General features: G+C 41.9%; 1 protein-coding gene across 1 annotated transcript; it reads right to left on the reverse strand.

The window, feature by feature from the left end:
* Positions 1-24858: 24858 nt before the first annotated feature.
* Positions 24859-39030, reverse strand: LOC137878433 (uncharacterized). Its single transcript, XM_068718734.1, has 16 exons — positions 38172-39030; positions 37299-37349; positions 35260-35360; positions 34908-35034; positions 34749-34798; positions 33523-33628; positions 32747-32905; positions 32539-32656; positions 32397-32458; positions 32088-32213; positions 31910-32004; positions 31658-31819; positions 31340-31536; positions 30718-30847; positions 26814-27007; positions 24859-25865 (listed from the first exon to the last, which is right to left on the reverse strand). Exons 1-16 carry the CDS (start codon positions 39028-39030, stop codon positions 25622-25624), a joined length of 2781 nt encoding a protein of 926 aa, XP_068574835.1. The 3' UTR covers positions 24859-25621.
* Positions 39031-72089: the final 33059 nt, after the last annotated feature.

A 72089-nucleotide genomic window follows, 5' to 3' on the forward strand; every position in this document is an offset into this window, starting at 1 on the left:
AGGTTCTAATAACATCCTGCATCTTTTGTCTTAGGAAGAAAAATAAATGTATATTTAGATTTGCTGTGTTATTTTCTTGTAATCCAGTGTCCTACTTACCACACACTTGTTGTGTTTAAGAAGCAACCTTGATAACTGGTGACAGAATACACATGTTAAACCACCAGTTTTGTGATTTATCTGTCATCCTTGCCTACCAGCCTATATGATAAATAGGATGTCGTTTTATATCGCACTAAATGGCTTCCTGCTTTCTTTAATTGCATTTCCTCTCCATTCATCAGCAGAAAATGTAATCGTGTTATTCACACATTCAGAGTGACGAGTGAGAGGAGGAAGCGATGGTGGTGTCGCAGCGTCAGCGTCACCTTTGTCTCGCACTTTGTCATCACAAAATCACACATTTTACGGAAAAGGAAAACATCCGCCCGACTGTAGTAACACGGCAATCAGCAGTGTGGTTAACAAAGACCTTTACTCTTTAGTTAATCCTTGATGCTAAACTATTGTAGAAATTAACAGCAACACGGGCACAAGTGCGTACAAAACTGCAATAAATCTATATTAACCATTTTGATTGTGTCTCAGCTGTCATTCGTTTATGATTTTGAGATAATTGCACTAAAACTGTGAAGTGCTAAGATATCAGATAATTATATTTTCTGAGACAAGTTTAAACATTTCCCTCGTATTTCAGTGCCTGGCAGTACTCCAGCCTCCTCGGTGAGTAACGTGACGTCAAAAGGTGAAGTTAAAAAGCAGCAGAAGTCCAGCTGTGCCTTTATTGATTGCTTTTTGGTGACAGTACTCAGTGCAAAGCTTTATCTTCAAAGTAGTTATGCTGAGACACCGTCATCTTTTAAGAAGTCCTGCAACCGTTGTGAAATACATACAAGCCGGTAAAGGTACAAAAAGTAGAAATAGTCACATTCCTTAACCATTACGAGAACACTAAATAAAGTTGCTCTGTCTGTTAATCTCTGCTGTTTTTCACACCAGCATATGCTTGTTTTTTTTATAATTTTTCAACAAGCCCAAGAAGCTTCCCTGAAGTAAGTATCCTGTCCAAAAAGATTACAAATCCTATTTCAAGCTTGATGAGTAACGGCATATTCATAAATAACTGGATATATACGTAATAATTATATTACCTACAGCTTTTTGTCATCAAAATACAAATTATGCATCAGTGGCTTTCAGGCTGCAGATTGCTGTATAATGACTGGCCTGTGCTCACAGTAGTGTAAGACATCAATTAATAATTCAAACAAAAAATGAAAGTACTGTGTAGTTTTTTTTGTGTAAAAGCCTGATTAGCGATGACAAGATGTGCGATCCCAATGGAATTTGGTGGAAAGATCTCAGGGAAATTTCTCCAAAGCCCATTAAATACTGAGGTCTTTAGTTCGGGTGTGGAAGTGACTGCTTGCCGTTCTGAGTTTGAGCACAGAGATGCAGCAGTAAGTGTGTGTAGTGTCAGAACTCTTCTGCAGAGAGAGACACCTGCTGAGAGGCTTGGCTGAGCACAGCGGAGTAGAGAGGAGGCTGTGAAATGAACTGTGATGCAGGCCTGGCACACAGAGGCAGGGACAGGATCCAGCATCTCGTCCAGTGTTCGCCCCCCACCCCCACAGCCGCCTGCCCTCGCCGCCGCCACCAGTAAAGCAGGCAAGGGCACCTGACAGGTGGAAGGGGCGGAAGTAATGGCATCTGCCCAGAGACGGGGCTCAGAGCTCCTGAAAAAGAGAACTGTTAGTCAGTGGGGTCTGGGAGAGAGCTGGCAGTCATGCACAAGAACAGTGTGAAGCTTGTGTGTGTATTCGTACGAGTGTGTACGTGGGAAGTGTCCATATGCAAGTTATTGTGTGTTCGTGAAATGGAAACTTGTGGTGTATCCAAACTCTCTTTCTGACACTGCACTCTTTCTCCTAATTTTTTTTTCAGCTTCGTCTCGTCGTTTGGTGAGAATTTGAACGAGTATAAACGCTCAAAATTGTATCTAAATATATATTTTTTAAAAGTGTCTGGTCAAACATATGGCCTAACACCAGAGAAGACAACAACACCACAGACAAGATGATAGCTTCCCCCTTCAGCTCACAATCAATATGTCACAGTCACAAGATGTATGGGGGTAATTTTACTTGTCTGGAGAGCACAGAGGAGCCGGAGACTGTAGGCGGACTGCAGCAGCCAACTTCTCTGCATCACATGCACAAGAGCAACCATTTTAACATAGGCACACTTTCCAATCTATCTCTCTGATATATCTAATCTTACAGCCATGTGTGTGTGTGTGTGTGTGTGTGTGTGTGTGTGTGTGTCCTGCTGAGTGCGTGGACACAATAATGACCGTGTAGAGATGACTTTATAACCCCGGCCCACCATGTGCTCACACCCTGACTCCCACACACTTTCTACCAATGCTCACTCATAGCTCTCTCTCTCTGCTGTCATATGCAACTTGATAGCCATTATTCCCAGTGTGATTAAATGTTTCAGGCATAGTATGAGGTGGTCTTTGCAGACGTTTCGCATATTCTGCCCCGTGGTTCGTTTGGTTTATTTGTTTGGTTAACCTGATGCACCAGATGGTTCGTTACACGGAACCATCTGAGAAGCCGTCATTGAAAAGTGTTTGGAAAAGGGCAGGCACTTTCAAAAAATACTTGGCAGGTGATTGGATGAACCATCTGTCTATCAGGAGCTAACTTCTACCAATCAACCAGGGAGCCAGTTTGGAAATCAAACTCTTGCTGAAGTCAGTCAGGAGAAGAGCTAAAACATCTTTTGCATCAAGAAAAGCCTTCAGTGCCGTTATTTGGTCTTCTTTCAATGAAAAAATATTCTCCAGTTGCGATATAACTGATGCTATTGCAGCATCTACGCTATGTGTTGTAACACTCACCTAAACCACGCCTGTAGCTGCCAGTAGCTCCTCGCAGGATGCTGATTGGTCCAAACCACCAGTGACGGACAAACGCATTATTTGAAGCCTGACCAAATGGATTTTTGTGTGATCTTGTGATTGAAATTGTGAGAATCCAGCTGTTGTGCAAGTTAATAGTTTGGTGTTTGGTTTCCCCCCCCCCCCTTAATTATAAACGAGGCCTATTTGCAGGCCTCAGCTCGAATAAAGATAAGAAATACCTAATTAAGTGTATAATTAAATAAAAAAATTAAAAAATTAAAAAAATTAAAAAAAATGTTTTGATATATTTTTGAGATGTGAAAAATCATGGAACTATCAGTATACATCTTACAGGTTAACATAAGATAAGGATGGAACACAGCACAACTTGGAAAATTCAAAAGCTCGCTCTGGAAAAACAGCAATTTCAGGATATTGTTTTTTGGAAAGTATGAAAATCCAAGATTTTAAATATTCCCAGCTCTTATAACAACTGATAAAGGCTCTCTATACACAGTTATACATAGATACAGTGAAACATTTATAAAATATAGAGCATATACAATTAAAAAACTGATTAAATATTCCAATATTTGAATAAAAAAATATTTTTTAAATTCAAAAACACTCTATATCACTTCTATGTATCACTCCTGATGTTCAATGAATCAAAAGACAGAAGATTGGACCTTTTTTGAGTGTTTTAAGCTCTTTCTAAGCCCTTTTTAGTTGTTTAGTTTATGGTCACATACTGCTTCAGATTCAGCCCACTCTCTCTACTTAGGGCTGTATCTCAGCCCCCCTTTCTCCGATTTTCACCATTGAGACCTCCTTCGAACCGTAGGAGCCAATAGAATTGCCTGGAATTGAAAGCTAGATGATTGACAGCACTATTACAATGGGGATGATAAACGTCCCATCTGATGGCAGATCTGAAATCTAATTTGCTGAGCTTCCAACCCTCCCAAGAAACCGAGGAGTGTCGGAGAGACACGAATCGAACGGATTCACACGGAGCACATGCAGCTGGACATACATGCAGTGGAAGTATGGAGATATTTCATTTTTTCGCTGAGATTCGACCAAAAGTAAGTACAATATTCGATGAAAGCTGTGTGACTTTTTGTGTTCGAAGCTGAATATCTCTGCGATGGTTTACCGGAGAGAGAAATGGAAGATATGTCCGTAATCTCCGTCAGGCGGACATGCTTTTTCATGCTGCATGTTCGTAGGTAGCACGTTGCTAACGGAGTGTAGCAGCTGTTTTCTCCGGTCTTTTCCAGTCATATTGAGTATGATTTATGATATTTTGTTATTTGTTTGCTTGGCTGATGGGAGATGTGTTTGTCTCATGTAGAAGTGACCGAGTTCATGTTGTTCCCACGACGCTGAGGTTTCTGCAGAACTATAACATAAATATATTCGTTCTTCGTGGGTTCTCTGCCAGTTACTTTTAACACTAAACTCTCTAAGTTTTTATGTACTCTGCGTCCAAATGGGGGACCTTCGGGTTTATAAGGAATGCCAGTTCTTTTGTGAGTGTTGTAGACCATCGAGAAGGGGAGTTATTTCACAAAGCCTGTTCTTGGTTTGTATTTTTTGCATTACACCTAATTGGTGCTTCACCTATGAACTGCACAATTTTACTAAAAGGTTACAACATTTATATTGGTGACTGGGAAACTTAAAAGGGTCTGACTAGGAGAAGCTGTACCCAGGCTATGTTAGAGCACTGCTCTGTAGATAATTCACAACAAATAGCATGTTCAACCTTTCCAAAACTCAAAACACGAGAGCAGAAGTGTAAGGAATGAATTAAAAAGTTTTAGTCAATGTAGGCTGCAGACATTAGCATGTAGTAACATATTACTTCGTAATGCTATTTGCAAGCAAGCGGCATGTTTCGAGGGGTGGCAGTGGCAGTACAAAATGTAACACAAGCAACAATTTTGACCAATTTGTTGCTGCATTTATTGCTACATTTATTTATACTATATATAACCAAAAATAACCTATTTTTATGTTACATTGTGTTTTTACAAAATTAGGATGGCTGATTGTGATTTTAAACAGTGGTGAGGTGTTCCAAGACTGCGAGTCTTTCACTGCAAAAGCCCCATCTGAACGGCCTTTATTGCGACCAGAAAGCTCAAGTAGTGTGGACTTTTATTGGTGCTTTTCATTGAGCTAGCATCTTGTGAATATCAAGATTAATTGTGATTATTACATATACACAGGACATACTAGGATCTCTCTTATCCTGTTTCTTATTCTACGACCATCCAGATCAATATTCAATTCAGAAATTACAAACACTTTTGGCAGCAGTCTTACTCTGGAGTCTGACTGGAAGGATATACTTCTTCACTAATTTATGAGAGTAATAAGTACTACTTTATGAGCCCATATTGTTCATTAAAATCACTGACTTGGAATGCACTAAATAACGTAACCAACATTGATTGTCCTGCAATACTAATCCAGTCTGGACACAGTTTATCTCCTTTGCATAGATCACTGAGGCAGCAGCAGAGCTCTGCAGTGGAAATGCTTGATGTTCTGTTGACATGATAGTGCTGAAGTACAGGGTGCTGGGGCAGCTGCAGGGAGCTACCCAGTTCTTTTTAAACTCAGGGTCAGAGATGATTTAAAAACTCAGCTTTCAGTAAAGCAAATTGAAATTCGGTGGCAGTACCAGGGAATGCATTTTACAGACGGAAATCCAGGTGTAGTGTCTATTTTAGCCTCATTTGACTGTGATTGCACATGTACATTTGGAGTGTTTTGCCACTCAGGTGGGGATGGATCAGCTGCCTCAAGTGGAAGTCCTGTAGGATTTCAGGTTTTTTTTAAGTCTTTCTGTATAAGCTGTCTTTTAAACCCTGTTTTCTCGTTTGAAGCACTTAAAACAATATTAAAAAAGAGCTATTGAGATTATTACTGGGTATTGAATAAGTAATCATGACACTAGTGGGTTCAACCCTCACTCTGATGCTCCTCACACACAAATTTTAGTTCTCCATAGGCTTTGATTCAAGCAGTTAACTCCATGACAGTCTTGTTATTAAAAGTAAATTATTCACCACATCTTCCTTCCCTCTCTCTAAGGTTACACCTTAATCATTTTTTCGATCAGTGCAATCCCTCTGTCTCTATGGTTACTATCAAATCATTTAACAAATCTGCTTGCTTTTGTCTTTTTTTATGGGAACAATGAAAACCCATCACAAACTCCCTGCTCATTCTGTATGCTAGAGCTGCATATGCTTGTCATTACACACACACACACATACGCACACACAGTCGGGTTTTCATGACTTTTGGGGACATCACATTGACTTACATTCATTTCCTGAAGACTTGCCCAAGCCCTAACCATAACCTCTACCAGCCTAATCCTAACCCCTTACCCAAACCTAAACCTTAACCTAAATCTAATCTTAACCTAACCTTGAACCAAGTCTTCACTCATAAATGTAATGATTTCAATATGGGGACATGTAATTGTCCCCATATTGTATATTATCCCAAGTAAATATGTTAATCTTTACTTGGGATAATATGTGTCGTTGTCGTCGTCCCCCACCCCCCACCACACACACACACACACACAAACACACACACACACACACACACACACACACATACACACTTCCTCAGTGCCACCAGTATCCAGGACCTCAGCTGGTTCAGCTTCAGGTTTTTACAAAACTTCTAGTCCATCATCTGATGCAGATAAACTCACCTGCAGCACAAGCTCAGTTACATGTAAACAGGGTTTAAATGGTGCAGGTTTCCTTTCCAACCAAACATCACAGCAGATGACTTCACTGATTAGCAGAACATCAAGCAGACAGAAGGTGCTTTTCATATAAAATCTGTGATCTTTAGGCGCAAAAACCTGCATATTCTCAGAGCTACATGGCTTCCTGCAGAACAGCATGATGCTCTGCTGCAACTAAAATATGGAGAGCAAGGTGTTGACGAAGCTGTTTCAGTGTTGGCACGAGTCCCACGGATGCTGGAAAGGCTGACCATATGGTTCGTCCTGTGCTGTGATTTACAGCAACATGTCTGCTGCCCATGCAGATGCAGAAACTGGTGTATTTACACAAGAATCCCAGTCATGGCGCAGACCTTACTGTATCTTCAGCGTACACATTTTCCATCGGACTTGTACTGTCTTGGATTGTGATATGTGATAAATATGTATATGAGCATCTAGACAGACTCCTTATGTGTTCAAGCTACGCCAAAGGAGCCTCAGAGGAGCAGAGTGCTGACCAGGCACATACAGGTAGGAGAAAACAGAGAGAGAGAGAGAGAGAGAGTTTGTAATGAGGGCCCTTTTGTCGAGGGGGGAGGGGGGCATCTCCTTACTGTCTCAATAAAGTAGGAGGAGAATGGCAGTGGGATAACAGTAATGATGTGCTCAGCTGTCTAGATCATACCCATGTCATTTATACAAAGAGAGACGGAGAGAGTTACAAATCAATAACATGTAAACATACAATAAACAACAGAAAGCAGATATCTACATGTTATTTTGCTTGATGTTTGCTAGATTACTATCTAGTCTATGTCACATATTTGAGATCCAGGATTCACAGTTAGATGCTGCCATTAAGATGCTGTGGCATTGTGGTCAGATGCTGTAGGTTGTTGCAATGTGGATGCTGCCAGGGGACCCCAATGTTCCATATTACAAGATGAAAGTGTGTGTGTGTGTGTGTGTGTGTGTGTGTGTGTGTGTGTGTGTGTGTGTGTGTGTGTGTGTGTGTGTGTGTTAATCACCAGAAACCACTGGGCAAGTGAAGGTCAGAGAGGAGATTGGGTTTTCTGAACTGAGTGAAAACGGTCCCGTAGAAAGCCGTGGAAAAGCAAAACGTGAGATATGGTTCTGCGGAGCACATGGGAAAAGCCCTTCAAAGCTGATTCTTAATCCTCTCCTACCCCAGACCTCCTCCCTTCTCCTTCCCTCAGTTTAATTTCTGACACATGCATTAACATTTACATTTTTCATAGCAATTTGAATCTAGTGTATGCCATGACCACCTAGATTTATTCATTTACACTAATTACCTACTGCTGGGATGGGAGTGGATGGTTTAACCTTCTCACAGCTAATTTCTCATGATTTCTCCAAAGACGCACCCAGCCCCATGGGGGCAAAATATGACCTTTTCCTATTTTATTATCAGTAACAAACAAAATGAGACTAATCAGGATAATGTAGTGGCACCTTTAAAAAACATTTTATTCCATTTCAATTTGAAGCAATGGATGTCGATAATGAAGATTGTTGTTGTATTTGGCTATACTGTATTTTGTTTTGTGTGTTTTTTTTTATCATCAAACATATTCTCTGGCAGCCGGCCAGTGTGTTACATTCACTGGGATTGAACAAGTGTTAAAACCTGAAGTGCTAAACCTGATGCAGTGATTGCCGTGGAAGATTGTAAAGTTTCGCTGATGTCTTTCCATCTAGCCACCCATGATGTTATCTCTAAGACAGCCTTTGGTTTGTTGCTCCTGGCAAAGACAAAATAATGGTTATTTGAGACAAAAAGACCCTTGAGAACAATGCCATATGTGACAATATCATCGTAAGACACAGGATAAGTGACTTCTAATAAAGTTTCAAGAATTCTTTTACCAACTTATTCACTAAAATAAAAGACTATGTTAACCAGGGATGTCAGCCATAATGGCAGTGTATAGTAGAAAGTGTAATTTCTGTAAACTAAACAGTTGTTGGACTGCAAGGAGGATTAGACATGGAGGTTATAAAAGCCACTTAAACGGTCCCGAGGGCCAGTTGTCTCCAGATGGAGAACGTTTCCCTAACAAGTCCACCAGATTAATTGCTAAAATAGGTCATTTGTCATCGCGTGTGAGCTTTTTCCACTGGTGTCCCAGGACGACAACTTTTGTTAGGGTCTAATGAAAACCCATGTCATCGCTACAAGAAGGATTCATATGAAATGTGACATATGAGATCATGTGTTTTCTGAACTCGTCGAACAGTCGGTTTGGGTTAAGGCATCAAAACTTTTTGGTAAGGTGAAGGAAATATTGGGGTCAACAGTAATTGTGAGAGACAACAATTTGCTCAGCCACTAGAGGCCTTTGTACAGATAAATGTAAACATTTGGACGAATAGTATTTTTTGCTGGTGAAGTCTCATATTTCCTGCCGTTTAGCCCTAATCTGCATATTGTTTTCCGACCCTTGAAACCAAACCACCACGGTTGTCACTATGGACAATTATAGACTAACCTTTACGTACATGCAAATCAAACATATGCACAGTGCCAAATAAATTGCCAACTGAAATAGTCCGTTTGTTTTCTCTTTTTTTTTCAGTGTCTCAAGCCCCAAGGCATCAGGTAATTTCTCAGCACAATTCATTTTGAGTAAACTTTGTTAAAAGGTCAGCATTGAATGGTGGATTTTGGCTTGTTCTAATTAAGATATTTTTTTCTGTGATACGATTGAAAGTAAGACAAGACAGTTTTTCACCGTCTCTTTTTACCTTGCACAAAATGTTGAATAACTTTCATCTATTATTGCTCATGCTGTATGCATCTCACCGAGGCACTCTTATAGTCATGACTGCAAAAAGATTTAGGTACACCGGATAACAAGGGCTTTTAGTTTAGATAGATAGATTTATTTCAAACATATAACAAATAATAAGAAAACAAAACAAGAAAATAAGTGGTAAACATATACAAAATAAACAGATAAACAGCAAATAATTAATATGTATTACCTTATATATTTCCAAAAAAGAAGTAGGCAGAAGTAAACACTCAAAAACGTCCTACCCTTTTCTGTAACTTACATGATGAATTTAATATTTGTCACATATTTACTAAAATATTCACCTTGATATAAAAAACAACATCAACAACGAGCGTCACAGTCCCGAGAGATGAGGCCGCATGTCATCATCTTACTTCTCAAAAACTATTTTTTAATACATTTTCTTGAATTGATTTTTATTTCTAATAAATTCACCCCACAAATAGTATTTCTCAATAATATAGTAGTACCACCACAGTGTTTTTTTTCTTCTCTGTCTGGGAACAGTTTTTGTATGTTGCCCCCTTCTTGCTTTTTACCTAATTTGAGCAGTCTTAAGATCCATGAACTTCAAAGTATGTGACTTTAAAAACAGGGTGTTGGTGTGTTTGCAATATCCTACATTGCTTATTATTTTCATGGCTCGTTTTTGTAGTATGATAATGGAGGCAATTATACCCATATCTGTTGATTTTTGTCATTTGCAAGAAAACCTTCATATTCTCAAACGTGCTAATGTCAATCAAAACTTATGCCACTGTGGCTCCAAACAATCTTTTTAGACCTTTAACATCTTAAGTTCTTTGGAAGAAGAGCCAAAGCTGACTAATTAAAATAATGCTGCTTTTGGAGTTGCAGTTTTGCTTTCTAATTTCCGATTAGTCTGACAGTGGGGTAGCCTATGTGGGTGGTGTGAATGCCTGGCAGCTCACATCCAATGTTCCCAGAGAAAAGCCTGCACATAATTATTATAAGAGAATCTTTGTCACACTTTAAAATGGTACAAGAATTTTTATTTCCTATGTCATAGATTAAATCCTTCAGGATAAGCTTAACTGATCCTTTGTTTCCAGTTTAAAGGGTGTACATCCCGTAGAAAGAAAAGATGTGATTTAATCTGTAATACACATATACAGTACAGGATGAAATAAAAAAGACTAGCATATAATTTTTCTTATAGATTATGTTATAAATGTTTGTTTGTTTTTAACAAATTACAATTTAGAAAGTACCAAACACATCAAACAAAAGCACTTTAAATTAAATTGAATGGAAAAGTATGAGACCTCTAAAACTACCTTGAAGCTGTATCTCCCGTCCATCTGCCAGGAGAGTAAAAAAAACATTTGCACATACTGTTGCTGCAGGGTTTCTTGTACTGTACAGTAAGGGTGGTGCAGCATGTCACTGCTGTATTCCCCCTGAGTGCTGTGAAGCTGATTTATAAGAGGGAGGGGCCTGTGAGCTGCAATCAGCCCATTTCCATCAGCGTTATGGTTGCCTGACAACATCCAGCTGTCCCTGATGTGCCACCAAGGGCCGATGGTGCGCTTGTCAGCTCTGCTGCTTTACTGCAGTACTCACTGAGACGAATGCACATACACACACAGGCATACATGGGGACAGCTGTGTTGCCACACGCACAAAAATCACTAAATGAAATACATCATTGTCTATTCCAGTTATGTCATGGAATGAGATCTGTAATCATGGTTTATGAATGTGAAATTGTAACTCTGAGAGATACTAATTCATGTCAGGGAGAAGAATACTTTATAAGATACAGGTCACCCCACAACATGTGATATACTGTGTATCACTATAAACTAAACTAAAATATTAGTATTATAACAAAGTTATAGTTTTATTAAGGCCAGGATAAAATGGAAAATAATAACAATTTTAACAATCTCTTCTTTGCATCCCACAGCGCCCTTTACAATAATCCCCACACTTATGTCTTCAGACTCTTTCTACTGTACATACAGTATCTAGTCTGCATGAACATCAATGTTCCATAATAGGAATCCCAAATGTACTTACTTTTTTAAGTTTAATATTATAATTCAAAATGATAATAAACAAAACAACACCTTTTCTCCCATTTACTTTTGATACTTTTCCAGTTCCACAAGGGACTTGAAAGAAGCGTCTCCAGTGAAAGAGTTTGACGAGATGAAGCTCTGTTCTAATTTCAGACTGAGAGCACACCTGATCAGAGGCTTGACTCAACAATGCATCTGTGTTGTACCTCATCAGTGCAATCTCTCGCTATACCCTTTTCCTGATGTCTCCTCTCCAGCTGCTCCCACTACCTTATGATATAATGACATTGTACTCTAACCCGATAAATTGTGAACCCAGCTGGCTAAACCTTATTTTTACCTTTACAACAGCTGGGATGTTATGTGCACTGGGCACCCACCATGCTGCTGGGGCAATGCATGACACCAAAAACCTACCTAACTATATCATTCTACTTTAGTGAGTTAGATGCTCAACCAGGACAGTCAGCGCTGTTTCTGCCTACTGCAGATCTAATTAGAACTAACTTCATGCTATATACTTATTATCACATACTTATATGAGTGCATTTTTGTAAAGAGAACATGATACAGACATCACTGTTGTTTTGTTGCCAGTGGACTCATCTGTGTTAAAACACGGATACATTCACTCTCTGAAATGAGCTGTAGATACGTACATGTGTCAACCATTCGGTTCAGACTTAAAGCCTGTATCAATGGTAGGAGGAGCCTTGTGACACCGGAATAAATCCTCAGTATACAACAAGAAAATTGTTGGGTGTATGAAAAATGGAGATCACTTTGTCATTTTTTGATTCTTACACTTGTAGGGAAAAAAAATAGAAGAAAAGTAATATTGTTACCTGCGTCTGAAAATTCCTATAACTTTCTGAGACCCACATTTAGGTAGCGTTTGTCTACGCGTGTGGAGCAGACACAGTTTTGAAAGTTTGAACTTCTCCCTTAATCTTTGTTTTTTCATTCTTTACACACAACTATTTCTGTTACATTTTGAGTAATTGCATGCAACATTATGAATTCCTTCAATGTTTAAATGATTATTGCGTCTCCACCGACTCTGTGACGGACAGCTTTCCCCCCCACCCTCGAGTGTGGCCACTCAGAACCGCTTTAAGCAGAGCATCTTCCGACATTCCAATTTGTACTTGAACTAGCATTTTCATTGTAACTTGGCCATTAGAGTAGCAGGTTTGCATGGTGTGTCACCATTACACGTGAACTGCAGTTGAGGCTAATAGGAATATGGGAATTCTTTTAATGGATATATTTTTATATTAAGTGTTAAACAAGAGGAATTTGACCTTGCTGTGATGAGATGGAGCAACTGGTCAACACCATCATTTCAGAGACAGTGGGGCTACAAATGAACAAATATTATCATGTATACTAAGGAGTGGATGATTTTTTCTTTCCTGTAGGTCAGTTCTATTTAATGCATATTGTCTTCATCACTTTATCGACAGTCAACGCCTCCTGACTCTGGAACATAACTTATTATTGTAGGAAATTGCAATGCTTAAGTAATCAATTGCAATTCTGACGTTTTGTGATCATACTTGTCCTCTTAAGTGCATCAAAGACTCGAGCTGGCTGCTCTGAATGGAGGATTGGTGGGAAGAGAGCGTGGCCACATGGAGAAAGTAACCATTTCTAATGTCTTGACTCAACCATGGTTAAATTCTGTTCTCTTGGCAATTTCATTTTTAGACAGAGCGTGAAATAAAAAATGTGTTTTTCTGGTCCGGCAGGCTTATTGATTTTGCTTATTTAATACATTCAAGATATAATTCTGTAGTTCACTCGGCTGAGGAACCTGTCTATCTGTCTCTTATCAAGCATAACTAACAGCGTACATTTTTTGGAGCATTGTTACTAAAAACACGTGGTTTTGCCCTCACTGGATAGAGATGCTGGAGAAATTTTTAGATTGTTAACATGCATACTGCAACTGTATTTCACACTTGGCTTAAAAGCATGCATTACAGCATTTTCATCCCCTTATTTGCAGTTAGATATAATCAATGAAAATAGACGCCAACGTAAACAAGTTTTAAACAGATGCAATTCAAGTCCATCAGGATTGAAAGCAACAAACAGGAATCTGTTTAATTTGGCAGACGTTTAAAGGAAAAGGAAAATGGTGGTAATTGAAATGCAGCGTCATTTGGCAAACTGCTGAGCTGAGAAAATGAATTAATGAAAAATCAAATAGTTCTTAACATCTTCACTCTCACTTTCTTTTTATCTCCTGTTATATCATCCAAGAGACAGTTATTGCTCAGCTGCATCCCAAAAGAAACCTTGTTTAAAAGTGAATACAATTTCCCCCTTGCTCTCAAACAGGGGTTCAGATCAAAGTCTAATCAGATTTAAATGGATGTAAAATGAACCAGTGGAACCACAATATCAATCCTGCTCCTTTCTTTCCACTAAAATACCACAGAGGTGTTGCTCTGACAGTACACACTTTAGCTGTTATTATGCCTGATCTACAACATGGGTTGGTTTGTGCATTTTGCTTTTTGACCATATTTTATGGCTAAAATAGACTATATATATATATATATATATATATATATATATATATATATATACAGTATATCTATCTTTAGCTTTTCAGTTTCAGGGTGCTTGTTTGAGTGAGCATCCATGTTCGACTCATATAATAACAGTTGTGATGACTGGTACTGGAGATGCAGACAAAGTGCCCTTTCTCCATTTCTCTTAGATAGAAGAGTGTAAATGATAGAGCATACGGTGTGGAGGGAAAAGGCCAGTTACTGCCCCTGGGCTCCCTTATGCCGCCTAGAAATTGAGCTTGACTGATCAATCTGTGGTTGTGTCCTAAAACTGTTAGTACCCGTGTCTTTTTCTACAGGTGATCGCTGGGTTGTTGGCAAGGTTTGTAGGATGTAGCTGCCTAGACGTTTTACATTTCGCCTGATGTTGTCATCCAAAGGGACTCACACTAAAATCAACAACATGTCCACCGTGGAGTAAGAATCCTTGGTTTGTTAATCAGCCACAGTCAGAAACAGAGGTTTCTGTCCTCTCTTCACCTTGAATATCATAGCCCGCACTTTGAGAAGAGTATGTTTTCAATCATGCCACAGACGTATTAGCAGGGGTATTTAGAAACACTTCAGGCTTTTCTAAAGACACCCTGCACTGCCGTGCATTGTGTGTGTTGTTTGTGTTTAATTCATACTCGGCGTCTGCGGCGGATTGGCTCACACCGGTGGCTTGCAGTCATTTGAATTAGAGCTGCAAAACTATTAAAAATGTATGGTTTGTATGAATGCCTGACCTATATTTTCCATGCAAATAAATAAATAAACAGGGATTTAGGGAGGATGATGCAAATCTTCAGAAGTGGGACACAGGATGAGCTAATGACATTATAACAATAAAGGCTTTGGATTTCACACTGAGAGCCTTATGGAGACCAATCCTGTCTTATTCATTCCCTGCCTTTGCTCTCTGCCCATAATCAGTCTATCCCTGGATGCTGCCCGCACGATCTATCCCAACATGGCTGTGTTTGAATTGGCCTCTCCCACTTCAAGTGTATATTGTGACTCGACTCCCTGTGCACACTTCAGGATTGCAGAGAGAATGACTTTGCTTTAATGTAGTTGTGTATTTTTTCTAGTGCATTGACACAAGGTGGTTTTTGGAGTCTTTGTCTTTCTGACGGTGATGTGGCTTTTCTCCTTCATTCTGCCATTACACCACGTCTGTCTATCTTCTTTTCTTCTGCCTCTCTTTGTGCTCCTCTCCCCACCCTGTCTGAACCCCTCTGTTGTCTCTGTAGGTTTCTTCTTCACTCTGCCATTCAGTCAATGTCAGGGACCATTGCAGTGAGAATAAAGGCCACTGGTTTTTCTCGCTTCATGATGAACTGTCGCTGTCTGACTGAAGCAGCCTCTAAAATTCACAGAGAGAGAGAGAGAGAGAGAGAGAGAGAGAGAGAGAGAGAGAGAGAGAGAGAGAGAGAGAGAGAGAGGAAAACAAACAGCAACTGATTTGTGTGAAACTTTCACAGGCTGAGTTGTGGAGCCTGGGCTGCAGTAGTTATTCTTGTTAAGAGAAGTGAAACCGAAAACACCCTGGCTGTTTGGAGGAAGAGCAAAGGGGTTTTGAGTGAAGGCGTTAACATCAATTTGTCATTTCGATCCTCTGCATGAAAAGGTCACCTCGTTATCTCTCACATGGTTTCGTGTGGCATTAGTTTTCAGCTAGAAATCTGTCTATAGACAACTAAAACAGGGACGTAACACTGACCCTCACTCGGAAACGGGAGAGTAACCTTTAACCTCATGTTTTCTGCAAAGGCCATCCTATCTCTGAAGCAACTCATAAACCAATGTGTCTCACTCTCTGTGTGTGTGTGTGTGTGTGTGTGTGTGTGCCTGTGTATCCATATACGCGTGCATCTCTGTTTGTTTGTGTGTCTAAGTTCAGGCGAGGCTGTTGGCTGTTTATATGAAGCAGAAGAGTGTATCCATGCTGAAATGACTAATTGGGAAATATAGTGTACAAGCTCATTTGATGCACCAAGCAACGCATTCCCTTTGCATGGATAACTGCAGGTTTATACCCTAAATATAGTTCTTGTGTAGCTTCTTCCTCCACTGCAGCCAGTGTATTGTTGACTCTAAACCTGGTGATAGATTATGAGAATCTCTACGCAGCATTATGCTTTTTTGCCTTCTTGTGTGCATTGTGTTTTCTACCCTGAGGGACCCGACCCCCCCCCCCCCCCCCCTTCCTTCTGCACCTCTGCTCTGGCTACTGCCACAAGCTTGGCATCAAAGGGCCATTAAAAAGGCTTCCTCTAAATGAACTTGACAGCAAAGCCAAGGCGTAGTGATATGGGTGGACATGCAAATCAATATTTAACATCATCAGCCACTGGTTGGTGGAGAATGGGGACAGGGTGACGAGGTGCGGCCAATACTGTCATTGATTTAGACCGCAAAACAAGTCGAGGAGGTCCAGTCAGGGCTTAGCGGCTGCATCTTACACGTGTACTGAAGGCATCGTGGTGTAATCAAAAGCCAGGGATCATCAGGGAGCGTTCTGTTTCTGTATCAGCGCTGAATCCACATTCTGCCATTCTGTTCTGTGATAGTTTAGCTCACAATTTACAGCAAGATGATTTTGGAGGCTGTTGTTAACGGCTAAATTACATCTGTGCTTTGTTTATCCACCAGTACATGCCATAACTGTCTGCAGTCTCATTGCAGGAAGAAAGGATCAGTGTAAGCAAAGCAGATGGAAGGCATATGGAGGCAAAGACATTAAATTCTACCATTTAGTTCTACAGACCGGCTAAGCATTGTTCCACTGCACTAGCACTGTTGATGCGGCTTGGCAGCCCCATGAACGGCAAACATGTCATTCAGTTGTAAATTATGTTACACGCAAGGTCACCTTGTGTAAAGGTTGGGAAGGAGGAGGAAATGAGCTGAGGGTGTAATTCATCTCTTCATGTCAGAGATATATATATATCACAGGGTGGAAATCGAAACACATGCAGTTAAAGTCCCAGATAATACAAACACAAACATAGCACAGATGTCTATATTTATGAGCCTATCAAACCGTGCATCTAAAGACTGTCAATTCTATGTTTATTGCTATGAATCATATGTTGTAGTAAATTTCACTTTTATCTGCATCACTACTAAAAAGTATCATTTATTATTGTTTGTTATTAAGGTGAAGCATAATCAACCCATATAAACATAGCTATTCAAACAGGGTTTTTTTTGCAGATGTACATAGAGCTGGTATGTTGTTGTTGGCCCTTCTAATTATCCGTCCTTGTTTGACTTTCAACTCCAAGCCATGCTCCCTCAAGGATACATGTCTTAGCATTATACAGACAGCTTAGGAGGCATTGAGATGTGGTTCCTCTACTCCAATAGGCAGATACTGCCAGGCAAGGAATCCCCCTCCCCCCAAAACCAGCTTGTTGCCAGCAAAAAGCCAACTCTGAGCCTCTCCGGCTTTGGCACTCTTGACCATATCTCGCTCACACATCCCCTCCCCCAGACACACATGATACAGTGTGGCAATGTATGGTTCACGTCTACTTTAATGATGCTGTCTGTTATCTTAACATTAAATGTCTATAAAACGGCTGTGCAAGGGGACATCTTGCATTTTCGAATTGAGTTGCTCACATTTGTATTGTTTTTTTCCAATAAACACAGATTTTATCATCAAATATCAACCTTTAATTTGATACTGTGCCAGATATGGGGAGACTGGCAAGGTCAAATCCATCCCTACAATCCCCAGCTGGCACTAACCTCAGTAATATGGGTGTCGGGGAGAGGGAGATGTTTTCATGCTGGATGCACAATTTGTCTTGTGTTTACTCTCCTGTCCATTTGCATCACTGACTGTAGATCTGAGTGACATCAACAGGAAGCCGGCGTCACAGAATGCTATTGTTTTTTTTTCAAATCTTAGTTAGCCTGGAAATCGTCTCTTGATTTTCTGCATGGTTTCCCAGCATGCAGCATGCAGCCATGTACAAAGACAGTATCTTATTATTTGGACCTGTCATTGATGATATCCACTCTAACTAACTTTAACCATCCTCACTCTACATGCAACATGTCTAACCTAAACCCAGTGATTCCCATTTATTCATTCTGCAGCAGAGCACCGCCGTGTTCACATGTCAGCAATAACAGCGGGACAGTTGAGTGTCTGTTATCTAAACTGCTAAAGTCAGTTGAAGTGGAGTGAAGATAATGTTACTGGTGTGGTCACAAACAGGCTCGGTCACTAACAAGCTGATGGATTCTGTGTTTTTGTGTTGTAAGCTGAGCTAGACCAGAGAACATTCGGTTAACAGTACAGCATTACAAGTGATCTAATGTAGTCTGTGTTTAATGTGTAGTGAGCATTGTGCTGAACTCAACTGAAAAAAAAGACTTTTAAATGTTACATAGCTCATCATGGTTGGGCAAGAAAGCAAATAAAACTAAGCTGGACAAGCATAAACAGCTGAAATGCTGTCAAAAGCATATTGTTGACTCTAAATTACCAAATTAAAAATTGGTAGTGTACATATACATGTTGAGTGAGTTTTCAACACTTCATTACATTACATTACATCAAAGCATGTTCATGCAGTGTTCCTATGTATCTCCGTCATTGTTCTTCCCTTAACAGGTTGTCTTTAAAATAAACCCCTTAATGTCAGTGAAATTAGCAAAGACCTACTACAGTGTATGTACCATCTGAGCAGATTATCGAGATACAAAACAGGGAAATTAGCTCTCTGCAGATGAGCTTTTTCCCGCCAAATGCTTCCAAGAAAAGCCTGAATCAAGTGATTTAAATCAGTTGGTTTACTGGGTTATAATCTTTTAACCTTTTATGTCACTCCAACATCTTTATTTTTTATTTTCACAGCCCATCAGAAAATATCAATTGTGCATAGTAAGTTATGCTTGTTTAATATCCAGGTATGCCACTGGGAAAGTATGGTCCCATGTTATAAATTACATAAGCACAACAGGGCTCCTTCACCCTGCTAGCAAATGTAAAGTCACACCTGATGATGAGCAGGATGACCTGATTTCCTGTATCTCCAGAGACATCTGTGCAGATGAAGGAGCGCGGTGCATCGGGCCTCTATTTCACTCCTTCCACAACCTGCCATGGAATCAATCCTGCCTTTAGATGTGCTCTCTGTAGGGAATGAATCAGTGAAGGTGCTGTGGTTTAACCTTCTCTGTCTCTCACTCTCTTCCTATTTCCATCTGTGAATAGATCTATTCATCCATCCTTATATTTTGTCATCCTTTCTCTTCGTCCTCCTAGGAGATTAGCTCTCCATCTCTTTCCGCTCTCTCATGCTGACTTTCTTTCCGCCTCGCTCTCCCTTTTTATCTCTCCTTGTCTTCTCCTCTCTCTCTCTATCTCTCTCTCTCTCTCTCTCCTCTCTCTCCATCTCTCTCCCCTGTCTTGGTAGTGCGGCAGCTCTTGGAGCTGAGGGACTATGATTAGGACAGAAGAGAACTGTCTGTAAGACAGAGACAAACTCAGAACTGGGTCATCATTGTTTCTGTGTGAGGGCCTGCTCTGCAGATGAAAAGCTTGAAGACAAGAGGAGCAAACGATGCTCAATACAGCACCGGGAGCCCTAGACATTTCTGGGCTGCCGAAATCCTCGCGCAAAGGAGGAATCGGAACTGCAACGCAGAATTTATGTAATAAGAGCTGAATAAAACATGCTTCTCGCCCGCTTTTCTATCTGTGAACCCTTCAAGTTAGTTATCATCCATTGGTCGGCTGTGGCTGCGTCGCAGAGATGCAGCACAATCGCAGAGAAGTACAGTGGTCATGAAGAACAAGACAAGGAAAACCTTGGTTGTCAAAGGGTAATAGTATTTTGACATTGATCATCATTTTTCTCCTGCTCTCTCAAGCTTTATCTCTCTTTCATGTCATCTCTCTCTGTCTTCCACCCCTTTAGCAGACAGTCTGACAAGGTCTGTCCCACTGGCCAACCATTCAGCACTCATCATGCGCATCATTTCCTCTCATCATTCCCCCTGGTGTGCTTCTTCCATCTCCTCTGGCCTGTTCACTCTCCATCAACCACTCCCCATAAACCCTTTTATTTGTGTGTGTGTGTGTGTGTGTGTGTGTGTGTGTGTGTGTGTGTGTGTGTGTGTGTGCATGTTTGTGCCTCACTGTGTATTGGCATGCATGTAGTGTAGGTATGCTTGCTATGACATGTAATCTGCTTCTACATATTGTTTGTTTCAGTGATTGTTGTGTGTCAGCATATAATACCACACTAAACGGACGTGTCACATTGAGCGTAAAATGGGTTGTGATATCAACAACCAGAGCTTGATAATAAAATCAAAACTGTCATATTTTCATGTCCAAGCAACAAATCATGGTTTTTATTTATCGTTTCATACGTTGTGTTGAAGTATCCCTCCATAGACTTCTTCTGTGACAACTTAACATCTACTGCTGTTAGTAGGAGCCACACAAGTCTTTGGCTTATATGTTTGCAACTGAATTTGTTCTTGAATCAGAAGGCAAACAGCATTTGATGTAATAGCTGGTCCATTAGATGGCAATGTCTCTAACATTAATTAGTTGAGCAAGACAATGTAGAGCCCTTATACTGCATGTGACATAGTCATCCTTTCTCGATTCCCACAAACACTGCATCAAATGGAATATCCTGCATTTGTATGTTCTTGTGTTTTCTTCAACATTTGGTGTCTGTTGTTTGTGTCAAACCTTTTTTGCAAATCAGAATTAGTGGTGCCATGGCCTACTTTCCAAACCATCTAGGAGCAAATAATCAGCCCGAGCTGAGGATTTGCCTGGCAGTCTCTCAAACGTGGATGCTTGAGAAGGATCCTTTTCTGCAAGTGTTGGGTTTCACTGAGAGGCTTTTAGGAGCGTTAGAATACTGAGACTTTTACTGCCATCTAGAGTGTAATCGCAGGCGGTTCATAGGAGAGAGCTGAGTGGTTAGAAAGGATTTCTAAAGATTACTGTACCAAATTATTTACGTTATACATCAAATGAAATATTTCTACTGTATTTGTGCATGCAATAGGTCAAAATTTTGGCATGCATCATTTAACTAGTTTTCCATTTGTTTACCCAAAGTCTGAAATATGCTGATTACAGTAATTACTCCCACAGACAATATGATTTAGGCTTTTTTTCCCCCTTTGTGGACTTTTACTTTCGCTGCCTCTCCGCCTCCTTCTTAGACAAGCCTATACTCCTCACAGCACAGAAGTAATGCCAGAATAGTTCCCAGTGCCAGAAATTGCTCGGAGGTTTATAAATGAAGTACTTGTTGTTCAGAGTGTGGGAAGATTTTTCTTTTTACAATACAAATAACCCAACACCAGCTACAAAAAAAGAGGAAAAAAGCCAGGGATCATCAGAGGCTTAAAAATCTTTTGATGTATTATCCACCTCACTTTCTCATTTGATTTCTTCCTCTTCTTATGAATTTTTCTTCCTTTGTAGTTTAGCTTTGCTTCTACCACACAATTCAAAATACCCCAGCCACTCTTCACGTATTGTTTCCACAATAATTTTTCTAATCAGCATTTTCATCTTGCTTTAATTAAATATTTTATTGGACAGAGACACAAGCCATTATGCGCTCTATATTTCACAGAGAATGGATTGGAAAATGACTAATACCTTATGTTGACCTTTCTCAATCGCTGCCTGCTGGCAAGGCTATGCAAAGCAATTCCACCAACATATTTATCTCATCCGAAGCACACCTTAGACTTAATCCTAATGGCCTTTTCATTAGCCTTATAATTGAGCAGCTTGGAGAGTGTTAAAATGTCTCTCAGCCGCTTTTGAAAAGTAGCCCCACGTCAGCTCCAGCCTATACACATTAATTTGGGGTAGTTAAACCCACGTTAACCTCCAAGTGTAGTCATCAATCACGCACGTTCTCCCTACTTCATTTTTAATCTGACTGTGTAATGTAGTAAATATGCTGCTTAATAAAAAAAGAGTCCCAACCTTGTGTATTACAGGGTTGGGGGGAAACTAATGTAAGTACATTAATAACAATCTCATTACAAAATGCTGAATGCTGTTCTTGAGTACAACTACTTTAAAACACCTCACATACAATAAATACTTCTTTTAAACTGCTGAATGCTTGTTATATTTCATGGATTCCATGATGCATTGTTGACTAGGATGGAGTTCCACTTAAATATTTATTATTTTAAATCTTAACGTATTTACTAATCTTCAGAAGAGCAATAGACACAGTTTCTAAATGACCATAACACAAATTACAATTAAACACATCAATATATATAAGTATTTTAACTGTTTTATATGAACGCTAGACACAGAAAATCTACTTAACCAAGAGTAATCAGATTCTTCTGTACCTGATGTACAGACCAATAAGTTATACTTTTCCTAATGTAATAAAGTAGAAGATTTAAAGGATGTTTAACAGAAATCACTGTTACAATTTTTGGACACCTAGACATTGTGTTTTGCACATTAATCAGTATTCTGCCACGGGATTACATTACTGATTACAGTTTGAAGCATGTGATTTTTCCACCCTTGGGTGTTCATCCAGACATGGAAGATAATTGCTATACATCTCCTGCTCTGTATGAATTATAGGATCTAATCAGAATCACTTCGTAATCAGCCCCAACAGGCATTCTCATCTGTAAGCCAATTCAAGGCGATGGTGAAGTTTGTGAGACTGCCAATAGATGGCAGTACTACCCCAGCCTGTGTGGACCGGCAGTGAATGCAGTGAGAATATACCAGGGACAAAGGTCAAATAACACAGCAATGTTGACCAGGAGAGGGTAAATATCTCCAGGGAGTTTCTCAAGTACCTAGTGCGGCTACTTAGTGTGAGATTTGCCAGAGGAAAAGGCAGAAGTCCCATTTCCACCTCAGCAAAATGAAATCAGAAGCCCCTGGGATTTGACGCTGACCTTCCTTGCTCTCGCTGCTGCTGAGTGATTATCGAAATATAAGAGGCTTGAAAGTGTAGGGCTGTATTCACTGCATAAGGGTTTACTGCACAAAGTTACATGAAGAAGTGAGATGATTTACATCAATTAATAATGAGTGTCTTCTAATTAACATCTCACTCAACTCAACTGCTTCATTAACTGTAATTAAGAGTCTCGTGTCGCAGGGAGACCATCACAAACGCACAAAGGGATTATGATAAACACAGGAAGACACAATAGTGTCTGCATTAAACAACAATCCGTTATGCCGTACAGTATGATATAAGGCCAATGCCAGTCTTGTTTGTTTAACGGTTAGTGGACAGGAATTCCTTTGGCTCGCTGCAGACCTGCATGCATTTTATTGGCTTGTGTGGGATTTGGGCAGGAAACCAGAGCTAATGCCCCCTCTCCCACTTCAAACGGATGCCAGGCACCCTTAAATGTCATGGGGTGGTTAGAGAGTTGAAGGAGGTGGGAGGGAAGGGGGGGGTTGAGGAGTGAGAGGCTGGGGGCTCGCCAGGCGAAAGAGAGAAATCCAGCCACACCGGGCTCGCCTCACAGCTTATCAGTGTACGCTGGATGTAGCTTTACCGGGGCTGCTAAGGCAAACCAGATGCAGTGGAGGATGCTCTGTGCCACTACGTGTCAGGTACAGCCTGGGTCAACCTGAGGCGCCTCGGTAATGCAGGAGGAGGCCGCTGTACAACTCAAACTCGCTGCAGATGTTCCTGACTAGCCATGATACAGTAGAGTGTTGGGTCCTGCGATTCGTCCTCTGGACTTGACAGCATCTTTGAAAACGTTTTGAAGGTTTCATGGTGTCACTTCGATTACTCACCCACCATGGATTTCCTCTGCGTCTTAGATTGACAACTTGCAGTGGTTTATAGCTTGGAGTATCAAAGCCTGTGAGTGTGTTTTTGGGGTGTGTTGGTCACTGGGAATACCACGGTGTCTTTCTACTCTTGCCAGCAGCAGTGTTTATAGGATTTTGTCTCATTTTCCCCAGTGTTAATTTATTTCCATAAAGGCAGCCATGACACATTCTCTCCTCTGTCCTCTGTCTCTTGTGTGGCTTTACTTTACCGAGCTGTGAATTTCTCTCCTTGTCTCTCTGTGCTGAAGGGTAGAACAGCACCGATTGACCTCAGTCCCTGCTGCATGGATATTTTGACAATCGGCATTACCATCTTCATCATCGTCGGTCGTAAACCGTCTCTACCTCTCTGTGTCTCTCCTCTCTATCTGCCTCCGTCTCTCTCTTCGGCTCTGCGTGTGCCTACACCCTTCTATTGCATTGTTCCGTGGTTTTGGATAATTTCTCACTACATTGTTACGCTTCCCGAGGTATGTTGTCATGATTTATCTGTGTCAGTGGGTAGATGAACATGTTGTGCCATGGTTAACTTCAATTTCGCAGGTCTGCGACTAAGTCTCTCAAATCTCCAGCTTGCCAGTATCATACTCCTCCCTCCCTTGTGGCTCGGTTTGGCAACCAGAAAATACCATCTCTCTCATCATCAGGATTATGTGGAGCTCATTTACTATTGATTGCAAAAGTATTAATGGACAAATGTTTTGATGTCTGACCTGTGACCTTTCTCATCAACTGACTGACTGACTGACTGAAACTGGTCTCATCGCTTCTCCTCTCAGGCTCTTTGGACCCCAGGGGTCTGGGTCAGGGGTTTGGTAGTGTTTGTGCTGTCTCTCTGTCAGACTTGCATGATCCACTGCCACTTAAAGAGGGAGAATAAGGCTGAGAAATGAGGCATTTCCGGGCCCAAGGGTTTATTTCTACAGCACAGTGGATTACATTACAACATACAAAAAAAGAGACGTGACTCATGTTTTAAGAAATCTTCTGTTCTGAACATTGTTCCAGACCATCCTAGTGCCTAATCTTCAAAGAGAAATCAGGATACAAAACTCTCTGACTTTACACTATATTCTATAGTCACATATTTTCTGTGCTTAAAAAATGGGGAAGCATGCTGTGTCCTCATCAGGCTTACATTGTTATACCCTCAGAAATGACTGCTTGATGTTCAAAAAAACAAAGCTCTGTCTGCCTCTGTGTTTCTTCCTTTTACTTTTCATTTTCCCTCATGCCACAAATATGATGTAAAACAAGTCCAAATAGAAAGAAGACGTGAATGTGGTCTGTTTTTGTTCTTTGTGTTTTTCTGGAAATGTGTTTTCTCATAGGCAATGTTCAGCACATACATTGAAACAATATGGATTAACTGTTGTATCTACCAAGAACTAGTTATGGCCATGTGGGGAGACTTCGTGAAGAAAACATCCCATAACAACACAGCTATATTACTATTTGATGTTCCTAACTCAAAGGCCTTTGGCAACAATCTATGGAGAATATATCAACACAAGCCATTTTCACATATGGAGTTAAATAACAAACAAAAGATGACATGCTATTTCACTGTATTCCACATCTCACAGACAGATATCAACACTTTGCTTCAGCACTGTTTCCCTCGGTCTCTGTAGTTGTCTTTTTTGTCTTCGTCATATCGTCAGATGGCCATCAACTTCCGTCGCGGAGGGCTTTCAATGGTGACCACACCCCGTTCTGGGTTGATTATTTGCGCGAGATCAGGGTTGACGATGCGCTGCAGGACCAGAGGGTGCTGCTGGGAGGTGGGGGTGGGCGGGGGCTGGCGAAGGACAACAATTTTGGCACTTGGTCCCTGCAGCAGGATGTCAGTCAGCTCTTCCTGTGTAGAGTTGACCACCGGCACACCATTCACCTCCACCAGTCTAAGTTCAATTACACATACACATGCAAAAAGACAACAAGTCAAACAAACAATGTACAAATCATATGATATTGTATGATAACATAAAGAAGGTACTGAAAAGCTGACTGGGAAATTCGCTCTCAACCCCTTCAAAATATCAAATCATTATTTGACGGGATTCTCTCTGCAGGTAAAGGCAGGACCTATGTAATGCTTATAGAACAAGTGTGGGAGGAAAATGTATGTCAGATAGATAACAGTTACTGAGCCAGCCGTTGGGTAAAGTCAAAGAAGCGGCTCATCAACGGAAAAATAAACCACAACACAAGCAACAAACAATATCAAAGGATTCTCAAATGACAGTGCATGAAATATTGAAGACATCACCTTTACACAAAGCTCATTAAAACGTTGTGTCTTTTGATTAGCTGTGTAAAGAGCATTGGCAAAGATGCTGTAATAAGTGAACACGCTCAGTGAGGCTCAACGACTTTCTTCAGCTTCGGTGATTCAGTCTCTGCACTGTCATGCAGATCTTTTGGCAGTATTGTCTCAAAGAGGAATGTCAACTGCACTGATTTGTGTGTGTGTGTGTGTGTGTGTGTGTGTGTGTGTGTGTGTGTGTGTGTGTGTGTGTGAATACTCACAAGTTTCAGAGCGCTGTGTTTTATCAGCATGTGCTTGAAATGCTGTAATTGCTTAATTATATGAAGATTATTATCTGCTTCTTTTCACTCTCTTCTGCATCCAAGTATTACATTACAGTGTTTGCTTGCTTTGAGGCCAGTATCTGATGGGTTTCCATAGCTACCAAGCACAGCACAACAGAGCGATGAAAGAAATGGGTGGGATGAGTGACACACTGAATACTCTCAATATCTAGGTAACCTCTGTGAACACGTACCAAGTATTTGTCATTAAGCCTGGATACATTACTTGCTTCCTTTTGAATGTGCCTGTGTCTTACCTGTCATCCACACAGAGGTGAGAGTTGTCCACCTTGACCACCACTAGTCCGCTGCCTTCTCTGTGGTGACACGAGAAGCCATAATGGCCTTCAGGGTTATGGTTCTCTTGCACAACCAGCAGCATGGCAGGAGACTGCGGTGACACCAGCTGGCTCAGGCTACCAATGGCCAAACCTCTTTTCCGATCTTTCTCCTGAATGTAGAAACAGCAAAGACGCATTCACAAATGCAAGGAAAGAGTTTAAATGCAAATAGTTCAGAGTATTTTCATAGTATATTCAGAAAAGTAAATAGTTCAGTATTTTGGGACAGACACCTTTTCATTTTTTTGCTGAGAGTGCGATGAGAATCAATCTGTCATGTCTAAATGCCAGGAGAGGGTTAACTTACAGTATCTTAGCGTGAAGCAGTAGTTCTCAAAATGTGTAGCGTGACTGGGGGAAAAAGTGAATCACAACTAATGTTTTATTGACTACACAATCTTTTTCACGGCGGAACAGTAAACAAATCGACTGTCATTCAGACAGATGATATGTAGGTTTACAGAATGGACAGAAATTTGACAAAAACAGACGATGCTCCCGAGACGAACAGGACAACATGCTCAGCTAGCGACGCAGCGGCCCTAGTCTCTGTAATTGTCTCACTACTCAGTCCAAAAGTCAAAATAGATATAATTTCCAAAATTCTCAAAGTTTTTATTTATAAAATATCCTGCTTCAATCCATTTTGTATGCCATGTTTAGCATCTTATCAACAACATTTTCACTGCAGGCAAAAACTGTTTACTCTCCTGCATGCATCTGTCGCATAACGGGGCTATCTAACGGCACCATACATCACATTTATATAACCACAATGACATTCATATTTCCCCCATTTTTTTAGGTTGATAACATCACAAAATAGGACGACAGACATTCACTGCTTCATTTGCAAACCTCATCAAAGCTTTAAATGTGACAAGAAACGGCATTCGGTACAGCTCAAAGCTTGCTCTTACAGTGAATGCGGTGGGAGACGAGGGGTGACAAGTGTGCACTTCATGGAGGGGAATGAAAAGTGCTCTTGAAACTGTTTATTTAGTACAAAAAGTGTTAAAATGGCATGTTGAGATTTTACGATGAGTTTATGTGCTGGACTATTTTTTGGCCGACAGTGAATTCCCGGAGTCTTTTCATCATAGAGTTTGCCATGAAGCCAACATCAAACATCAACTTGCTTTTTGTTTTTGGTATGGATTATACAAAAAATATGTAGCATGTTCATCAGTAAGCTTTAAAGGTGGAGGTAGGCAAATGTTTTGCCTTTGGACAGAGCCAGTCTCGCTTCATCATTTAACTCTCAGCAAGAAAACTAATTTATTTTGTTTTCCAGCTTGTCGAACTGTTCCTTTAAGGTACTCTAAATGGCAGAAAGAGAGAGAGAGTTACAGTGCAACCTCTTGTATTGTTTTCTTTAGCACAACCCTAATAAGCCATAGAATCTTTAATACTTTCAAATGTGTCTTTGTGGCTCTTAAACTATAATTTCCTTGAGATAAGATTGAAACATTATTTTTTGGAAAAAGATTACAGATACCACTACTTGGGGGTCCCCAAGAGATAAGACTGAGGCTACATCAAAGCCAAAAGACCACCAAGATGTAAAGATTAGCTTTGGAAGAGATCACACCACCACAAGTAGCTTGCAGGGATCAGAAATAACTTGTGAGTCTGACCACTGAATTCCAATGTCCCCTTATCCAGCCTCTTAGCATACTCCCCCCCTCCCCCTGAACGGCATGTGAATGCCTCGCAGCAATAGATGCCGCCTTGCCAGGGTCAGGGGTCAGAGCTAAGGCTTCGCTCTCCTCAGACAAGTGGGCCAGACAGGATATATCCACGGAAACGCAGCCGAAGCCCCTTGAGAGGCACATTCTAATGCGCATCATTTTCCCTTTTAGTTTTCCTCAACGTTGGACACACGCCAAGAGGCCAAGGAATTTTTTCCTCATATTCTTCTTGCTTATCCACAAAATCTGATCAAATCCTAACCTAACTTGGCCAGACATATACACAACCAATGGACTACAAAGATCACAAAGGTCACTCCAGAGAGAATTTTGTCTCTATGAGAAAAAAAGTTGATAATTTCATGAATAAAATGATCTGCCTACATCATAGGAAGCTACAACATGATCTGTGAAAGAACTTTGTTTGATAAATGGTTCTCTGAAAGCTCAGACAACATAGATGCTAAGTGGAAGGGATAGTGTTTCATTCATAATGATGGGTGTTGGTAGTTCTAAATTCAGTGCTGTCATTCTGAACACCTTGGCTGCTCAGCAGAGATCTTTACCCACAATAAACCTTGCTGTAGAAAATGGAGGACTGAGTAATAGGAGACAACCTGACCGTATTGATCAACACAACTGGTACCATGAAACAAAAAACTGGAGGCATCCTATTCATTTCTTAAACTCAGGGGCAAAGAGGTGGCAGATTCTTCTCAGAACTCAATCTATCCTCAACAGACATGTACGACTAAAGTGTGGACATAACAGTAATTCTTTCAATTTCCCCTCTTTAATAGTCTGTCTGAAGTTTTTTAATTGTCCAAGCTAAAGTGCTTATTTAAAATAATTTCCGCCTTTTGTTGTCCTTCCCCTCCTACCTTCACTTTCGCCCTCTGTTTCTCTTTCTCCTTCCCTCTCGGCTGCTTTATTGATGCTCTCCAGTTGCAATAGATCCCGGAGATTAGACTGCCAATGATGAAATATTTCCTCATTGTCTGTAATGCCGGGCAGCCTGCGAGACCAAACACGGGGCGGTCTGCTCCTTATTAGAGTAGCAGCTCCATCAGTTCCCAGGCTGCTCCTCAGCTCTGACCTGTGTGTTAACTCTGATTAGGTCATATGATAAACATTAGCGCTGCTGCTTTTCCCACAAACTCAGCACCTAAAAAAGTGTGGCCCCGGGGCGGCAACGTGACACGGGGCACCTTTCAAAGCCGAAGCCGCGTGTGTCCTTTCATGGCACCTCGTTAGGGCTTCTCCAACGGGATAAAAGAGCCACATTAAAAAAGAAGTAGGCTCCTCCGGGGATAGATGGAGATAGTTTTACACATGCTGGCCCAGTTCTCCATTGCACTCTCCCAGTGGCTTTTGTCACACACATTCCATTGTTGGTATGGTCACAGGCTCTCGGATGTCAGCGCTAAACATCATTTTCTCCGAAAAAGTGCATGTTCATCCCAAGTAAATTCCCCAGCCTTGTATAGCCACTCTCAACTGCACAACTTAACGACACAGAGTAGGCTGAATGGAGCATTGTGTTGTCACTCAGGAGAACAGTGAAGAGAAGATCAAAGACGATGGACATAATAGTGTCAAATAATGACCTACCACATCAGGAAGCTGTTACCACCTTTCCTAGTTTGGGCTAATTCTGCTGCTGGACAATTAAATGTCAAATATATGAACTTCTTATGTTCTGTAGATTAATTTATCCTCTGTGATTATCACAGTATGGCTTTCATTAGTGAGAAAAAGGACAGTTATACTGTGTATTGTTGTTCTGGTTGAAGACAAGGGAAAACAGTGTGGCCATGGCATTATTGTCCATAAATGGAGAATTTGAATTTCTGACTTTCTTCAGCAGAAGCTTGATTTTAAGTATCTCATACCACACATGCTTCTCTCAATAAATAGCGCCGTTTTGGTGCAAATCGCAGTTTCTCATTGTTTATTTTTAGCAATCAAAACATTCTTTGTCTCCAACCATACAGCTTTCTCACATATTGGTGTGACTGTGTTTGACGTGCTATTGATTAAACTCCATTGACGGAGCTCCAGATCGCCAGCTTGTTGGTTCAATTCTGTAGTGGTGCAAATGATCCATGAAAGGTGTTCTTCAGCAATACCTTGACATAGCTTTCTTGCAAAGCATTTTGGAGGTGAGCCAGCTGCCGGTTGAGATGTACCATGGAAATTTCCTCCTTAAACACTTGGCAGTTCAGTTTCATCTTTTCCAAGAGACGAACGTCCAACTGTCTGAATGGCAAAAGACCACATTTCATTCTAGGTCAGGTATATACATAAATACACGGTTTAAATGTAGTTACGGTTATGTGAATTTCCCAAGAGTTGAATAAACATAAGAAATGGACATTCTCGAGACCTGTAGGTATGACTACTAATTTTTTTTTCTGCCATGTGATTTTGTAAAACAAACAAAAAAAGTCCCCTATAAGTCTCAAAAGATGATTAGCTACTGTTAACTTTGTATTCACTTATTCATTAACTGTTCCTACTTTTTGGTTTCCAGTAACATCATATATAGTATATTTGGGTGGATGGTAGTCAAACACAAACAAGTAACACAAACAACAAGACATTTCTACACATGGTCAATTTTACAGTACATTCAAATCAATGGGCATTTGGTAGTCTCTAATCTAACTGCTGTTTATGTCTTTGGAAGGTGGAAGAAAAGTGCTCTGCATCATTGAACATGTTACTAATTAACCGAGGCAGTGCACCTACTTCTTCTTGTGAGCAGTGGAGTTGTTAATGTTGTCTTTGAGGGTCTGCAGGCTCTGCCTCTTGTCGTTCAGACGGCTTTCAACCAACTCCAGCCTCTCCTTCAGCTCAGCAGAGCTAAGCCTGTCTACATCCACATCTCCATCCATGTTCTTTATCTCTGTGCAAAATGCCACCAGGCCATGGTGGAGCTCCTGGACCTTTGTGTTCAAAAGATCAGTTGAAGATCACAAAATGAATACATTCACCACAGTTATGGCAGCATTACATGTAGTCTTCTGTCACATGCTTTCATAGATGTAGTTGAAGAGAGATATTGACCTGAAGGATGACATTTTGGAGTGAGTCCACCTGTTGGTTTAGCTCTCTGATCCTCTCTTCTTTAGCTGGCTGGTTCACCTGGACATTTTTGTTGATGTTGCTGCTCTCATTAGAGCTGTGGACTCCTGGATTATTTTGTGATAAGGTACCTGATGGCCTCTCCTTTGATGCAAAAGCATACAGAGAGGTGTCTTGTTAAATGTTATATGTCAAGTAAAGCCTTGTACTTTATGTGTAAGTGATCAGTGTTACCGTTTTACACAAGTGCAGCTCCAATTGTCTGTTCTCAGATGTCGATGTCAGTAGGCTGCCGATCTGCTGATCTGGTGGGAGGTCCTCGGATAAACCTTAAAACCGAAGCACAGTGAATACATGTGTCTGTTTTTTTGGGGGGGTTTTGGGGATAATGACCGTATGATGAGCTGTGCACCTTGCTTTTCTCTCAGTATGAAGAGGCTCTTATCGTCTGTCACTCCCAACATTTTGATGCATGAATCCATGATTTTCCCCACTGTTGTTTCCTTTGGGGTTCGGAGATGAACGATCCGCTCTGATGCTGCAACACGACATGACACAGCAATCGGAAAGTAGTATGGGGGCCTGATTTAGTGACCATGATTGAATATTTAGTATTCACATCTGCTTATATGCTGTAAATGTACTGTAAATAGTTTGTCTTTATAGTGTCTTAGTAATAATCCACTCTATGTATTTAACCTAATAACAATCAGTTACTCACCATTAATAGTAATCTCTATCAGCTGAGAATTCCTCTGTCCCATGGAGTTTTGGCTGTTGTTTCTTTAGGGGAAAAAGGTCAAGATATTAAAATAAAGATTTTTTTTTATTTGTTTTTTGTTTGTAGATATGAGAGGCTGTACCTGAGCTTGAGGGAACGGCGATTCATGCTCAGGCAGCTCACATGATGAGAGGACTTAGATGTGCTCATTGACATTAATGTTGCAGTGAATGTCTCAACATTGTTAGGGCCTAAGGATTCTGTAGAGAAAAAGAAACGTCAGTAGGCATTTCAGTTGCCAGCTGTGCAGGTGAATGTTAATTTGTTGTGTTGTAATGATAAAGGTTCACCAAGCAGAGAGTCGAGTCTCTGGGTGATGGGGCTGGAAGGGTGCAGCTCCTTATAAATGGCCGACAGTAGCTGCTCTCTCTCCTCCAGTGTGGCGATATGGAGGATGTCCAGAGTGTTCACATCCACCGACGCTATGTCTGCCCCACACAGTTTTACATCTGGAACAGAAACTTTTAGTCATACACCTACATACTTCAAGAAATGGGACAAGTACCGCAGCCACTAAACTGTAATCCACAATAAAGAATTGTGAAAGACAAACATGAAGAAGGCAAATGACAAGTCTCTGCGTACCTGAATGCTATTCCCTTTTTTCGAGGGAAAATGTGGAAATTGGGCATTTACTGATATACAATCTTTCAAATCTAAAAATGAAATGTAACCGTTAATATTTACAAAAGTATATTTAGTTTTGCAGCCGTATATTAGTAAGACAATAAATATTATCAGAAATTCATACTGCTAGAACTGGACTATGAAAAAAAGCGTAAATGTAAGAGAGGGGATTTTTTTCGGCAAAGGAAACTCAATGTTAACTCGAAGCATGAACTACAAGAGATATGAAGGATGTTAAGACAAGTTTATTATTGCAGAAATATGATTTATGGTTTCAGGTTTAATTAACCTCATCTCCTTTTGCTTCCAGGTTATTTACATTCATTAAAACAAACGTTAGATTTTATCTGTGGTAAAGATCAATCAAATTGGCAATGTCTGCCTCTGTTATGTCACCAAAGGGCTGGGAGAGGAGATTAGCAGAAAAAATTTGTTTTACCTCTGATGAAAGGAAGACACTTTTGCAGTCCAATTCTGGTAAACCACTGGCAGACTTCATCTGTGTTCAGCTCCCCAAGACATTTGGCCACTTGCCTGTCCGCGTCCTGAGGAGAAGGAGAGGTTACATACCTGCTGCTTATTGCACATCCTACATGGAGCAAGTGACATGGGAAAAGAACTTTTATTAACAGCACACTACAAAAAAACATGCGCATAATGTCCCACATACTATATACAAACAACATACTCTTTTAGCTTTTGTTTTGAGAAGCGATATAATTATATGCTGTACAGTATAAGCGCTATTTTTTTATTTTGTAAATCCGAAAGATAAGCAAAGGCTGGGAAAAGCAAAGAGGGAGGCTCATGACGCACAGAGATGATTCAAACTGCTGCATGTGAAAACCTATTTAATAGGAGGCAAGACTTCAAGACAAAACATGGTAAACCTCAAGGAACTTTGTCATTGTCTGTTGCCGACTCATTCAAAGTAACTATGACTGTGTTGGATATCTGTGTTTCGACACGTCACACCAAATAAACACATTTCTGTGCTTTTAACTGTAAAAAAAGGTTTAGAAAGGACAAAGAAGTGTTCACCTAAACACGTTTCTATGTAACCGTTGCCTTAGTCACAGATTCTCTGTTTAGTGTTCAGTGTTCCCTGCTGCCAGTAAAGGCTTTACAAGGTGACTGTGGACTGATTAGATACATTGAGGTGAGAGGTTTGCCTTGTCTCACTGATTTCACCTTTATGTTTAAAAAGCTTTTAGATCATAATTAAAACTGCATAATGAATCCCTATTTTCAGCCCTTTTTTCTTATTTTGTGTCCAAGTGTGGGCCTCTACTTTGAGGCGGGGCTGCTTAAGATATATACACAGATTTTTTTATACATTCTTATTATTTGATGGGGTACCAGAGGAAAATAAAACAGTTGATAATGCATGAAGATAGTAAATGCAGGACGTTAGCAATTTGCCTTTAAAAAGAAAGAACTTTCCGTTTTGTGTTTCAGCTAACACATGGATTGCTAAGGATACGAGCAATCTTGCTTGGCAAATCCTGGACACAAAGATGAATATCCTAAGACTATTTGCAGAGTCATTGCTTTGACAGATCAAGGGAGCTGGGAAATATAAACAGAGCATATTCCGTAATTGTGGCAGCTCTGGGCTGTGTGCTGATGCCACCCTGAAGGCCCTGCTTTGATGGTTTACAGTACCTTCTCGGGGAAGTTTCCATTCTGATCCTTAGACTGAGGCATATATGATGCTGCATGAAAGGCATAAAAAAACACACTTGTGTTATTTTTTTAATCATAGATCAGTCGTGTTATGTAGAGCAATCTTGTTTGTCCATAATATAATGTTACCAGACTCACCAACGGTTATGCGTCGTTGTCGTAGCGACCCCTCCTCTTCCTGGTGGTCTGTGGTCTGGGTTAAAGTGTGGAAAGTGGCGCTCCTGGTCAACGTGTCCTCAAGACTGCAGGAGCGCATTATGGGCCTCTGTCACGTGATACAGGTTTCAGTTAACATTAGACTGATAATCCAGCCCCGTCCAATCAATTCACAGTCAGTAAGTATTTTCAAGTCGTAATACACAGTCATAGTATAAATCAGATAAAGAACCTTTCATCCAGGAAATTAAAAGGCACATTTAAGGTGCCTGTGTGGGTCTTATAGCATGGAAGAGATCACATGAAAAGATTTTGGGAATAAAAAGGTCATTACCCTTTGATGAGTAAATGTGTCCATGTTGGCAGCGCGAGGACGCAGGCAGAGTTCAGATTTCAGCATGTCGAAGCAGTTCACATCTCTGTTGCTCAGTTCATCTGCATAGTAATATTAAACATTAAGTCAATAAATGAATAAGAGTTGATCCCAGTTATTCCCATCTGAGTTACTCACTGTATGGGAGACAAACACTTTAATAAAGTCCTTGTTTTCACCCTTTTAGGCCACTCTATTCTTTTAGGAGTTTAAGGCCTTCTCAGCCTTTTTCTGGCGTGCAGGTCACCAGGTCTATTAGCTGGTGCTGATACTGGACACAGCTACATGGGGTTGCTTAGCAACCCGTCGTGCACACTAATGTCGGTCTGGTTGACGACATACTTCCCTAACAACAACCCCAGTTCTTTCCCACAGAAGGACCATATTCTTACATTTTCCAAACGTCACTTGGTCAGCGAGCCGATATCTTTTTTCTGCTATCATAACAAGCAAGATGAATGAGGCTGAGAATATGGCATCTGAGCTCGGCCCCGGCTTTCTCAGGCGACACAACGGTGTGATGTGATAGATGTTGGAATGTTTGCAGTTTCTGAGTTGTAACTACTTTAAGTTGTATATCGTCACAGATTGAAGCCTAACAAGCCCCTTTACCGCTTAAAACAGTAGTCTTTTCAAATAGTTTACCTAACAAAAAAATTCAGCCTAATTTCTTAAACACATGTTTTTCATTTCAGGGGCTTGTTTCTGAAAGGCTGGTTTGACATGGATGGGAGTTTAGATGGAGTCAGAATCAGATAAGACAGTGTAATTGGTTTATGTGTGTCAGCAGTGGAATCTTGTCTGGGTCCTGGAGAGACAGTGGAGTACAAGGAGGGGGGCAGCGAGCTGGCACTCTCTTCATCACCTGGCTGGCCTGTGAGTCACTCTATAGAGGATCGTAGAGTCTGGACTAATGCTAAGCAAATTCAGCACACTCACCATGCAAAACACAACCTAAACTAGAACAGCCGAGTGAGAAAAGCGATGGGTCTTGGCTCAACGTGATGACATGTAGGAGCACCCTCCTTTAGCTGACCTCAGACACGACAGTGTGTCTATGAGTTCCTGAGCAAATCATTTCCAGTCTCGCTCTGTTTTTCACCGGGCATGGGAGAAGGGACACAAGAGGCAGAGTTGTCTGAGAATGCTAATGTTAATGGAGGGTAGCAGTACACCCACCCTACCGCAGCCATGTTCAGACTTCACACAGCCTGCGTCGTCCGGGAAAAGCCCAATCAAAACAAAGAAGGACAGGAACATTTTGGGCAGGCTTAGGGACACAGCCTGATGTTGCCATAAAGGGTGAAATCACCAGTAACGGAGAGATGGACGTCCCAGCCTGACTCCCTCAGGCCAAGTCAAAGCATGAGTGAGTTCTCTCACCCTTGACTGGTTAGTACAGACAAACTCACAAAACACAGTGCATTCTTGCATGCGCACAAGACAAACACACTGAGCAATCCAGGTTTTGGTGCGTGACAAAGTTTGACGACCAGTCGCACACAGACATGCACAGGGTTTAATGACAAAGCAAAGCTTCAGAGTCAGAACATTTCAGCACATTTATGTAATGGATAGGCAAAAGCGATGCTTATCGTTTCCAGTATTATTGTCCTCCTCTGGTTTGAAAAGAAATTAAGCTCTTAGAGAGACGAGTGAGGGAGGAGAGCATGCTGAGTCACAGGAACCCAAAACCTGGGAACCACCTGCCCAGCCACGCACTGGGAATACACACACAATGGCTAAAAAGGGATTCCAACAAAGGGGAACTTCTGCAACTCCCAAAGGAGGCGTTCGAGGTACTGTAGCATTGTCACATAATGACTGCCATTTCACCTGAATGAGGAACTGAGATCAAAACGAAGAAGCAACACATAAGCTCAACAGCTGGATGGAGCGAACCATCATCTGGTGCCATTTACCTCTCACCTAGAGTTTGCCCGAATGAAAACAAAGGGTTGAATACAAATACATTGCAAATTTAGTTCAAGAAAACTCACCCAAGTTGTGCTCAGTAAATGACAAGAGATTTATCCCGGTGTTGAAGCTTCCTATGACAGAGAAAGAAACCACGACAACATTTGAGACTACAATTTCCTTTGAAAGAAACATTCCAACATTTATGAAATATACTTGATGTATATATTTTTTTTAACCTAACATTACATACAGTAAGTAGAACTTATCTTATCTTCATGTGTTCCATCAAGAATTAGGCCTATTTCAAAGCAGACATTTCGACTTGTCATAGTGGTATTAACAGTGGCTCAGTTGTATTTAAGTGTCCCACTAAGCCATGCCAGTGTGACAGTGAGCCAGTATGTTACATACGAGGACCTTGATACCAAATCATCATCAGTTTCATTATTTACACCTGAACTGTCCTACTGAGATCAAACTGTAAAAAAGCTTCTGTAAAAGAAAGCCTATTATTCAGGGTGTGTTTAGCCTATCTTAGCACTTAGCCTCCTTAAAAAAAAGAAAACACGCCATGCAACAGCTTTGTCTCAATAGTATGTTTTATTCTATCATCTAATTATAATCACCTGGATTTTGTTCAGTGGATGTAGTTCAAATGTAAATGGTTAGGTTGAGACGAGTTGCTGTATGCAGTCACTGGGCACAGCTTAAATCACAATGTCTCATTTCCTATTTCCACACAACCAGTAAACAGGGTAGCTATGGAGTTGTTGGAGGGTAGATATGACAAAGCTTAAGCTGCTTCCAGTGTTTTTTGCAAAGCTAGGCCAAACATTACGGAGATACATGCAGAATCTAAATCAACATTAATCGTCTCATCTATCTCTCAAGTTTTGCTTTATTTGTTGACTTCCATGAAACAGCACTGGAGATGTTATCACTGTTACACTCACTTTTCTGAGGGTACTTAGGGAGAGGAGCCACCTGGTAGGTGCAACGTAAGATCCTGGGCTTTGTTTTTTCTTTATCATCCACTTTGGTTGTCACAGCCTGTCTTTCGTCTCCAGACTCATCACGTAGGCACTCTTCAGGCTCAGCTGAATTATCTGCACTGACCTTATTCTCAGCCAGTGTGAATTCCCCCGTTGACTCTTTTGCCTCAGCACTCTCCATCTTTTCCTCATAGCTCTCCTGGTCACCAGCACCAAAGCTTCCACCACTGCCACATGTATTTGCCACAATTTTTTCGGAATTAATGTCAAAGAATTGATCGTCGTCAACAACGTCAGATGGAGTGGGTGGGATCAGATTAATGACAGGCGGTGTCAGGAGGCTTCCAGGAGCTGGCGTGACACCAGTGCCACTCTCAAACAGCAGCGGGTCGTCCTCCTCTTCATCATCTCTTCCACTGGTAGAAGTGATGGCCAGTTTTCCCTGGATCTCTACCGGGAGTGAAGACAGAGCCCTCAGTCGTTTCTTTTTCAGAGCCCTCAGGCAGGCAGACACAGAGCTGGCTGAGCGGGCCGTGCTGTTGCTGGAGGTCAGGGGGTCCTCCTCGAACAGGCTGAAGCTGGTGTTAACTATCCCCAGATCCTCTACCGTAATCTGGATAGCCTCCCTCTCACCTGATCCCCGTTGATCCAAGTGTGGATGCCGAGAGTCCCCGTTAATCTTCTCTTCCTGCTGCTGCAGAGGATCCCTCTCCTCACCGCGCAAACATGAGCAGCAGAGCAGCCCGCGTGAAAGACGTGGAGTGCTCTTTCTCCATGGGCGCCTACAAGGCCGCTGTTTCTCTGCATTTGCACTTTCCATAGCGGTGGCTGCCTAACAATACACCCGCCATACTGCCAAACGCCCCATTCTGCAATTTGATCAGATAAACCTCCGCAGACTGCAGAAGATAAACAAACTATCCACACCTCTGAGATATAATACTGCCCTGTGATAGCAGCCACAGCATCTGCACACAACACAAACACTCATCTGCAACATGTGTTGCTTAGGAGAGGAGTGAAATAAATAGAACAGTTCATGCTCCGGATCAGGTGAACACTTGAAATGAATGCTGGGCTTAATCAGCGGGCTTTGATATGTAAAGCAGCCTCATTGTGGATACAGCTCTGGTTTCAAAGGGCTCTAATAAGGCAGCAACACCCTGCCGAAATAAAATCTTGACGTAAACTATAAATGTAAAGTAAATTGCATTTGTGTGATTATACCGTTCATGTCTTTGTATTGGTGCTCGTGTCCATGCATGATTGTGCATGTGTCGGGGCATGTGATTATATTATTACAAGTCAGTGTTCATTTTCCATGTGGGTCATCTGTTGGGGACTTACTGCATGTATAGAAATCGGTGAGAATATGGGCTGGCGGATGCTTGGCTCATACAACCCCTATGGCATCGGATAACATTTCCTTCATTCCACAGGCCCGGTCCTGTTCTCTGCTACATGATAAGTCGTCCAGCATCAGCTTAAAACCCTTTTGCCACACCACCCACACTGAGAGCTTGTCTGAAAAGATGATATCCGTGTGTTTTTGTAACGCCCATAAAGTGAAAGTAGAGTGATGGGAATAATTACTCCACATCTCTATACCTGCAGTCCCTTGTTAGAGTGACAGGAAGCTGCTATTGTTTCTTGCTTTAACTCTAACATTATTTTCCTAATTTTCTTCCATTTCTACCCCCCATCATCAGCCAATAACAAATGTATTTCTTGCCAGTAGCCTGATGTTTACCTGCCTACAGTGTGTAAAATCTAGATTAACTTCTTCGGTTTTTTAGTTATTCTACATATATTTCTTCTGTCATAAAAGTAAGTGCCAAAGCAATATATTACCCACATTCATATGGAAAACTTGGCTCTATGTTTAAATTAAAATGTACCACAAAGGTTGCCTTAATTGGGGTTTTAACTACGCTGACTATTTTTTCCCCAAATAAAAACTGACCTCAAACACTTACGATTCTGAAATTAGGCTAAACAATTTGTTGGCGTGCAGTAGAATAATCTCTGCGCACTGGCAGCAGATAGAAGCAGAAGTATTTCATTCTGCTTTTCTAGATATCCTCATCTTTTCAGTTAGTAAAGTTCCAGAGAGACTTAGTTGCTAGGCACAAATTACAGCACCTCGAGATGGTTTCAGTGGGAGGCCAGCTGACTATTGACAGACTTAGTGCAGGGCTGAAGACTCTTTGTAGTGGAATGAAAAGTGCTTTTATACCCATGTTGCTCAGAGACCCACTTGATGGTTTCCACTGGGAGAAAAGGTGATATGACGTGATCAACATGGCCTCGCAATTAGTGGTCGACAACTATTTGGGCTCACTTTACCTCAGATGTCAACGTGACACAGCAAAGCTCAGAGGCCAAGACACTCACGAGCTGAGAGCTACAGTGAGGGTGACATACATTAGGAAAAAGAAACCTGCTCCCCACTTAAAAACAGCTGCAAACCATTTTTTGGAGTGAAGCATTCAAAAGAAAAAATATATATTATGTATGTAAATTATTTAATTCTGCAGTGTTGAGAACAAGTGTGCATTGTTAAAACATTGTACAGCCCTGAGAAAGGAGGGATTTGAAAGCAGAGGTCTGTGACATAACCCTGGTCAATACTACATGCCCAACAAAGGGGGGCAGTAGAGAGCAGATGCACAACACTGACGGGACATAAAACAGAACCCACCACTTCTTAGAACGACCTCCTCTGGTATTCACAAGTCTGGATAAAGTTAAACCACACAAGTGCTTTTCATTCGCAGCCTAGTGAGGCCGGCTTTCATGATATCTTGATCTGGAATTTGCAAGAATATCAAGTTTGGTCGTAATCCTTTTTACATGTTGTTTGAATATACATAAGCAGTAGAGGAATGAAAAGATATATGTAGGATTAATGTTCCATCTCCTTTATACAGGATGTGTTTGAAATTATCTGAAAATCTGTGACCTTTACTGGCAGATTTATATAAAAAAAAACGATTTCCCTATGATAAATGTTGAGAGACAGCGTAAGTGACAGACAGACAAAAATGAATGTTTCACAGCTGTCTCAGCCCGGGGCCATCTGTGGGGGAGATGACTGTGGCAGACATGGAAACCCACCAGTCTCCACTCTCTGAGTGACAATGTCAATTTTAAACTATTCTAATTATTTGTCTTTAACTTAGCCTCTTAGTTGTTTTTTTTACTTTTCTCTGTGCCTTCGTGAAGTTACATCACCGGACCTCATTACACCTGGTGAGTTAGTCTGCATGTCCAGACATAGGTCTGTGAGTATCTGAGCATGCTCTGTGTGTGTTTTCACTGGTCCCACTACCAGAGAGTGGTCGATTCTGGACAGGCCCCAAACGGCCTTGGAGCCAACATCAACACTAGCCCTCAGCTCTGGGAGGTGCTCCTCTCTAAAACACACTCACCTCTTGCTCAGTTGCAGCACAGTGAAACATGTTGAACATTTCCTGTGACAGTCATGTTTCCATAGGCGTCAAGACTCCGGGTCCACAGTCAGCGGTGGGCTCTCTGGTGAACATAACCCTGTTTGGCCGTACAGAGAACTCACACAGCCACACAAAAGCAGAAAGAAATAGAGGCCCTTTTCTCTGCTCTAATTCACAGAAGAGGAGAATGTTTCAACTAGTCTGTAATTGTATTTACTAAACAAGACAGCAGCATGAGTCACTTTCCAAAGGCGAGGAATGTCACCTCTTCCTGTGAAACCATGAGGAATGGTGGGAGTTATTGCTTCAGAATAACATCCACAACCCACTTTGTATTGTCAAGGATGTTGAGCAACCGCTGAGGGCCAAACGACACAGCGGCATTCTTAGAACAGCGAGGGGGGGGTCCACAAAGACAAGCGTATTCAACCAGGGACGATGAGTTCAGATAAATCAACACATCACAAATTGAGCCTTTTCGCAACCGAGCTTCACTTAAACAGATGCATCCATTTTGCTTACACAGATCTTCCTGTTTGTGAATGCCACCACCAAAACTCTTGGAAGTCGGACCAAGTGTGCCAAATATTTGCAGTCCCCCCCCCCCCCCCCCCCGTGGCTGATACCTAATAGCATGAGAAAAGGAGTTTTGGCAGGGTGGGGGAGGGAGGGCAGTGACCTTGAGAACTTCTGGGTTGAACTTTCCCCTCCATCCCCCCTCCTCTCCCCGCCAGTCCTGTGCTCCCTAATCAATTACTGTTGGCAGTCAGGAGACCACCAATGATTAGCAGCAGCAAGGCAGACGTGGTTTGGGGGTTGGAGTGTGGGATGTGGGAGGGTGGCGCGTGGGGGAAGAGGAGAGAAAAGAGGTCCTTCAAACGGCTTTGATCAAAACGCTGCCTCGAGAAAAGCGTAATGCAACAGGACCCCCCTGGTTTAAATGACCCTTGAACAGTTTTATTTATCTATGAGAATGAAATACGGCATCCTTTTGTATTTTGTCTCTCAGACTGTCGCACGTGAGCCGACAGCTGTAGATCCCAAATAGTGTTTACACTCGCACATGCACAGTAGAAACCAGCCGAGACCAACAGGCTCAAAGACAACAACACAGAATCACCGCACATAAACACAAACCTTTTTTGTTGTTCAGGTCTTTGAAGCAGGAGGGAAATAATTTACAGGCTCTTTTTTTTTTTATGAGAATCTGTGCCGTTCCCACGCCCAGTGTGGCAGGAAAGCTCAACAAAATCATTTGTCTTAGATTGGCTGATTGGCTTGCTGGAATCTGAGTCTGTCTTTGAGGGAGATGGAAGTTTAGTTTGATGAGAGGAACTCTCCCACCACACCCACCCACAACTGGCCTCCTCTCACTTTTATTCTTTTGCTCTCTTTTTCTCTCCATCCTTGGTTCCTCCGTCTCTCTCCTTGAAGCTTATAGGTTTATCTTTTTTATAGAGTGAGAGTGAGGCCAACAGAGAAAAAGGGGGCCCAGACGTCAGAAATGTTTGTGTCATTAATTCTCCCCTCTCGTTTTATGGTCGGGGGTGAGACGCCGAGAGTCAGTTTGTGTGTGAGGGGGGGAGAGTGAGAGAGATAAACAGAGAGAGAAGGATTAAAGAAAGAAAGATAAAAGAGGAAGAAAGAATAAAAGACAGAAGATATGAGCCAAAGAAGCTCTGACCTCATACAGCACAGCGGCAAGCTCACACAAACCTGCTTTACAAGTTGCGGCTTCCTCCGGGGCTCTCCATGCCTGGTTCTTTCTCCAACTCTCCCTTCACACAATTAATGGCATTATGAGCACCACTGGGAAGCTTCAACTAAACAGTTGTGTCTACAGTTTTCCCATGGGAACACAGTTTTGTGTAGATGCCAAGCACTCTGAAGCGATACAGTTATCTCTTTTCACTGGAGTTCTCCTTCAGGACTTGCACCGAGATAGCTTTGAGGTATTAAAGTCAAATCAAATTACATTGTATCTGTAATTTCAGAGCGAACGAGGATTACTGTATCATGATACATCACTGTGCAATGCGGGCTGGACTCTGACTCGGGCAGTTTTGGAATCCAGTCCGCATGGTATTGTTTGCTGCTGTGGGTTTGTCTTTGTCATGAGATGTTTTTCACAGCCAGATAAGTATGGTCGCTGTGATGTCCACAGCCAGAGCATCTGAGCCTCATCAGGCAGGCATTTCAAAGCTGCTGTCATGGGTATTTAGAAAGGGGCAGACCAAGGACAAAGGCCGACTATTGGCAAATTGTCCGTTTTGTAGCCCCTTTGAGGTTTCCTAACGATGCCTGTGCCCTCATAGAAATCACTGCAAATTAATTTTAACACTCAGTGAAAAGACAGATTAGTGCCGAGAGGATGGCACAAAGGGTGTTAAATATGGGGAGCAGCATGCCGGACCACAGGCCAGGCCTGGGACACATTACCCACAGCTGCCAACACTGACCTATTTTCACTAAACTAGCTTAAAGATTTTTAGCATCCTCTATTGTGCAAAGGCCCTGCAAAGCACACCATTGAAGTCTTATCTGCATGACCCCCTTTGGGTACGGTGCCCTTTGATGCCTCTCATAAAGGCAGTGATGGGGTTTTAATTAAGTGTGGCAGGTGATTAGATGGTCTATATTGATCTGGAGGGTTAGAGGCAGATGTTGCAAGAGACAACCAGGGGGAAATAGCTCTATAAAGAATACAAACAAGGGCTCAAACTATTGTGCCGGAGACTTCAGTGACAGACACGACCCTCACTCTCAAACCAAGAGAGAAAAGTGATTTCAGATTCAATTATCATCTTTGCAGGAGGAAATAGTGAGCAGATGGTAACAATAGTCACGGGCCTCACCACGATCAGCACTGTTCATGGACATCTTTTCTTTGGGACAAATTTACCGTGGCCTCATGAGGTTTTCATTGAAGTGTTAGCACTAGGAGGTGAAGCTTGCCAACAGGTCAATAGCATTAGTCCAAAGATTCAGAATATTTTACGTAAACTCCCCCTGACACCATGATACCATTTCCATAAAAGATTGCTTTGTCTGCTTGCATTTTGTCAGTTTGATTCTGTGGAAGGAAAGTGATTTTTTTGTTGTTGTTTCTATACAGGAAATATGCTTAATGTCCTTTCACTTCCTTTACTGCATATCATTTCATGTTAAGCAAGTATTGACATGGTCGACCAACATTTCTACATGTCGGCATGTTGGTCAGTCAGGAAAAATGATCCTCATGTCATGAATCATGATGTAAAAGAGTGTAAACGCCTTCTGACCAAGTTACAAGGGTTTGTGATGATGATTGATTGGGTCATAAAATCACTTAATTTGTAGTTTATAAAGTTCATGGGAGGAATTTATGAAATCGAGGACTTGGAGGCACGTCTGAATTGTCTGCTGGGTACCACTATGGGAGCAGAGTGAGGACCATATTTGAATGACAACCAAGTGTTTTAACACAACTAAATGACCTCCATTTAAGGGTACATGAATCTGATCTTTTAGAAGGGCAGTGACCCTTTAGACGGAGCTCAGGCTTAACTTCTAATGAGATTCATGCCATGGCTGAATGACATGGGAATGTGTTTACTTTTTCGGAAATAGCCATGAATAAAACAAATGGGACCTGGGAGAAATCCTAAAACTTGTATTGAGGGAGGAGTAAAGAAAGATTCAGAGGGTTCTAACAGACACGTTATCTAATAGACTTTTAAGTGAGTTACAATTGTTTATGGTATTATACTGTGTTTAGCCAAGCAGCCTGTGAAAAAGTCTTCAGTCTGATGCTTATTCTTTATGGTCACTCATTATTGTCCACATTTGTTTTGGCAATGTATCAGCACTGCCACCTCAGTTTAGTGTTAAGGTGTTTGCAGAAGTCAGCGATGCCTTAAGAAAACGCTAAACTATTTGCAAGATCCTGCCGTTTGTTTGCAGTAATTGGCAGTCGCCAGGAATGCTTTGTATCTGTGATTAGTGCTTTTATTTATTTGTGCAAAACAGTGTTATTGAAGATATGATTCAAATTGATTTGTGTTAAGCAGGTCATTTTCATAATCTGACCATAAATAACACTATTAAAATGTGTGTGTGTGTGTGTGTGTGTGTGTGGTACACAACAGTTTAAAAGGAGGGTGAACTATAGGCACTGTTTTGTTCACACGTGAAATCAGACCAGATCTAAAAATAAATGCACAATAGGACATTTGAGCCTGTTTATCCACCTCACTGTACCAACCTGTCTGATTGGTGCTATACGCTATATTCTATCGTCATAAAAGACATTTGTGCTGTGACAGCTGATGTTTTATTGTGCTGTTCCTCTTTCTGGGACATTAGTAACTTTGGTTTATTAAAAAAATCCCCCATTATTTCTAAAATTAGATTTAGATTTTGGATTAATGTGGGCGTGTGTTTTTGTGTGCGTATCTGCATGTACCTTGGGGGGAGGGCCCATTCAAGACTGGCAACAATCAAAACACTGGACACAATCTGAATTTGATAGGCCACTGAATAGGAAAAGGACACACGCTTGCTTCCTTTCTCACTTCTCCCTCCATCTCTCACTGAAGGCTATTTATGAAGGTCTGGCATCAGAGGGGCACAAAGGCCACCTTTGAGAGCATAATATCAGAAGTAATCAGCACCTTGAATGGCTTGAACAGAAAGCTGAAAACACAATGGGATCAAATGTACTGTATACTTATTAATCATCTGTGACAACCGTCAGTGTTCATGCAGATCGCCAACATTTGAGGAACCCGGCCAGGGATTCTATAATTTCACAGAATGAAGTGTCGACAGAAACCTGAACCTTCTCGGCAGCTAAATTAGAAAAAGGGCAACACAATAGTTGCTCATTTCCTGCACTGAATAGACTTTTGAAATGACCTCAAGCTTATTAATCCTCTTACCATTATCGGAATTAGCATGACACAAAGTGCTGTTCCTGTTAGGAACTTGTAATGATCCTATTTGTAGAAATTACATTCTTGTCATTTCGCAGAGGAAATGACTATCTGTGTAAATGAAATTCCTGATGGTTTATTGATTTCATCACATCCAGGTTTATCTTTTGTGTTAGCAACAATGCATGTACCATGACATATAGTATTCACTGTGTCCAATCAGCTTTTGCTTTGTGAAGTGAAAATTCTTCTGGTAGACTTAGCATGGAGCATCCAGGCGAGCGATCTACTGGGGATACATAAATATTTTTTATGTCTATGCTCTAATTTAAAGGATGAGTTGACCTTTAGACCATTTTCTGAAAATTGTGGTGTAGTCCTTTAAAACACACGCTTCTAGTGTGCTGTCACAGACATACGATCTCCTCTGTCCTCTGTACTGCTGGGGTGTGAGAGGGGAGTATTTGTGTTCTTTTCCTTCTGTGCTGAGGGTTCTTTCAGGAGGCCATTAATGCTGTAGGTCTAGTCAGCCTAGACAGCAGCAGGCTGTTTTAGTACTCAGGTTGCTGAAGGTCGCTCTCTCACCTTGACCCCACTGAAACGCTAGAGCTTGAATACTGTCTTCCCCCATTTTTTTAAATAGCAACATCAGGTTTTTTTTTACACCAATATGGTTTGGTCAAAACAACTGGAAAGCCACTGTTTCTGTGAATTCAATAGAAGTAATAATCACTATATATATATATATATATATATATATATATATATATATATATATATATATATATATATATATATATATATATATATATGTATAATTTTCCATTATTTGTTGTTCTTTCCTGTTTTTAATCTTTTGCCTCTTTTCTCTGTTTTCCCTGGTTGTTATTGAGAGCAATATAAGGTTAAGCCTTTTGCTCACAGCCATCTTATATTCCACTGTTTGTTGTATCAGTAATCTATTTGGAGTTCATTAGGAGCTGCTGGTAGCATGAGCTCTTTGCCACTCAGACATTTACCCACATAGTCTCATCGTGTCCTGATAAAAAACATCTTTTCATGAACAAATAATGATAATATATTAATCTATATATAAAATTGCTTATAAATTTCATTTTTAAATATCCAGTAATATTATGATATCACAATTTTGATCTATAATGCTATTGTGTCACACCACATTACAATTTAATAAATGTCAAATAATGATTACCTAAATAGTAGTAATGCAAAATTGGTTGACCTGCTTTTTATAGACATGAACACACACAAAAAAGATCGTAAGATGTTCTCCTAATTGTTGTTAAATGTGCTTTTATTAATCTCTTCTGTCTTGCTTTACTTTAGTAATAAAGCTGTACAGTAACTAGCTGGCAACAAGACGAGGTGCATATCCTTTATTATAGTTGGTGTCAGCACTTTGAAACTGGGTGTTGACCGTCTCTAAGCATCTGTTTAAGCACAGGAAACCAACCTCACTACAGAAATCGCAGCCTGTTCCATCACCCTGGTAGACTGAGGGTCAGCTTGGGGGTCAAAAAAAGGGAACAGGCCCGTATTGTCAGTTTGATTAGGACTCGTACTCTTTCACAAAACCCTGTCCCCAGCAGCCCCATCGCCTCATCCTGGGCCTGGGTGGAATGCAGGGGAATCTGATGGCAGACAGGAAGTCCTTATTGTACTAGCACAGAGATCCCGGAGCCAGACAGCATACGGGAGCGATGTCATCCCTGGCCGGGCCAGGCATATCTTTGTGCTTGCTCACCGCGTAACAAAGACGTACATAAACACTGTTACCCCCACCAGTCTTCAACTGTCATTTCAATTAGGCAGAGAAGTGATCGAAAGCCATGGCCTGTGTTTTTCCCAGCCATGCCGTTACCTCTGACCCCTGCGGCTCGTGCCTGAGGTGATTTTCTTTATTAGTCCATGGGGTCAGTATTTAGCCCCATAGCCATCAGTAGCTGGCTTAAATCTGCAGAATCAACACTCTGCCTTCCTGGCTGTTAGCTGCATTAGCACACTGAAGCCCCACAGCGCTCCCACTCCCACTCCCCAAACATCCTCCCTAAGGCCAGATAACATCTCTGTCCTGTGCATTCATGAGCCAGCCAAAAGCCTGTGGTCTGAGGCTGGGGTTCTACACATGTTGATGAAAAGAGGCTTTCTAGGAAGTCTATTCAATTTAAATATGTGACACTAGACAAAGGTTTTACCAACAGTAACAAGTTTAGAGTTGTGAAGGTTAAGAACACATTCTGGAAAGCTTGTAATGAACTCATTGGCTGTTTAAATGGATCCAACTCTCTGTGGTTGCTGATCGATTTTTTCTTTTACCTTAAACTGTTTTTCGACAATCAAGCACAGCCTAATTATAAAAGTTATTAATGGTGAGAAGGGCAAAAGCGTACCTAGAGGCTATAGTCGATCTCATAGTTTTTGTTAAAATAAATATACGAAGGTCCCCTGACACGAGCCATATAACAGTCTATTGGAGGTCTTGACTTTCTAAACCCTCGGTTACAACTAGAACTGAGGCGAAGAAGTTAACAGAGCTGTGACCAAATGATCCATTTTCCAGGAAACCAAGCATTCGAGTTTGAAACAGTAAATGTTTTGTTACTGACGATAAATCACGACATTGTTTAATTAGCATCCTCCAAATTCTCATTCATTGTGGTGTGCCTCTGAGATGTTTCCCTTTTTGGCTTTCACTCACATAATTCTCAAGATATTCCACCCATCAATTTTGCCACAGAGAGAAAGATAGAGGCAAATCGTAATTACACAGGAGGGAGATCTGGTGAGGGGTGAAATGGGCCATTGTGATAATCCTCTTGTAGGGATTTACAATCCCTATCAGATAAAGAAACAGCCATTTGCTTATCTGGCTTCTTTCTCATTACACACATTCCTTTTTCTTTTTTTACCATCTAACAAAACGATTACAACTGTGTAATTACAACTTATGTGCAGATAAAACTTCAAATTTATAATTTACACAAGTGCAGCCTCGCCACACTGTCTTCTGTTCTCACAGAAACAGCCTAAAACACTGATGAAATACCGTTCCTCCCACTCTCCTCTAACCATGGGCTTCACCTGAACCTAATCTCACAGGCCATCTCAGTTATACAAAACCCTGTCAACCTGAGTAAGACGATGCCTTGTTGGTGGTGGTCTCTGAAGACCAGCGGGGACAATGGATCAAATAAAAAAACCAGAGGCTTTGAACTATTGTTGCAACTCTCTTTCCCTCTATTGCTCATGCCCACCGTGACCCTCTGCTCCTCCTCTGCTCCTGATATCTCGCTTACTATCCGACTGAGTGAAAGTGCCTCATTCCAGAAGAGGAGGAAATCACGGATTTGCATATCTGGTCTACCTGTGATTCAGATAACGGTGTGACTACATGTAGATTCAACAGCCTTCATTGTGACTCACTAGTGTTTTGGATCTGATAAAAAAATCTACTTGGAATTCCCCCACATCCAACTGACTTCAGAGTCATAAAACAAAAGCTGTTTGGAAACTGCTAGAAGCAGGATTTGGGAATAACATGACATGAAACCGGATAGCATGTAATCCAAATGATTATCAGTTACAATGCTCAGAAAATCCTATACATTTCTCATTCTTTGCATACACGCATTTTATAGTTCAATTGTCTTTTCTCCCTGCCTTTATCCGCCCATTAAACATAAGCCATGAAACATAACTCATCCACAAAGCGCTTAGATACAAGTGTGCCCAGGAGAAAGGCTTGGCAAAAAAGCTATGCAGTATTTAACAATAACAGCCTCATAACTGCATGGGCGCTAAAAAAGTCATAAAAATTTCATTATGCATTTTCAGAAATAAGCCATGCACTGACAACTGCCGAAAGGAAAGGCGGGCCTATTTGTGTGTGGATAGAGCAGAGCGCTGCCATCGTTCATGAATAACACAATAAAACAGTCAAACAGCGCTACAGAAGTCTTTCAGGTTTTGAAATGTTTGAGAAAACAGGAGAGGAATCCCAGGGAATCGGATCCTTGGATATCAATCTCTGTCTGCGTGATAAAGACACTGATGACAGAGGAGTTGATCACTAGCCTAGGGTGGGGTCCATGCATATTTGTCTGCAGTTCTACAGTAAATGCTGCTGTCTCCACCCAAACTCAAACCACTCCACAGACTTGTCTCTCTTCCCGAGCTGTCTGCAGACATCAAGTCTAACATATTGTACGCTCTGCGTTTACCTTCATTCCAACAAGCATTTCCACAAGACAGGACCACGAAGAGCCTTGCCTAATGAGAATACAACATGTATGTAATCAGCTTGAGAGAACGGGGGGAATTCTGCAAACCTCAGTAAAGCTATCGCTGGCAGAGACTGCTTGTGATACTGGCTTGTCAGTTTCTGCCAGCTGGCACAGGCGTCCTGGCAAAACCATGCCTGGTGGTTAATGGATCATAAAGGTTTGCTGGGAGCCGCTTCACAGCTCGAGTTGATTTAGGAATGTAACACAAACCCATTAGTGCAGCTTTTCAGTGTAAGCAAGCATGGCATTCAGACTCCATGCACCGTGCGAGCTCGATGCAGCAAAACACAGACTTATAGCCCTCATAAATTGTCAGGTCCGGGCAACTTGCACAAAAAAAGCCCTGACACAATTCATCAAAAGAAATGATACAGCTTATCACATAATCACTGTAATATTATTGGCATGACGAAGGCAATTATTCTCAACTGCTTCATGTTAAATTGTAGGAGCAATTTCCTAACCATTCTGTCCACAAAAACGATCCATTAAATCCAAAATGATGCCAGTGTTTGAGCCTTATTATTAGGAGAAGTGCACTGCCTTCACCCCCTCTTCAGAAAACTGGCTGCATTGTTTTGCCTTCTATTTTCATAGCACTCTCCACTTATCCAATGTTAACGTTCTGCATCTCAAAGCTGGATTAAAAGGTGAACGTATCATTAATGTGAAAAAGAAGGTTCACGCTTACCTTAATACAAAAAGACACCGGAGAATCTTTATCCCAGGAGTGTACAGTTAAACTGAATACATTATTCAGCCTTTACTTTCTCTGTTTGAAGATTGGTGACACACTGTAGATAGTCTGTTGGCATGAGGACAAGCCTGGCTTGTCTGACAGAAAGGGATTAAACAGTATTAAGAGTGTCCAGATGCAGGGCCACACGCACATTCGTTCAAACTAATACGTCGGCATACTGACACACTGCACTGGGGGATAAACAATGATCAAAACCATTATCATTATGTCATCGCTCAGAACCAAAACCCCTGTTCCACTGTTTCATATAAATATTTGCAAATCGTGTCTTCACAAATCAAAGCATTTAGATAAAGATATTTAGATGCAAGCCATTGAATCTCTGTTTTTACACATGCGCTTTGTATCGCTGTCTGTAGGTCTGTTGTTCAAAGCTGATTATAGAGAGCCAGATGGTCCTCAGTGCCCACGCCTAGTCTGTCACCAGCGCCCCCCACCCCCACCCCCAGTGAAGGATACACATCTGGGTCATGAGATTTTGTGAGTACATTAATTGTTTTTCTTATGCATCATGATCACGACGAGTGTGATTACTAGTTAATCAATGCAAATTCCTTTATGGCCCATTTAAACATGTATTTTTATATATAATCACATTTTTCTCTGAGGTCGAAGGTAGAGTTTAAGAGACTGTAGTGTAGTTAGAAATGGGAGAAATTCCCCAGTCGCAGCTCTTGGGCCGGTCCTGCTCCCTGGACGGCCTCCCCTGGAAGTCTCCTGTGACCCCTCAGACTTTCCATAAATCTGCTGAGTGATCGCAGTGGTCAATTAACACTCTGTGAATTGCTCCCGGTGGAGAGAACGGTCACATCCGTAACAGCAAGCAACCAAAGCCGCGGGTTCACTGTGAGTTCTGCAATAATAACACAGTGGACCTGGTACAATGAAAAATGGGTTGAGGGCCCAAAAATATAATAGCAGCTATTGTGCTGGTGGTCACACAGTCACTCAAGTGCAATATTCAGGAAGGCCATTTCATTACATCCAATAGAGCCTCAATCATGTGTAAAATTTGCAGTTTGAATGGGCTCGCTATCATATCAATCATCAGCAGCTGCAGTGAAGGCTAATGGAGGTCCTTTCTTCCTGCTGACTTAATTTAGTCGTTTTTTTTAATCAAGACAGGCCTTTGAGTCATTATTGTTGTGCTGAACCAGGGTGCTTACACCAATATGTTTCCTGAAGATTAGAAGTAAAAAATAGAATTTGTTCTGCTGGAGGAAAGAAATCAGTCAAAAGGAGATTGTTTGATGTTGGGTATGGCAGTGGACCTGCAAATAATTTGTTTTACGTTTGGAAAACAATGGAATGCCCTACTAAAGACTGAAACAACAAAATAAAGAGGTGGAACCTTTAAGCAATTTGGGGGAATTTAGAATATGAAGTGTTTACGCCATGTTATAGCAATCGTAGCCATGTTTGCGACTGAAAGCTGGGATGCTAATGTCAGGTCCAGACTGAAATATCTCAACTTTTGGATGGATTGTCATGAATTCTTGTACTAATTATCTTGGTTCCCAGATGATATATCCTGATGACTTGATCCCCTGAACTTTTAATTATCTTTAATTATTCTCATCAGCCTCTATTGTACTTTATGTTAAGTTTTAATTAGCAAGAATCTAAAGTACGATAGGGGACCGTGGTAAACATTACCTGACGTTAGCATTTAGCATAGCCTCGCAGAGCCGCTGGCATTGCTATAGGCTCTTAATCTTTTTTTTTTTCTGGTGCTCTCACACATGACCATATAAAAATGTAAGCAGTGAGATTGTCATATGACATGTTTTAGGGCAAAAGTGTTTTGCTTGTAAAGCTAACCATTCAAAGGCAGAGTGATCCCTCTGCCTCCCTGATCTCTCTGTGAAGTGGGGCTGTTTGTCAGAGTGACGGTTTGGGAAAGTAACAATATTTTGAGACACACTTCCCCCTAATTCTGACATCAGAAAGGTGTGGGGGAGAACAGTTTCAGAGTCTGTTTGACAACCCGACAAGCACTTCATTTGAAGCATACTGAGGCCCTGCCGTGTCCCATGCTCCTCTGTCCATCATGGCCCATTTCAAGCTTGAATGCTGCCACTTTATGAATGCATACATGGGGAAGAGTACAGAAGAAGTTAGAGCTTGACTTCAGCAGCGGAAGCCCCATAAATGAAGTGATGTAGCGGACATAATGAAACTGATGATTTACAAAGGCTATTAAGAAAAAGCACCCAAACTATTTAATTATCACTGAGAAATTAGCCTTTCATTGTGGAGTTATTTTTAATAGTTTTTGCTGCTCCTTGTGATGAGTTTAATAAAAAATAATGATTTTCACATAACTATGAACTCTCACTAGTATAAAACATTGCATGCGTCCATAAATTCCGTAACTACTTTTTGATGTTAATTTACTGTAGTTCTGGATTCCTTGATATATTTGGTTTATTGTGCCAATCATACATTTCTTGTGGACAAAAGTTTTAAATAACAACAATAAGCCACTTTTTAGCCTCCATTTTTAATTAGATGCACAGCTTTTGTCCCTCAGCTCCAAATTGCTCATTGCCCTAAAATGACATCATCTGTGGTCACACTAAGGGTTGAGCACATTTACTTTGTTTGCAGATGTTGTGACTTGGAGTGTGGAAAATAGGTGGTCAGTACCCCCACAAAGCCCTTAATTTGCACTTTGTCGGCTTTGTTTTTTATGATGCTGCGAACAATTATGTATACAAGGAACAACCTATAAAAGACACTAATATAAACATTTTATGACTGCAGACAATCTTTTCCCCAGCACAAAGACATTATAGGAAGTAAACACATGACTTCATCATCTATATTTTATCGCTGGCGTTAACATATACACCCTGCAAGGTGCTTGGCACGAAATCAATAGCAGACACTTGCGTTATCCTAACATGTAATGTAGTGTTTTCCGGCTGGTCAAAGTCGAATTCAGCTTTGCAGAACCCAGCTGTGGCTTTTGGTCTCTAGTAAAATGTTTTTATGTCTAGACATCACACCAAAATAGAAACACTGAATGGATTTAGCTGAGAATCAACTCTGTCACCCCTGAGTGACAAAAGCACTCCTCCATTCTGTTAATTGACATCAGATTTCAATATACTTGTCCGCTGGAATAATAACGTTGATACAGCAATAAGGACGGGCGAGATAAGATATATATCTGATCTAGATTAGACAGCATGCATGGAACACTCAACTGAGCAATGCTGCCATGTTAAATTCAAGTAAAGTAAAAGCTCACATAAACAAAAACAAAGACCTCGTATGATTGTGTATAACAATTAAAAGTACGCCTGTGACATTTAGGAATGCCCTGCGTGTATTAGCAAAGAATTTAGTCAAGCGTAATTTCACCAGCACATGTTTTTGTGTTGAGAGAGAAGTTTCAGAAACAAGAGAAACGAGCAGACTTGGGAAAGCATTCTCACTTGCTTCTCATGGGGACGAAAAGCAGGGAGTGCGTGCAATTGATAAATAGTCCCAAAACTCTTATTTCAATAGTCTATTTCTTTTAACTGCTGACACACTATTTGCGCAAAACGCCTCTGGTTTTTGTTTTTCCCCTCACACTTAGGAAAAAATATCAAATGTTTACATTTCCAGTGGACTGTTCCTTGCTAAAATGTATTTGAAAGGTGCTTGCCCAGGGAGTTTATGAGTCAGGATTCAGGAATCCCCTCATTCACTGCTAATGCACAGTGACAAACAGCGAGGATGGATCGGGATCTCCAAACATTCTCCACAGGCTTCATAGAGCAATCAATTTATCACAGGGCTGGTAGAGCAGTGCCAAGGCTTTTAACTGCAACACAAGACGCGGTCCGTGCTGCTAACAGAGGGAGAGCATGAAGATTGATGGCCAGATGAAACTCTATTATGACTAACCCCACTTGGTGGTTTTCAGACTGTGCCGCCCGGCTGCTTTAAGAGTGCCAGTGATGCTGGTGGAGCGGCATGACCCAGCCAGTAAGAGTGACAGGGAAGAGTGGCACAGCTACAGTACATGCTGAGGATGTTTTGTGGAGTCTGAATGATGTGATCTGCATTGTGTTGATCTGCAGTCAACAGACAGTGGCCCAGCTCTGGCAGTGGTCCACGCTAACAAATACCAGCTTTAACTGTGGAGAACAGATAGTCTCCACTCTTATTCTGAGTAATGTCTGCCTCTCATTCATTTGGGCGGCGCATGAAAAGTTTTCAGACACCGGGGCCATGCCAGAGGTGACATCACACCATATTTTCTCCTCCTATGAGGCAGACTGCAGCAGGATGTTAAGGAGGGTGACATGACAAAACCACCTCTGCTTACAAACGTATACGTGTCAACGCCCTTTTTATGTGTGCGGCGCGAGAGCGTGTGTGTGCCAGCGTGTGCGTGCCGCTACCAGATTGTACGCGTTTATGATCATGTGTGTTCGCTTGATGGTGCAGGTCTGTAAAGCCGTTTTCCTCTGTCGCAAAGTTAAATGGGGTAGGGGAGAATTACTTGAATAAAAAAGAGATTTATTGGACTACTGAGGCATTATTCTATTTTCTCTGAACTTTTTTGAAGAGGTAGAATAGCTCATATTTCTGAGATCTGCATCCAGAAAAGAGCCGTTGCTGACTTGGCTTATGCCTGATGTGCTTGCAAATTACATACAGTATACATTAGAGGATAACATTTCCTCTGTTGAAGATATATTCTTTCCCCCTATTTAGTTTAAATGAGTTTGCTTCTGATTGCCTCACATCCAGCCTTAAAGCCTTACAATTAAAATACAAATGTGTAACTATTCAACTTTACATATCTGGTGGCTGCTCCTTTAATCTTGTTAGAAGTTAAGGGTGCACTAGTCTACGCCATTAATATCCTTATCGTTTTTTTAAGGGCTATGTAGACCATGTTCCCTTAACTCACTATAGGCAATGATTGTGATTTTTCACTTTTATGTTCCATCCATTGTAAGCTTACTTTTGCTTGAGTCACTCCCCAGAGTAATTTATATTTCAGCACTGACTGCAGATAAAGACATGGGCCTTTGTGTCTGTGACAGATGGAATGTAACCAGGAATTAACCGAGCTTCAAATGGCCTAATACGGCTAAATAATTACCCACGATGATTGCAGTTTGTTTAAGCACATGATAGAGAGTGCTTTGGCGGTCTCATGTTACAAAACACTGTTTTGAATCACGTGTCCTTGTTCAGACCATTACTTAGACTAGACTTGTGGTTGTCTTTGCGGCTGATATATGGAAACATAAAACAGGCATCACACCTACAGCTTCCCCCATGCAATCAGGACTTGTCTCTGTGGTCGTCACGGTGGTTGACTTTCAAGTTCATTGTTTTAAATGCCCTTCCTCACTGCACATCATTTAGCTATTAGACCGGGAAGGAGAAAGAGAAGATGGGGAAGGAGGAGTATGTTTGCAAGATTTTTTTTCCCCCCTCAACGCAGCCTCTCTTCCTTGCCTTTCTGCTGCATTCCCTTGTACTCACTCTGCAGTCTCTAACAGAAGAGGGCTTCAAGGAGAGGCTGGTCGAAGTCAGACAGGGATGGGCCTGAAAGAGGCGTATTGTGAGGTCACATTCTTCCCAAATGCAAGCAGGAGCCAAGTCAGTAGCTGGCGGAATTACCCCCATGAATCATGCCCATTGTGATGCCTACCCAGGATGAGAACATGGAAAGGAATTAGGTATGGCAGAGCCTTATCAGCTTCCCATTCGGAACCGGTCGGTCACTCGGTGCGAGCAGCCGGACAGCCTTTCCCATCCTTGCTCATGTAGAGTGTCCGCAAATGTGGAATTCCTCCACTGCCATGTGTTGTTACTTAAGGGTGTGCTGTAGCCAAGTTACTGCGCACTTTTCCATCCACGCCCGTCCTCCTGTCTGTGCACTTCCTTCCCTCCCATTTACCCAGAGATCTTTGTGGTAGGTCCTGGAGTTCAGGCAATATTAGGTTGCACCTCTTAAAACATGTCAGGCTTTGTGGTGAAAATTAAAGAATGGAAAAATGATGAAATGTAACATTTTGCTGAGGGCTTTTTCACATTCAAGCAAACGGGAGAGAAGATGAGACAGATGGAAACACATTTGACAACTTTTATCATACTGGGTTTATTTTTCATGTACAGTCCCATTTGTTCCCTCTTCAACAGCTCTTTGCAGAGTCCATGTTAAGTGCTGTTTCTTGGGTGGCATCTTTGGTTTTAGGATCAACCAGTTGTCTCGAAAGTGAGGAAGACGTGAGAAACACAAACATTTCTGGGGATTTAATATAATATTATTTCACCTCAACTTTCCATTTGAATCCATTCATAAGTTGCTATTTGCAAGGAGCACAGATCCCCCTTGATTCTGCTCTTGTGTCTCGGGGTGAGAGATTCTTAGATGATATGACAAATGAAGTGAATTTCATGCCGAACAAAGAAATGTGTTTGTCATTTTTGTCGAGGAGGACGAAAGAGATAGACAAGCTGTAATAGAAAACACTCCACAGCAAAGGCATGCATTCTCACTTAAAAAATACCCCTTGGTGATTTGAGTGAAAAGAGCCAGCAGAGGATAAATGAGTCTGCCGCATGAACTATGCTATTCAGCTATCAAGCCTTACATGACTTCAGCTAAAGGTGTAAGCCCTCCAGGACTTTGTGATGGATGGTAAACAATCCTGAACCATTCTGAAGCTCGTATGAATGAGGTAATAGCAGTGAGACAGGAAAATGGACCGTGCCAGGAAGTCTCATGTCAGCATTTTCAACTGTCCATGAGAACAAAAGAGAGAGAGAAAAAAAGATGAATCTTGCCGGGTGAATCTAGCTATCCTTTATCTGTTTGTGTGTGTGTGTGTGTGTGTGTGTGTGTGTGTGTGTGTGTGTGAGAGAGTGTGTGTATTTGTGTCTTTTTGTGAAGTTCCCACCATCGCCAGGCAGGACAGGACAGATTGTGAGCAGGAGTCACCTCCTCCCAGCCTCCTCTGCCTGGGAAGGGCAGGCCGGGTGGGGCTGGCAGAGTGCGAGGGCCCCCATACCTCATAAGGGCATGACACAAGCACTGACTGCATACATCCGGGGAGTGAAGTCCTTGTCATAACACAGCTCTCCGCAAAATAAAATACACACATGAGCGGGAGAAAGGAGAGGGTGGGGAGAGATAAGGACAGGGTGGGAGCCGGTGGAAGCAGGTATAGGAGTAAAAAAAAAAAACTGGAGAAAAAAAGTTGTGTAAGGTGAAGAATGGGAGTTCTGGGGAAAGGTGGCACATGACGCCCCCCCAAGTTGATTACTATTGAGTAAGCCCTGAGTCCATTAGCACAAATAACATCCAGGTGCTGCTGTGGCTATGGTGGCTTTTTTCACTGGGGTGTAAACGACCTGCTCCTTTTCATGCTCCAACACGGGAGGCCGGGAAACAGGCCAGACAAGCGCCATGTCTCCTTGGGCTATTCCTCTCTCCTTCTCCCCCTCCATCACCTGAGTCCCATCAGGAGTCCCGCTGCACCTCGAGACATGTTCTGTTCATCTGCCGCCTTTGACATCACCCGAAAACATCTTTGCTCTCTGATCTGTGTGTGTGTGTTGAATGTGGGTGTCTTCTCTCCCTGGGCGAGACCTCCCTCCATTCACAGTTCCCTTCCCACATCTGAGCCAGGGGGCCCCTGAGCTCGCACTAAACACGCTTTCTTTTTCTTGAGTTTAATGAGGAATTGAAGAAAGAGAGGGAGAAAGAATGTTTGGCAGAAAAAAATAGGTGGCTGGATTTTTCAAAACAGCCACAGAGGATTTATTTGACAGCCGGAGAAAAGAGAGTGAGGGAGAGTCAAGAGACATTCTGGATGTGGAGACAAATATGTGCGCATGGAGCCGCATTACACCCATGTTACCTCTCATTACCTCCAGATAAGCAGCAGAACACCACAGCTGGCTGCTGTCTCTCACTAATGACCATAGTATAAATTAGTGGCTGTAGCCAAGCCGGGTCTCTTTGGCTATTAGACCTGGACTCTGCATCCTCTGGGTCTCTGTTTCACAACTGAAAACAGGCTCAAGTGTTTGTCATTACATCCCATTTGAGGCTGCTAGTCATTCAGGTCATAAAGTCCCCATTATTCTTATTCTCAGAGCTGTGAAGTTAACATAACTGGATTACAGTAATCTGGTTACCAAATATAATAAGTGAAATCCATTAGAGGCAGACTCAGAATCACCTTTATTTGCCAAGTACACATTTACAAGGAATGTCACTGCTAAGACACACACCAACGCACACACACACACACACACACACACACACACACACACACACACACACACAGTTAATAGCAGATTAGTGCAGTTTACGCAGGGATATAGTATGCATAGACATTTAACTAGATAGTAATATTTGTTACATACAGTATGCAACAGCTTCGAAGTAAAATGCTGTTTTCGGTGTGGAAGCACAAATAGTATATTAACAACTAATTTACACTATATTTATTATCATCTATGATAAGTATTTTGGCTGTGTATTGGCAAGAATCTGACAAGTGCAATACGCGTCATGATACAGGGGCTATATTGTATACTGTATATATATATATATATATTGTGATACTGTAAGGATATTTAAATCAGACTTTAGGAAAACTGTCATTGTCTAAAAAACACACCGCCATATACATAAAATCTTTAAAAAAAAATAGTTTTGAGTTTCAAAGTCAAGGTCAACTTTGTAGCTGTTGTTCAGCTTTCGATTATATTGCATAATTAACATCAGCAGATGTCTTTTAATGGTTTGTCTAAAGACAAAGACAGTAAATAGATTGCCACTGCATACTCTTCACTCTTGCGTGTATACTCAGGTGACTGTACATTGTATGGAGGTGCTCAATCTCTCCAGCCTTCACCATTACCCTCATGTCCTCAGTTTGCCTTTCTGGGGTATGTATCGTGCATGTCAAAACAAGAAGTTCAATCCATGCAGGTAATGATCCTGCGAGCCTCCCCTCCTCCTCACTGCAATATTTGCACTGCTAGCCACTGTTTTGTGCCCCCTATTTACCCCTAATCCTACCAGCGGCGCTTCACCTCTGGGTCGCCCTTTGTTGTAAAACAGTTTGTTTTGTAGAACGAGCTCGGTGTCGTCCTGTGTCAACTCCCTATGAGGATGTCTGTGAAACATTCACTCAGCAGGGATACAAGCAGTTACAGGAGGCTGCATTTGGGACAAACCAGGCAGAAAATCCACTCGTCCCTAAAGGGTGACCATTAGATATGGTACGTTGACATGATACGGGACTGGGCGGGGTTTGAGGTGAGGAGGCCTCGTCAGAAGACACAGGTTACAGTCTTGAGGATCTCAACCTTAAAACACCATGACAAGGGAACAAAGCCGAAGCTCTGATCCTTAAGCTCCATAATGACGGGGCGCATGTCATCCATAGGGACTGATCTCATTTATGTTTGCAGTGTTTCGGTCTGTGATCCTCAAGCTACCGACAGTTCTCTAGAGTAGTGCTGAGTACAATATCAAGCATTGTTGAAGGAGTGTCTGGCATCCATCCAGCTTCATTATCGCTGCAATACAGATATGTGAAGTAGGGTGTATCTAGATTTGTGAGCACACGGAGTGAAATGTGCCAGCACCATTTTGAGTGGAGAGCACACAGGTGAACATAAAGGTGTGTGTGTGTGTGTGTGTGTGTGTGTGTGTGTGTGTGTGTGTGTGTGTGTGTGTGTGTGTGTGTTTGACTATCACAAGTTTGTTCATATTTGTGTTTGTACATGCCGCTGCTTCAGAGTTGTGAGTTTATTTAAGGAATTTATTATCTCCTACTGGAAGCCTCTAGGAGGAAAAACTGTTTCAGCTCTGAATAAATGTTGTTTACGGCTGCTTTGACAGACGCTCATACAGGAACTGTGCACACGGAAGCCAACTCCAAGTACTTGGCATAAACATACCAAGAGGATAAATCCTAGTTCAAAAAGCTGTGTATCATTACAGTGAGAGGATATTTCTTTTGCAGGGATTGAGAAACATGGTTTGGACAATTTCAAGGAACTCTGAATGTTCGCTTTGAACAGAAAGTTTGTGAATGAGCCTTGTGTTGGAAACATGCAGTAATGGAAAAAGCAGACATGAGGCTATCACAATGTAGATGAAATATAGTATGTACAGTGGCCATCAACGTTTCAGTGCGGAAGCCTGCCACCATGGCTTTAACCTTAATGCTCCCAATCAACAGGGCCTGTTCTGCCATCTTGCTTTCTCCGATGCAATGAGACAGTAAATCCACTGATTCAGTGGAAAATCAAGCAATTACTGACAGGTCAAACATTATTGCATATCAACTTTTGCCAAAACCAAGAGTCACGACTGGCATGGCAATGTCGCCCCAGGGGACGGGTCTGAGTAACAGATGATCATCATATTATGTGATTAATTTCCTCAATGGTCTTTTGGATTTCTAGTGTTGACGTCATAGAGGTTTCGCAACACAGGATTTCTACACATATAGCATCTGTATAGTGTGTTGGATGTGCTCATGTTTAGTCAAAAGTAGCACCCAAGTTTTTGCAGTAAAAGTTACTGTCTTTGTACTAAAAACCCAAAACCCTTTTGGCTCTACTTGCCCCTTATTTGCCCTGCACTCTGCTGCAGTACTGAACACTTGTATTAACCCAATATATCATTATACTTATTTTGTTTGATTTGCACAGTAAAACACACAGTTCCCATGGCAATGGTGAGGCGCTACAGTGAAAGCCTTATTTGTTTGCCGGATGGTTTCCTCACCCTCGATGGTTGACTGCCTTGGGTTGGACTTGCATGTTTGGTGGATTTGATGAGCGAACAGTAAATGTTCCCTGCGTTTTGGAAACGGTCCATTTCTGAGCTAATTCTCAGCTCTACGGTGGGAGCTAAAATGCCATATTAAAAACAACATACTGAAGCTGGTGTGGCAGGGTCATTAAAGATCTGATGAAAAGTGTGTGACTTTTTTTTGTTCATTGAGCGCATTCCATTTACTTTAACAGAATGAGAAATTCCCCAGCCTTGAGCACATGGCAATGATAGGTACTGTATTATATTGATGAATGCTCTAAGTACCACATAACCCATTATTAAAGCCATGTGCGCCATGATGCACTGTGTTTGTGAATGAAAACGTAGGACAAGGTATCAGATCCGACACCCCAAAATGATGGTGCATTCCATCCTCAGCCGTTAAACGATCCAATACAGGTCACCATCAGATTCCCCAAGGAAGGTTTTTTCTCCCATTACATTGAAAGAAAATGCATCATCTTGTTAAACTGCTCTGAAGGAGTACAACATCATTAGCTCAAGGTTCTCAACCAAACTACAGGGCATTTTTACAGTGGGACTGGCTGAATAAATCAGCTCTCTTGGAGTTCTCAAATGAAGTATGTTTTACTTGGCCTCTTTGATCTCTGCAGAGCACCTGCATCCGATGTCTCAGGGAAAATCCTTTAAAAGTCACAGGCATGTTTATGTGGCTGGCACAGAGACCTGCTTTCTCATCACTTTATTATCAAGTCTTTCAACTCTGTATGTAAGAAACCAGACCGAAGCTCCTGAGCAGTACAAAAGCATAAGCATGAGGAAATACCTAAAGACATAATAATCATTAAATGATTAAACCAGGGAAGCGGGCACTGAGTCATCTCATGTGTATTCAGTGTAAGTGCTGCAACTCTCAGGAGGCACCTGTGTTCCATCAGGATGCCATTAGAGTCTAAAAAGATCACGTCCAGGATCCTGCTAACATCCTGTTTCTCCTGACTGTGTGTGTGTGTGTGTGTGTGTGTGTGTGTGTGTGTGTGTGTGTGTGTGTGTGTCACAGTCCATGTGTACTGTTTCTGTGTGGAGGAGTGGGGGGGGGGGGGGGGGGGGGGGGGTGTACGAGTCTACGTTGTTTTGTTTTAATCAGTTTCGCCTGTAATCACACTACTCAGAGTTGGCAGGCGATGAGACTGGAGATGGGCCCGATGCGGGTAAAATGACTTCCTGTCTCTCGCTCTCCCTCTCGCCCTCTCCCTCTCCACGGGCTGACTCATAGCTCGGGAGCGGCCGTGCATGTGAGTGTGAAGACGAGGGGAAGTGAGCTCACTGGTGGGCTGATCGGGCCCTCTTGGGTCCAAATCACTGCCCGCTAATTAACCACAGAGTGGCCCCTTCCCAACAGGACCCAACAGGGACTCTGCTCACCACAGCCACTGAGCTAGCAGAGACAGCGGTCAGTATATGCAACTCTGCAGGGCTTTCTTGCATTCACTGTAAAAGCGTGTGGCAGATAACACAGTGCACAAGTATTGATCCTCTCGGTAATCCAAAATGTGTCTGGCAAAGTGTTGCAGGCATCTCTGTTTCACACTTTGAGTGACATCAGTTGTTTTCTTTGAGCCTTGACCTGGATGATCTGGCTGTGGTCCTGGGACCATGTTGCCCATGTTGCCATGACAGTGTGTACCTCATGTTGTGGTAATGCGTTCCAGATGGATAGGTAAAGCCAAACATACTACATTACACCAGTGTCTGGTAGAATAATCTACTACCACCTCCAAAATGCTTTCCTTGGATGCAGAAAGGAAGTGATGATCACGATTTACAACAATCTGCTTTGATTTCTGGAAATCTAGACCACCACCTTGTCTTGGCTGTCTGTGACTTATAAACTGGCAAGATGGAAGTCTGTGGCTTGCAGCTAATAGGCCGAAGAACAGCCAAGCCCACCCACACCTGACAATCCATAATATCTAATAATAAAAGGCAGGCATTAAGTGAAAAGGGATTTATTTGCCTTTTTTGATTTTTACTCACTCTTGAAAAGTCAGCATACTTATTTAATAACTCACCGCAGAGATGAGAGCTAATTTTGCTCTAAGAATAGTAAACAACGTCTTACGGCTCACGAGGGAAACAAAACGCTGATCGACAGATTTCAGTTTCCAGGAGAATCAATCCAACACAGTTGAGAGAAGGATTAATGTGGTCAAAGAAATTGAGTAATCTTCTTTTTGCATTGTTCTTCTGGGGTAGAACAAGACCTTGAATAAACTCTCCTCAGGACTGATTCTGTTTACCAGCATACAGCAGTGCTGGTACTATACACAGGGAAAAGGCACAAGATTTACTTAGTTTACTGACTTTATAGTCGATATAGGTAATTTAAAATGAATGTTGTTACAGGGGACAATTAAAGTGCTCACTAAGCATGATCTTGTCCAACTAGTGTACCTTGTTTGTGTTTCAATTGCACTGGATTGATGGGAGGAATACAGCAACAGATATTTGTCTGTCTGTCTGAAGCAAAATTCACATTCTCTTCTTAAGAACGTGCATCTCAGTTTAGTATGATAAATGTGAGATTTTTCCGTCTCTCATTTTCATTTTGGACCACACATGAGGTAAATTGATATGCAGACAGTGTCATATGAGAATTGTAACACTGACATATTATTATTGATTCATGTTTTAATAAAGACAAATTAAATAGACATGAAATCTATACTAATGTCTCTTTAATCCCTTTGGACCTCCCTCTGTGCACTTTAAAACAGAATCATTGTTTAACTATTTGTTACAGCACAGCTTTAGAAATAACTAATATTGAGAGCCGTATGACAACCATTGACGGGAAGCGTATTAAAGCTTTGCATCATGGGATGTGTCATCAGTTGAGCCGTTGGCATGGCACTCTGTTGATGTAATGTGGCAGTCATTATCTTCCACAGTCCCTGCCAAAAGGAGGAATACCCTCTCGAACGTCAAGTCAGATCAGCTCTGTGGAAAACCACATTGACTAAAAGAGCCAATTTGTCACACATGCAGCATGTGGCACCACCAGCTCCAGTATTCATTATTGCCCTGATTGGCCCTTAATTATGAGAGCAATAAAGTGAACTGACTCCCTACAATCCCACTAATCATACAGATTGCATTTTTTTTTCATTGTCAAATTCAATTGTTGGCCAGAGGATAAATTCTATTTTTGGCTTGCGTTGCATTGGCTACCACTTTCTGAATAAAAGAGCAAAGACACTTTAATTGCCAAGAAAAATAAATGTACAGGAATTTGTGTTGGCGTTAATAGTGCAGAGACACATGGACAACACACTGAGTTTAACAGAACATACTGACAGACATACTGTAGAACAAGGACAGCAGGACCTCACATACTGTGTCCAAGAATATGGAAGACATGCTGTGGACACCACAATCTACATATATACATACAATGCTTGATACTTTTCAGAATAAACTGCCTGCAATTAAGTTTGTTTTTGATTTGCAAGTTATTCTGAATGCAGATGGCCTGACCTGCTTCCATGTGTGCAGCTTCCAGACCCCCCTGCAATGCAAAACACTGTACATCGTTTTCTTTGACATAAAGATGCTTGTGCCATATGGATACTTTTTTCAGTTTGCAAACCGTAACTACTCTCGTTTCAATTTCCCATCGTTGTGTTTTAAACAATTTCATATTGCAATGTTCGGTTTTGCTCGAGTGCAAAGACGATGTGCGTGTCTGTGTGTTTTGGCACAGAGTGCTGATGATTATGCCGCGTTGAGCAATGCCATTATTGCTATAGCTAGTGTTCTATATCCAGAGGGCGAAGATGGGATGACTCTGAGAAGCATCCGGGACATACCTTTCTGTTGTGATTGGGCTGAGATTAAACTACTGAGGCTACAAACACAAATGTGGACCACATATGATTGAATTAATGCAAACTACAACCATATGAAGCTGATGGCAGACAAATGAAAGAAAGAGCAAATAGACAATGACTGCAAGCTCTGTTGTAATTAGAAACAGTGGGATTGTTGGAAATACCCCACTGAATTGATGAGATTGATTTTGTCTCCGTCTGCACACACACATCTATAAGTACACACTTATGCATGTGCAAATGTACACGCACGCACTTGTATGTGCATGCACAGAGCTCTGGAGGATTTACTTTTCCTGGCATGACTACCACACTAATACTTTTATACACTGAAGTGAAAAAAGAGCTTGTAGTCAGGCTCTCTTGCCAATAGCTGTTGCAATACTTCTCTCATGCAGAGTGAAAATTTGGGGTCGGGGATATGAATCCACAGTACTACAGATATACACTAAGTAGGCAAGCCAGAAACCTTTCTGCAAAACCACCTCTGCATTTCTGGTTCTATTCATTGAGCAGCATTAAGTGTTAATATACAAGTCCTTTGAAAATCTGTTGGAATATTTTAAAAATGAGGGGCCAAACTGCTTGGATTAATTCAAATTACATTTCAGTTATGTCTCTATTGTGAACACTTTGAAAGCCTGTGCTCAGTGAGACCAAACTTACTGTAGTTCCTTTCGTAGCATACACATATCTAAATCATCTCATTTGGGGGAAATTCCTCTTACTGAGATAAGGAAAGGTACTCTAGGAGTATGGGAATGCAGTGCAGGGGTTGTAAGTAAAGCTTGTTTCTGAGGGAGTGCCCAGCCTTGATTTGTCTTCAGAAAATAATAAACCAAGCCATTTTTTGAAAAGGACACGCTCTTCTTACTCAGGTTTGTACACACAGCTAAGCTTTCAGTCTGCTTTCAATATTGTTCCACAGCAGCTGGCAAGCTACAACACACACCTGGGTAAACACACTATGCTCTTGCTCTTGTCCTGTTCGTTCTCTGCCTCTCTGGGTAACCGATGAAGATCATTGGCCGTTGCAGGGGCCTTCGTTTGTCTTCATTCTTCATTCTGCTCAGTGTCGGTCTCACAGGGCTTTCGGCTGCGACTGCAGATCAATCTCACCTCACCAGCACTGTCCATCTAGACACCTGGAGGACGACACATCGAAAAGCCCACCCAAAATCCCTCCGAATCCTCCGCATGCAGAGCAAACAGCCCTCACAGCAGTGTGCATTACCTCAGGAGGCTGACACAGCTCAGCCCCTCCGCTCTGGACTGGTGGGCTCGTTTACAACCAGAACTTTGATTGTATCGGCTCTGGTGATGTCAGCCTGCTCTGCTGCTAACAGCTTTCTGCCACTCTCTCCCAATTCTCCGTCTCACTCAGTATGTCGATCCTGCCAGCCGATTAATCCACGGCTCGGCACCACACACTCGTCGCTCTCCCAACAACAGGCACAAACGCATACTGCCAAGAGCAGGATATAGGCTATTAATGTAACACCTGACTGACATTTACATTGTGCAAGCTGCCCTCACCCACTCCAACATTACTAGTTGGTTCAGCAATTTATTTCACAGTATTAAAAAAGCCTGCTCCTGCGCTGACCTTCCCTCAATTGCAGAATTGGCCTCCAGATGCTGGTGACTTAACCCCTCGCCTGTAAAACAAGAGTAAGAAAAACACCCTGGGTAAGATGAATATATTGGTGGCCTCATTCTCCCTGGGAGCAGAGGTTTGGCTGAGGCTCTGTGCGACTACAGAGGGCCAGTGGGTATTAGTGGTTACTGTAAAGTTTTTTTGAGAGTCATTTTGTTTGGTATCAGACCAGAACGCCTCGGCTGACCCTTCCCTCTCTGTCGTACCCCTTGCGGTCCCCCCTACTGTTCCCCCTCAGACTGGGGAACTCCATGTTAGGGGTTGAAGATCTCACCGTTATTTATTTATGAGTGTTTAAATGCCACAGCACCCTGGCAAGGACTTTAATGGAGGTGAGACACTCCCATGTCGCACTACTCCCCTCAGTAAAGTTTTACAGTGTCCCACCACACTCTCCAGAGAGGCCAGGGGAAAGTGACGCCATAGCTTAGGAAAACACTCTGTATTCATGCCTGGGCTGACACTCTGGTCCAGTGGAGTCGGGGGCTGTGAGGTATCATGAAACTGTGAAAGTGTGGTTTTTGATATTGCTTTTCTTTCAAACACCTCCAAATGTTACTGTCATCAACTATCACACTTTAAAAGCAGAACATGAGCTGCTAAAATCCAGTCAAAACAAAGGATTGCGCCACATTTGATAGTAATTAACACAACACAATATCCCTCATGTAATGTCACCCCCTCGACTTGTTCTAATCAGCCCACAAGCCCGTTGTATCTGTCAGGCTTCACCACCACTGCGGCTAATGGATCCGTACTTTATCACATTGATTCTCCCTGTAAAGCCAGCCCCCCTGTCAACCCACCCACCTTTCCCCCTTCCCTCACATGGCCATGATGAGATCCAGACTCTGTGTGGAAGCATATTAAAGTGGCCCAACAGTGTCAGCAGGAGAGCTAAATGGAAGGTACTGAAATCTTTTGAACCTCTGTTACATTATAACAGTTCTAAATACATCCAGCTGGGTCCAAAGTTCAGGGAAGACATAAAAGCACCATTGCATGTTACCTTGGAGGATGATAATAGCCAAGCACCACTAAAACTACTAAGACAGTCCACAATCAAAGGGCCCAGAGGAAGGACTCCCCGCACTTCTTACTGGTTGCTAATGGCCTGTGTGTGTCAGACACAACCTATCTGACAGTAGTTATATCTCCTAAAACACACACTCAATGCGTTGTAAAAACGGGGGACTTTTTTGGTGTTAGTGATTAAACTCCATTAACTTTGGGTTAATTAAGACACAAAAGACTAAGAAGAGCAGTAATTACCCTGTACAAGTCTGGCAGGTCACCCTTAAAGCAAGTTACAGCACACTGATCTTGATGGGAGGGAACTTTGTGTCTGCCAGACTTGTTTTACAGGAGTTGGACTGCTGACATTGACAATATTGCTGATTCTGTCTATATTCCAGAGGAGATGAGCTGGACAGACATAGCAGAGTGAGGCCAGACAGCATACAGCATGTGTGTGTGTGTGTGTGTGTGTGTGTTCCTTTAGCCATGTGTTGGCTGTGGGCTCCTCTGTAGCGTTTCAACCACACACGATAAATATGAGCTTGTGGCGAGGCCGTGGTGCCCCAGGAACGCTCACATGTGGTGGAGCGGCTCTCACCACCATTGACAAGAGAGTTAGATGGCTTTTGGTCATCATGAATCCTGGTGGGGAGAGCTACATAGGAGGCCATGACTTGAGGTCGTGGTTGCAGATGCCAGTTTCCTTTCTGGCTCAAGTCTCTTACTAAAGCGTGTTATTTGTTTACTCCGAACTCTGACGAAGCAACCAATCACACTATTGTTTACTGGCTGACTGATCTCGGTCAGGGCCAAAAATGCACTTAATCACCAGTTAGCAGCATCTGAAACAAACATGGAATGGCATGGTCGACAGCAATATTTTCCCAGATCAAGTGTAAATCTACGAACGTCTTTCCATGTTTATTTATACAACTCAGAAATGCTGTCAAAGCCTCCATGCTGCAGTTAACTCCAGCATAGCTAGTTTGGACTGAATCCTAGGATCTAGGAACAAGAAAGAAGTTTAGGAATCTCTGCAAGATGCCAAACAAAATATGAGCCACGATAAGATCTGTCTTAGCTTTAAGGACATTCATCAATAAAGCCGTTACAGTGAGAACCCGCCAGACTAACCACACCCGAACCACACACTCCTCCTGGTACTTTGATGTAACTGGACAGGACATGACCTGTCCCCTCCCAAGCCATAACAGGCTTTAACATGTCCAAATTCTACTCCTTCAAACTGGAGTCAGAAACAACTGACAATATCTGCAACATGTAAATTTGCTGCACAGCAGAAACCGTTTTAGAGCAGCCTCCCTAACAAATAGAAAAGCATTCATCTTGATTTATGCTGTAGTGATTGGGCTAATCTGCCATTTTAATATCAATAGTCTAGAGCGATAGAGCCGAAGTAATTTGTTACCCCTCAGCAACTGAGCCAAAATATTTCAATGGATCTATTATTCATATTGTAACTGGACATTCTCAAAATGATGCCTGTTCTTTAAATAGCTTTTTGAAACAGAGCTCGTTAAACTTGCTGGCAGAAATTATACACCAGAAGGTATTTGAAAATTGTTACACAAGCAACTACAAGCAAACAATTACCAAAGTGATTTAATTTGGGCCAATTATGCTGCGGTCAAGCCATTAAATCCATTTTCTACCAACCATCAAAAGTTTTAGGAAGAAGTCAGTGTAAATCTTGGGACTGTGAAATGCCCTCCTTCTTCACATCCATCATCGGAGACCAATCTGTTGTCTCCCATAACTTTATGGCTGACAAGGGTCATTCGCCTGAGGCCCTGACGGAGACTATATCCCCTCTCTGGACAGATGCAGTGGCATAAGGGGGCCCGGATGCCCCCCTCTCCTCCTGCTGACCTCTCCCTCTCTTCCAGAGTCTGAGAACGGGTCCCGAGGTTGAGAAGGTCCTGGGGACTGGACACATTGCGGCATTAATTACACACTCAGTTACCATTGAGCCTAATGTTTGGCCTCCCCCCTGGGGTTAACTCCTTCCTGACAAGCAGGGAAAGTAATGGGGCCTCTGTGGCTCGTTTGCCAGCAGTCAGCCAAAGACAGCTCCTCCATGTCCTCTTCCGCAGCCAGCCCCGCTCTCGCTGACTGACAGCAGCTAAATGCTTCAGTCCCGCGTCGCTTTGCACGGGGATCACACACACGGAGGAGGAGACAGAGATAATGGGAGGTGTGAGGCAGTGGGTGACAGGCAGGACCCTTCATCCCATCAAAGGCTTCTTTGCTGGTTGCCTTGTGCAAACAAAGAGGCTTTTTTGGAGCGTTATCTATCAGAGGCTTCTCCTGCTGACATCCTCACTGCGCCTGTCACTGTGATTGGCTGAGAAGACACAGGGAGAAGAAAGAGAGGGTGAATCGACAGGATATCCCCCCTGGTTAACAGTAAAGTAAACACAGTAGAAAGAGAGAGAAGGAAGTCTACCTCTGTCACACAGATTCGAGGTGAGATGCTTGCAGCTGTATTAAAGATTAGTTCCTGAAATTTGGCAGTGCTGCCTTTCTTTTTCCAAAGCGCTGCTGGCCACAACTATAATCACAAGTGTCTCTGCCCATTGCTGAAGTAATCCGATTTCTGTTGACGGGGGCTGTAGTCGGTAATCTGATAGTAGAGTACTTACAATATCAAGGCTTGTGTTTCGTTTGATTAATTCATAGCCTACAGGGTCTGTGAGATAGAGGGAGAGCGCAGCATGAGATCATGACCCTGGAATTCTAAACAATAACCATCTGTGGTGAACCGCGTTGAGCTCGATCCGTCTCTCGCTTTTCGTCTCTCACTTCCTTTTACTCTTCCTCCCTTGAAAGATAACACGTTAAAACACACCCTCACATGCCAGCACACACACACACACACACCTGCAACAGCAGTTTTGCATGTACAACCAGCCAACCAGTACCAGAAATATGTCACGGCATGCACACTGTTGAAAATAACATACTTTCGGGCCTGAGGCACATATCACCAGAACACCTGAGCAAAAACAGAGCCTCTGTGAAACTTCTGTGTATGCAGCCCTCACAAGCAAAGTTGAGAACAAAAATGGTCCTGATT

The sequence above is a fragment of the Cebidichthys violaceus genome, unplaced genomic scaffold (assembly GCF_023349555.1).
Source record: "Cebidichthys violaceus isolate CVI_PGR_0920_01 unplaced genomic scaffold, fCebVio1.0.p SCAF_10, whole genome shotgun sequence".
NCBI lineage: Eukaryota > Metazoa > Chordata > Actinopteri > Perciformes > Stichaeidae > Cebidichthys > Cebidichthys violaceus.

Coding starts and splice junctions, on each gene's coding strand:
- LOC137878433 (XM_068718734.1), bottom strand. CDS start 39,030: ATGGAAAGTGCAAATGCAGAGAAACAGCGGCCTTGTAGGCGCCCATGG. Junction 32,214..32,396: donor GATAGAGATTACTATTAATG/GTGAGTAACTGA, acceptor GTCGTGTTGCAG/CATCAGAGCGGATCGTTCAT. Junction 32,005..32,087: donor CATACTGAGAGAAAAGCAAG/GTGCACAGCTCA, acceptor TTCGGTTTTAAG/GTTTATCCGAGGACCTCCCA.